Source organism: Macaca nemestrina, unplaced genomic scaffold (genome assembly GCF_043159975.1).
Source record: "Macaca nemestrina isolate mMacNem1 unplaced genomic scaffold, mMacNem.hap1 Scaffold_47, whole genome shotgun sequence".
In the NCBI taxonomy this organism is placed as follows: Eukaryota; Metazoa; Chordata; class Mammalia; order Primates; family Cercopithecidae; genus Macaca; species Macaca nemestrina.
Window position 1 is genome coordinate 371344 of NW_027257676.1, and position 72089 is coordinate 443432.

At 44.1% G+C, this 72089-nt stretch overlaps 1 long non-coding RNA gene and 1 pseudogene across 4 annotated transcripts; one reads left to right on the forward strand and one right to left on the reverse strand.

Annotated features, from left to right (window-relative positions):
• Positions 1–5382: 5382 nt before the first annotated feature.
• Positions 5383–27646, forward strand: LOC139361396 (uncharacterized). Of its 4 annotated transcripts, none has more exons than XR_011618964.1 (9): positions 5386–5404; positions 10763–10889; positions 13179–13332; positions 13777–13920; positions 17281–17395; positions 19048–19137; positions 19815–19886; positions 20659–20813; positions 27634–27646. It is a non-coding gene; the product is annotated as an uncharacterized lncRNA (long non-coding RNA). The 4 variants fall into 4 exon arrangements; XR_011618966.1 differs by lacking the exon at positions 27634–27646 and adding an exon at positions 21886–22008; XR_011618967.1 differs by lacking the exon at positions 10763–10889 and having other exon boundaries at positions 5383–5404.
• A 19037-nt stretch (positions 27647–46683) lies between these two features.
• LOC139361395 (sphingomyelin phosphodiesterase 4-like) lies at positions 46684–52076 on the reverse strand (annotated as a pseudogene).
• Positions 52077–72089: the final 20013 nt, after the last annotated feature.

Here is a 72089-nt window from a genome sequence, read left to right on the forward strand (position 1 = left end):
GCACAGGTACCCTAGAACTTAAAGTATAATACTAATTTAAAAAAATAAAAAAATAAAAAAAATTTAAAAAAGAATATTTGCTAATAAATTTTTATAGGCACAGCCCTAACATCAAGCCATTTAAAAGTTTTTGCTATGGTGCAGTATCTTTTATGTTAGTTTATTTCATCCTATGAGTTTTATTTCAAACTTTAAGTTAATAGATTATTAAATCGTACTTTGAAACTCATTTCAAACTCATACCAGTGATAAAAACCCACAGCAGAGCAAATTACTGAAGAATAAACGGCAGCAATGAATTAACAGTTGGGGTGTTAGACTAATCTTTGGATAGCTTTTACTCCATTTTTGTTGATGCTCAGTTTTATGTTGATGCTTTGGGGTGATGAAAGTAATAGTTTGTTAATGGTAAAGTGCTTGTAACAAGCATCTTTTCATTTTCAGATACTATATTGTGTGTACTTTTAATTGTCAAATATGCATTAGCATCAGCATTTTTTTCCAGACCTCCTTTCCTCTTTTGGAAAAGAAACAACAGTAACACAAAAACAGCATAATAATCACTTCCTAATATCCCATTTACTTTTAACATGTAAAAGAACCATTTCATTTTTAAAGACAGATGGTACATCATTTGTTCTATATTATAAAATTCTTCCTGGACACATATTGTCATGGACTCAAGTATCAAATATTCCAGCCCCCATTTGCTTCCCAAGTATTTCATGCTGATTAATTCTTACACCTTAATGTAAATACAGGACATTAAAATGTAGAAATGGGTTCATTAAAAATGTATTATATGTACATACCTGAAATGTATTATATGTACGTAACTGAAAGAGTGTTGCAGAATCAAAACAATACCAGTGTCGAAATTTTCTGAATTGGTATTGAATTGCCTTTAGCGTCTTGGCATATGCTTTTGAATATCCTTCAGGATTCTAGCTCTTTGCCCTCTGATGGTAGATTTAATGCTTCCAATTGTCCAAAGAACTATGGGAGCCAAGTTTAGTGCAAAAGGAGCATGAACTGGCTTTAATAGAAATAATGGCACTTATAAAATATTAAGTCCACTCTTTCTTTGTTAGTAAATTCATAGTCATTTACTTTTAAACAACTCAGTGTAGTGCTACTATTTCAAGTTAAAAGAAAACTTTTACAGAGGTATTTGTCAAGTTTGGCATGTAAATGTGACTTGGTGAAAAAGGGTAAATTTAAGATTAGTGGAGTAGATGCTTCTAACATGCTGGATAGCCAGCAGGATTATAATTTTCTGTAAAAATCCTATTCTAGAGCAAATGTTTATAAAAATCCTGAGGAAAAATCAAAATATAATGGGTAAATGGTGATTTACATTGAATCAGAAAGATTATCATTGACATCTCAGCCAAAACTATTTGCTATGTTATAAAATCTCCCTCATTTTAAAAATCATAATTTGATGTCATTTGAAAGAAAGACACATGTCAACCCTGTAGTGAGCTACCAATTTAATGTGTATATATACATATTTGTATATCATATACATTGTATACATTTATATATTACATTAATATTTGTTAATATACATATATTTTCAATAATGTATAAATATTGACTATATTATTGAAAATATATGTATATTAACAAATATTAATGTAATATATTGAATACATTACATTAATGTATTATTGAATACTTATTGAAATTACTGAATAAAAATAATATATTATTTTCAATAATAAATTTCAATGCATAATACACTTAACTATTTTAATTAAAATAAATCAGAATTCTACTTGTACTATTTGCGACAATCTATTCTAAAGTATTTTTAAACATTAAAACTGAAGTTTGCAAAAATAGTCTTTGGCCTTTCACGTTCTTATTTTGAATAAAATAACTTTTTAGTCTAAATCAATAGATATTATTGTATATACTTTAAGCAATTTTTCTCATTTTTTATTTCTCTTCTGAATCTTTTGCTATGAAGCAGGTTAAGTAGAAATTCATGAATTACATCATTAGAAATTTTGTTAGGAAGCAGATTAAGTACAAATTCATGAATTATGTAATTAGAAAATGTGTATTTGTTTTACATTAAGACAATAGTAATAAAAAACACTTATTTAATAAACAGATCTTTTTTCATGCAATTTCTCTAAAATTACTATAGCTGTTATCTAACCACTTTAAAAATATGCATAAACCCAAAATTAAAAATTAAAAATTAGAGCTCTGAATGGCTATACAATATCATTGAAATTATATTTGGAGTCTCTGACTCCAATAAAATTGATTTTAGTAGATGTTAGCAGAATGGTACACGAATTTCAGCAGTGGTAGTTGTCACCATACAATTTTCTGTCTCAAGAAATCATGTAAAGACTTGGATAAATTACCTTCAATGTATACCCCAAAATACTCTGATTATCATTCACTCCCCTCCTTGAAAAGGAAAAAAAAGAAAATAAAAGAGAAAACCTCTATAGATTTAAACCTCAGAAAGGGAAACGGCAGAGTGATAAACTGTAATACTTCCTAAATACTGTGGTCTCCCATTTGCTTTCAATATATTTTAATTTCTTTTTAAAAATTGTGATAGAAACATATAAAAGTTTTGATTATATTTCTAAGAAGGAGAAAGGTTTGTATAAATTACAAATGAGCTGAGAAAAGAGAAAGATCAATTTCAAAGCAGCAGATGTGTAAATATTCCTTGCTTAAAACCAAATAAGGAACCACAGTTAATGATCAAAAATTCTTAAACACAAAAGGGTAATGTCAATGCTTTTATCTCCACAGTGAAGATACTGTATGTGTAGAATTAACATGGCACAACTGAGAAAAAATACTAAGTCAGTTATTAGAGAGACTGCCCGTTGATGAATTTTATAGGAATGGTCCTTAAGGAAAATAAAAGCGAACCTGATTCACTTTTATCATGATGAAAGGAGGAGGTTGAGAAATTCTCACCATAGAAAATGACTACAAAGCTGTACAAAACTGTCAAAAACAGTCACTTAAATGTTTGGGAACTATAAAAGAGGCACATAACAAATCAAGGAGTGTTTATTCACAAAAATGACTAAACTTTGAATAGTAACAGTGAGAGCATGTGGCATTTTTATTGACGATGTTCCTATCCACACCTCATCTTTTTTGGCAAAGGGGTTCAACCAGGAAGAGCAGACCTTGCAAATTAGCAGTCTAATTGCTATTGCTAGTGGGGACTCACTTAAAGCACTGTCAGTTAAAGTGATGATCTCAGTGACACATGAACATGCAGGGCCAGCAGTTGTATTAGCCTGAGATTGAAATCCTGTTTGACGCAAACAGCAAGGTGACAGCCAGGGAATTTCCAGGGAGTTCCAGGATGTAAGCTACTATAGTGGGCTTGATAAACTCTCTACATATCCTAGGTTGTCCCAAGCCTCAGCTGACGCACAACAGAGCCTGAAGGAGGGCCAAGCTCCCCAAGCCAGAAAAGCCCAGAACACGAAGCACTGAGTGGAAGTGTTAAAGCTTCACCTTGTCACGCTGGCCACTGGGAGGCAGGGACCAGTTTCAGTGAAGGCACTCAAACCTACCCTCCAAATCCCAGCTTTTGCTTCTAGCAAAAGGTCCAGCTGGCCAGGAATTGCTGGGCCCATCTGCACTGCACTCCTTGGGGAGCCCAAGTAGGAGAAACTCAGACGGAGCCAGCCCTCCCCACCCAAGTGCTGGTTCCCATTCCTGACGCCTCCACACACAGTGCCCTTTTTCCCCCCTCTCCCTGTGGTGCCCACTATTCCCTGTGTGCTAGTCCCAGGTGGTCTCTGCAACACAGAACGTGAGTGTCCAGGCCAGGGAACCACAGTGGGTGTGGGGACCCTGCTGAACTCAAGAGTGCTCAAGCGTACTCGAACAGGAGGAGGAGATCACCCTCTAGAGCTTTAAGTCCGGGAAGAGCAGAACGATCCCTTCTTTGGAGTCCACCAGAAAGAAGGAGGCCACCAATGTCACTGCCTCCTCAGCCTGCCAACCCCGCTGGCAGTATAGCCCCCAAGAGCACCCCTACCCTGCCCCCTGCTGCCAGCCCTGTAGCCCCTGGATAGCACACTCAACACACCGTACAGCTGCAGGCAATGTAACCCCCAATACCCTCCCCGCCCCCAGGCCCCGAGCCCGCAGGCAGTGTTAGCACCCGATAGTGCCCACAACCTGACCCACCCACGGGTGTTACTGCGCTAGACAGCGCCCCAAACCTGCCCTCCCCCACCCCACCATGAGCAGCACAGCTCCTAATAGTGCACCCCCACTCACGGGCAGTGCAGCACCTAATGATGCCCCTGAACCACCCCTCACTGCCAGCACTGTAGCCCCAGATAGCTCCACCGAACCCGCCCCCTGCCACGAGCAGTGCACCAGAAGATGGTGCCCTTAACCCATCCACTGCCACCGTCAGTACACGTTAGTGTACATGACCTGCCTCCCGTGACCACCCCCACCACCGTAGCCCCCACTCCACCACCAGCAATGTAACCTCAGAGAGTGCCCCCAACCAGACCAATGCCACAGATAGTTAGCCTTGGGCAGTGAGCCCCAATAGGTCACCCAACCTTTGCCCAGGAGGACAGTGCAGCCCTGGATAACTCACCTATCCCGCCACATTTCTACCACTCTGGCCGAGTTGCAGTCTCCGATGTCACCACCCACTGCAGCGAGGCGACCCGCGGTGGCACAGGTTCCAGCCTCCAGCATGCAGTGGTGCTGCTTCTCGTCTTCCAGCTAGGCAAGAGAAACTCCCGCTGCTAGCTGCCCTCCTACCGCTCTGTCACCACCACCAACAGCAGCGAAGCAAGGCCTCAGGCTCTGGGCTCCCGGCTCTGGGCTCCAGGCTCCCGCGGGCAGCAAGTGACGGCCCCTTCCAGTTCTCCAGTTCTCTAAGCTGGGACGTAACAGCTCAGCACGCTGACAAACAGGAGTCTGAAATGACCTCAGACCACGTCAACATGCTTTATATACTGAGGTCGCGCACATGCGGATGCTGGAATACATGTTCTGATTGGATGAGAGAAAACCTCTACGCTTACTATGATTGGGCTTTATTTTCATGCTGTGATTGGTTGTCTTCAGACTTGCTCTCATCCAATCAGAACACGATAATAAAGTCCAATCCGAGTAAGCCTGGAGGTTTTTTCTCATCCAATCAGAACATGCAGTCAAAGAAGCTCCACCTCCATGACGTCAGTATATAAATGATGCTGAAAGCGCGGCAGGCTTTTTTAGTTTCCGTGTCTTCCTGTGAAGCTGGTCAGTTCCCGACTTAGAAGACGAGGAGAAGGGAGCAGCACGCCGCGTGCTGGAGGCTTGAGTCGCGACCCTATGGGGCTGCTCGCCTCGCTGCGTTGATGGTGGCGGTGACGGAGAGGCTGGAGCGGTAGGAAGAGGAAAATAGTTTTGGGATAGATACATGGAGTGAGGCAAAGAGGGCGGTTAGTGAGAAAGGGAAAAAGGGATAGTGAGGAGGAGAAGACATTGCAAAAAGAGAGAGGGGAAAAAAGTTTTTGGGTAGATGGAGGCGGAAAAACAGGATGGGGAGCGGGAGGGAGGGAAGGTTTTGCAGAAAGACTGGGTAAAAAGTTTATGGGTAGATGGGAGAGGAAAAAAAGAGATGGTGATGGGTGGAAAACGGGGGCGAGCAGTAGTGAGAGAAGATTCTGAGAAAAGATGGTGGGGAGAAAAGTTTTTGGGGCCGGGCGCGGTGGCTCAAGCCTGTAATCCCAGCACTTTGGGAGGCCGAGGCGGGCGGATCACAAGGTCAGGAGATCGAGACCACAGTGAAACCCCGTCTCTACTAAAAATACAAAAAATTAGCCGGGCGCGGTGGCGGGCACCTGTAGTCCTAGCTACTCAGGAGGCTGAGGCAGGAGAATGGCGGGAACCCGGGAGGCGGAGCTTGCAGTGAGCCGAGATCGCGCCACTGCACTCCAGCCTGGGCAACAGCGTGAGACTCCGTCTCAAAAAAAAAAAAAAAAAAGAAAAGTTTTTGGGTTGATAAAGAAGCAAAAGAAGGTAGCAAATGGGAGAAGGAAAAAGAGGGTAGCCGCCAACTGGAGGAAGAGAAGGTTTAGTGAAGAAACAGTGGCAGAAAAGAAAGATGGTGAAGAAAGAAAAGACAAGACGGTGGGTAAAAAGTGTTCGGGTAGATGGAGGGGGGAAAGAGGGTGACGAGGAGGAGGAGAAAAAAGGGTGGCGAGGAGGAGGAGAAAAAAGGGTGGCGAGAAGGAGCGAGAAAGAAGGTTGGGGAAAAGATGGGAAAATTATGGTTGGTAGAGGGCAAAAAGGGTGGCAAGCAGGATAGGGGAGAGAAGAGGACGAGTAAGAAGCGGGGAAGACTTCGTGAAAAGACATTGGGGGAAATTTTGGGGGTAGATGGAGGGGGAAAAGAGGGAGGTGAGAAGGAATGGGAAGAAGACTTTCAGAAAAGATTGGGGAAATGTTTTTGGGTGGTTGGAGAAGTGAAAGAGAATAGCAAGGAGGAGCCGAGGGAAGACGGTGAGGAAAAGTTTTTGGGTAGATGAAGGAGGAAAAGAGGGTAGTGAGCAGTAGGAGTGGGGAGAAGTTTTTGGGAAAAGACGGGGAAAAAGTGTTTGCTTAGATGAAGAAGCAAAAGGGGGTGATGAGAGCGGGAGGGGGAAAAAGAGGGTGGCCAGGGAGAAGGGGAAAATACGGCGGGAAAAAACGGTGAAAGTGTTGGGTAGATGGATGGGGAATAGCACGGTGAGCAGGAGACTAGAGAAAGCTTTGCGACGGTAGGGAAAAAATGATGGTGAAAAAGTTTGCGGGTGGTTGGGGGAAGAAAAAGGGTGGCGAGAGGGAGGGGGCCAAATGCGGTCGGGAAAAGAAGGTGGGGAAATAATGGTGGGGAACGAAAGTTTTGGGTAGATTTATAAAAATAAGATTATTTGTATTTTTGCTTTTGAGTAATTTGAGTTATGTGTGTTGTGTATTAACCCCTTGCCTGAGGAATAGTTTGCAAATACTTCCATTCTCTGGTTCCTTCATTCCACTGATTGCTTCCTCTGCTTTGCAGAAACTTTTAATTTAATGTAATTACATTTCTGCTTTTGTTGCTTGTGCTTTTGATGTTTACTTGAAAATTCGTCGTCCTAACCAATTTCATGAAGCATTTATCCTATGTTTTCTTCTTTGGTAGTTTCATAGTTTCGGGTCCTACATTTAAATCTTCATTTTGAGTAGATTTTTGTATATGGTAAGATAACAGCCTAGATGTATTTTTGTTCACGTGGGTGTTGGGCTTTCCTAGCACAGTTTATTGAAGCCATTATCCTTCCCCAATGTGTGTTCTTGGTGCCTTTGTTAAAAGTGAGTTGACCGTAAATGTGTGAGTTGATTTCCGATTTCTCTATTTCGTTTCACTTGTCTGTATCTGTCATTTGTCTCTTTCTCACCCCAACCCCTTTTATTGATAGTACCATGCTTACTATAGATTTGTAGTATATTTTGAATCAGGTAGTGTGATGCCTCCAGCTTTTCTTTTTATTTCAGATACTTTTGTCTATCTGAGGCATTTTGAATTTCCATGTGAATTTTAAGATTGTTTTTTCCTATTTCAATGAAGAAAGTGTTTTGTAATTGAACACAGATTGCATTGATTCTGTAGATCACATTGGGTGATACAGATATTTTAACATTATTCCAGTGCATGGACATGGATATCTTTCCATTTACTTGTGTTGTCTGCTTTAATCTCTTTCATCTATGTTTTATAGTTTTCATTTTGGGATTTCTTGCCTTTTTGGGTAACTTTATCCCTAGATATCTTTTTTTCTAATAAAATAGCTTTCTTGATTTTTTTCTTAGACATTTCACTACTGGTGCATGGGCGTGCTACTCATTTTTATATATTGATATTGTATCTTGGAACTTGACTAAATTTCTCATTTCTAGTAGGTTTTTTGTGGAATCTTTAGGGTTCTCTCTATATATGTTCATGTCACCTGGAAACAGACACAATTTGACTCCCCTTTTTTCCAATTTGGATGCCTTTTATTGCATTCTCCTAATTGCTCAAGCTAGGACTTCCAGTACTATGATGAATAAAAGTGGTGTAAAAGTAGCCACGCTTGTTCCAGAGCTTAGAGGAAGAGCTTTTAATTTTTCCCTATTGATTGTTAGTTGTGGGTTTCTCATATATGGCTTATATTGTGCTGAGATATGTTCCTTCTGTTACTCATGTTGTTTTTATCATGAAGGAATGTTGATTTTTATTTTTTCAGCATCTACTGAAATGATTATATGGTTTTCGTTCTTGATTTACTGAATGTGATGTCGCACATTTATTTGTGTTTAGTGAATCGTCCTCATATTCCTGGGATGAAACCCACTTGATCATGGCAGGTTATCTGTTTATTGTGTTGTCAAATGCAATTTCCAACTATTTTGTTGAGAATTTCTTGCACCTATGTTTATCAGGGATATTTGCCTGTGGTTTTCTTTTTGTGTTGTGTCCCGGTCTGGTTTTTGTACCAGGGTCACGCTGTCCTCATAGAACAAGTTTCGAAGCCATCCTTCCTCTTTATTTTAGGGGGAATATTTTGAGTCAAATTGGTATTATCTCTTTTTAAAATGTTTGGTAATTTAGCAGAGAAACCATGATTCTAGCGTTTTTCTTTGCCGGGAGGCTTTTTATGACCGCTTTAATTGCATTACTCATTATTGGTCTATTCAGATTTTTTTATTTTTATTTTTTTATCATTCTATCTTGGGAATTCGTTGTGTCTAGAAATTTATTCACTTCTAAATCTCACAGTCCTTCATACTTTTGCGTTATCAATTGCAATGTCTCCTTTTTTATCTACGATTTTGTTTTCTTCTTTATATCTTTAGTCTAGTCAAAGCTTGTCAATTTTGAATTTATTTTTTCTAAAACACTCCAGCTCTTTGTTCCATTGACTTTTTGTATTTTTTGTTTCTATTTTTAAAATTTTTTCTCTAATCTTTATGGTATTTTTTCCACTAATTCTAGCATTTGACTGTTCTTGTTTTTTTCATTACTGGAGGTGTACTGTCAGGATGGCTATTTGTGATCCTTCTATTTTTCTGATGTGGGTGTTTATAGCTATGCACTTTTCCTCTTAGAATTGCCTTTGCTGCATCCCACAGGATGTATTGTGTTTCTATTGTTATGTTTCAATAAATATTTAATTTCCTTTTTTTAAATTTATTGGCTCATGAGCATGTATTTCAATTTCCATGTATTTGTACAGTTTTTAAAGTTTCTTCCTGTTACTGATTTCTAATACAATTCCACTCAGGTCAGAAAAGATACTTGATATGAATTCAGTTTTTAAAAATGTGTTGGGACTTGTTTTTTGGCCTGACACATAATCTGTCCCGTGGAATACTCCACGTGCTACTCAGTAGAATGTGCTTTGTGCAGTTGTGGAGTGGAAAACTGTGAAAATGTCTGTTAGGTCCATTCTGTATAGAGTACAGTTTAGCTGATGACGTTTTGTTTTCTGGATGATCTGTCCATTGACGGTAGTGGGGTGCTGATGATAGTGGAGTGTTGAGGTACTCTATTGTATTGCAGTCCATCTGTCCTTTAAGGCCTGTTAATATTTGCATCTGTATTTAGGTGCTTGAGTGTTGGTTGCACATGCACTTATAATTGTTAGGCAGCTGTTTACTTCTTTCTCATTATATAATTTTTATTTTCTATTTTTTGACTTAAAGTTTATTTTATCTAAGTATAGCTACTCCTGCTTTTTTTGTTTCCATTTGTATGGGGTATCTTTTATCATCCCTTCACTTTCAGTCTGTGTATGTCTTTAAAGGTGAACTGAGTTTCTCGTAGGCAGTATAAAACTGGGTCTTTTAATCCATTCAGCCACTGTGTCTTAATTTAATTCATTCATATTCAGGATTATCACAGGTAAAAACAGACTACTGCCATTTTTTACTTGTTTTATGGTGGTTTTGCTACTCTTTTTTCTTTTATTTCTCCCTTCCCTGTTTCCCTTCTTTCTGATCTCTTTTTCTTCCTTTCTTTTCTTTCCTCCTTGCCTTCCTTCCTGTCTTTATTTGTAGTGAAGTAGTATTTTTCTGGTAGTGTGTGTTTTAATTCCTTACTTTTTATGTTTAGGGTGTTTATTGATTTTTGTTTTCTGGTTACCATGAGGCTAAACAACATAAGTATAACAAGTTACTTTAAACCGAGGAAAACTTAACTTTGGTCTCAGCTACTCAGGAGGCTCAGGTGGGAGGATTGTTTGAGCCTGGGAGGCTGAGGTTGCAGTGAGCTGAGAGCGCAGCTGCACTCTCTATCCTGGCTGACAGAGTAAGACAACGTATCCTTAATAAAGAGATAAATACATAAATAAAAATACAATAGCTTATAATGAATTCTGATTGTAAATTTTGAGATGATGATATATTAAGGGTGTAAAGAAGAAAGTCAAAATCATTCATAATCTCATTACCCAAATATTTCTAATGTTTTGGTACATATGCTTCCTAATTCATAACCCCCTCTCTCACACACACAGATGTACACATAAAATCTATACACTTTACACACAGATATAGTTTTATTGTAACATTTTTGGAAACATGGTTTTGTAATTTTTTGTTTAAAAATATTGCAATAACTTGAGATGAATATATAAAATACTAATTTTAAGATTTTGTTTTCTGCCCTTTGGGGTGGCAGGTTCACTTCTTGCTGAATTGAATGGTCTAAGTGTCTTTGATTTTTCTTCTCTCCTCCAAGCTGTTGCTTTTGGAAGGGGCGTCTGGATCTCCCTCCTGTTTACTTGGGGGAAAACACATAGTATTGGGTTATGAAGACATGTTGCCTGCACAAGATAGCAACACTGGCTATAGTTCTGAAAGTAAAGGTAATGTAAGAGTTTTCATCCTGTGATTAATACTAGGATGTAACTGAAGTGGTTTTAGATCATAGTTACAAAAGATTTAGATGTAACTGTGTTTTAGATCATTGTAGCCAATGATTTAGATATAACTCTGGTGTACCTTTCAATTAAGAGCTCGAGATTTCTATGCAGTATGTTGATTGCTTTATCTGTAGATGCATAAAACCTGATACTGGGTAAGGTGAGAAAATAGGTAGGTTTTACTATCACAAAGAAAAGGTATTATCCATACACTCTTGCCAAGGAGGCATGGATTACTTAAATTGGCTTCTGGATATTTGAGTTCGGGTATGATAGCCTTAAGTTGAATTTTTTTGGTTACTGTTGATAATATTTATTTTAGTAATTGATTGTGTTTAGTAACTGATTGTGTTACTGAGCTCTACTGTCCTAAAAGCAAAAATGAAGAGGTTCAAGGGAGCACAAATTGCTTAACATCTCCTTTAAAGAAATAGGCTAGTTTAAAATTTTTTTACAGAGCTTTACAGTATTACAAGTGAGTTTTATTACAGTGTTACATGTCAACAAAAATGGTAGAAGCTCTCTTAACTGACTTGCCAGATGGATTAGATCTCTCCATTCACTCAATAAAATGTCCAGGCCAGTGCCATGGCCCACTGAACCCACGGGGCTGGTCGGCTCTGCTTGATACATCTGTGTACTGCTGCTCTCACCAGGGGAGAGCTGCAGGCTCACCAGGAGTCAGCCTTGCTCCCAAACCGGTTTGTTAATTATAACTGGTACTTACCATTGTGATAATACCATTAAATCTTCCATAACTGATGAAATAGGAATTAAAAAAAAAAAAACAAGAAATAGTGCCATTAAGAAGTTGAATGTTTTAGAAACAGTCAATGAAGTGAGTGTCTTAAGAAACTGGTGTTCATCAGTGTGGGATTGAGAGTCTGCTCCTCCCACCCCTTCCTTTCCCAACTTCAATGGGGGAGCCTTCCTGAGCACTGTACTGCCTCCCATGGGTGACCTTGGGGGTTACATTGTTATGTATGTGTCAGTGCATAGAGCAATTCCTGGCATGGAGTAAATGCCATGTGTGTGTGACCTGTTACAGTTTTTGAGAAACAGCACAGCATAGCTTAATGATTAGGAACACGGACTCTGGAACTGCATTGTCTGAACTCAACCCCCAACACTGTTCCTCCATTGGTAACTTGTGTGGCCTTGGACAAGTTACTTAACATCTCTGTGGTCATCATAAGTGAAGAGGAAAATAGTCTACCTTGCAGGGTTATTGTTTAGATCAAATAAGATAATATTTCTAAAGCACTTAAGGCACTTCCTTTTTTGGAGGGGGGTTTTTATTTTTTAACTTTTGGGTTCAGGGGTACATGTGCAGGTTTGTTAATATAGGTAAACTGCATGTTATGAGGGTTTGGCATACAGACTATTTTGTCACCCAGATAATAAGGATAGTACCCAATTGGTGGTTTTTTAATCCTCTCCTTCCTCCCATCCTCCACCCTCAAGTAGGCCCCAGTGTCTGTTGCTGCCTTCTTTGTGACCATGTGTTCTCAGTGTTTAACTCTCACTAATAAGTGAGAATGTACAGTATTTGATTTTCTGTTCCTATGACTGTTCGCTTAGGATAATGGCCTCCAGATTTATCCATGTTGTTGTAAAGGACAGGATCTTGTTCTTTTTTTATGGCTGCATTGGTGTATGTGTACCACTTTTTGTTTATCCAGTCTACTGTCGATGGGCATTTCGGTTGATTCCATGTCTTTGCCAATGTGAATAGTGCTGTGATTAACACACATATATATGTATCTGAATCATGCATTAATCATGTAGAAAGATTTATTTTCCTTTGGGTATACAGCCAAAAATGGGATTTCTGGGTCAAATGGTACTTCTTTTGTAAGATCTTTGAGAAATTCCTACACTGTTTTCCACACTGACTGAACAAATTCACATCTTTAGCGCTGTGTAAGTATTCCATCTTCTCCACGACCTTTCCAGAATCAACTGTTATTTTTTCTGCTTAATTATAGCCATTCTGATAGGTGTGAGATGGTATCTATTAATAGCTTGTCCATTAATAGCTTTCTGCTCTTTCCCTCTTCATCAGTGGCAGAAGGTGGGAAATTGTGGGCTGAATTACTATTGCTGAAAGTGCTTAACTAGTTTAAGGAGATGTAGTTTAAGAGAATTTGTCAGATAAAGATGACATTAGTTGCTTCTCATGTGGTGGTTGGGCATTGCTTAGGCTGAGTGTTTTTCTTGAACTTTCTGTAGGTTAAAAGGCTTGGAAGAAGTTACTAAGGCTACTATGCTCGGTCACCTTCTTCCAGTTTTGCTGACCTCCGTGACGCATTGAAAGTTGCAGACTCAGATCATGGTCGATACCCTGATGCCTCAGTTAATGCAGCTGGGACTGTATACCAGCCAGGTACAATCCTTGGTGTGCCAAAGTGAACTGCTTTTTTGCCAACCCGCTTCACAGGGCAACTGTTTGCTTTCACTGAAGTAAACTGGATTTGCAGACTAACTGCAGTCGTTTAGCAGGGGTTCATTTTCAATCAGCTGTAAAAATGCTGATACGTAATGCTACTAAAAACCTACCATTTTAGTTTGTCTCCTCAATCCTTGCCAGCTAATAGTAACTAATATAAATGGTGTATTCCATTCCAGCATGAAGTAAAATAATGTTGCGTCTTAAGTAGCATTTTTTAGTGAAGGAGGGCAGACTAGGATTATAAAAAGATGATTTCAGAGAGAATTTTAAGTTTGGCTCTCATACCATTCAGATAATACCATTCAGATAATTGACAGTACCATTCAATTATCATACCATTCAGATAATTGAAGGCATGATGATGGTTTCATGTTTCAGCTTGTGGCTTGAAATCCAGTGTCCATTTTCTGCTGAGGTGGGCTATTCCCCATGTGGTGCACCAGACCGGAAGTGCAGGCTGTTCCCTGATGAGAGGCAATGGATGCTGCTTCCTTTCAGGAACCCTCTTCTTGTTTTCTTCTGGTGAGAGCCTAGTACTCCTTTTTTTTTTTTTTTTTTAATACTTGAAGTTCTAGGGTACGTGTGCACAACATGCAGGTTTGTTACATATGTATACATGAGCCATGTTGGTGTGCTGCACCCATTAACTCATCATTTATGTTGATATATCTCCTAATGCTATCCCTCCCCCTCCCCCATCCCCACAGTAGGACCCGGTGTGTGATGTTCCCCTTCCCAAGTCCAAGTGATCTCATTGTTCAGTTCTCACCTATGAGTGAGAACATGCGGTATTTGGTTTTCTTTCTTGCGACAGTTTGCTGAGAATGATGGTTTCCAGCTGCATCCATGTCCCTACAAAGGACACGAACTCATCCTTTTTTATGGCTGCATAGTATTCCATGGTGTATAGGTGCCACATTTTCTTAATCTAGTCTGTCACTGATGGACGTTCGGGTCGATCCAAGTCTTTGCTGTTGTGAATAGTGCCGCCATAAACATACGTGTGCATGTGTCTTTATAGCAGCATGACTTACAATCCTTTGGGTATATCCCCAGTAATAGGATGGCTGGGTCGAATGGTATTTCTAGTTCTAGATCCTTGAGGAATCGCCACACTGTTTTCCTAGTACTCCTTTTATGACAATGATTTTTGGCGAGAATTATGTAACTGTGAAAAGAGAAAGACTTGGGAGTCAAAATTTTAGATAGCTGTAGAATTGCTTTGTAGATTTATAGGAACTGGTTAGAGTAAATTTCCCCATGGGTCAAGAGCTCAGTTCAAAATGGGTCTGAAATTCTCATACGCTGATAGTTGGGATGTGAAATACTATGACATTGGCAGACAGTTTGGTTGTTTTTTAAAAAGTTAAACGTAGACCTACTATATGATCCAACTATTTCAGTTTTAGGTATTTGCACAAGAGAAAAGAAAGCATAGCTCTTAGAAAGGCTTTTATATTAATGTTCATAACAGTTTGGGTTAGAAGAGCCCCAAACTGGAAACAAACTAAATCTTCATCAATAAGAGAATGGATAAACAAATTGTGATATAGTCAAAGGAAAGACTCTAATCAGCAATGAAAAGGAATGAACTATTGTTACATAGAGCAGTGTGTATATAATCTCAAAATACTTAATGCCGCTTCTCCTTAGGTCACATACTATGTTATTTTGTTTATATAAAACTAATCTCTAGTGGCAGGCAGCAAATAAATGATCACCTGGGGAAGAAACTGAGAGATTACAAAGAAGAAGAAAAAGGAAACAATGAGTGTACACAAATGTCCAAATTTATCAAGTTGTATGCTTTAAATATGCGTAATTTATCATATCAATAATGTTGTACTAAAGCTGTCTTTTTAAAAAATCGGTCAAAAAGGGAAGATTTCCTGGGCTTCTCTAGAGCAGTGTGCTGTGGAATTGAACTTTTTGCAGTGAGGAGAAAACTGTGCTGCCTAGTGCCAGAGCCACAGGTTGTTTTTGAGCACCTGCCATGTATATAGCTAATGTGATTGAGAAGGCATTTTAAATTTTACTTCGTTTAAATTCAATCTGATTGAAATGGCCACATGTGACTAGTAGCTACTGTACTGGATAGTGGGGCTGTGAAAGCATAAAAGAATTCCACGGCAGCTAGATTTAAGTCTTAAAAGAGTTTGTGTTCCACAGTCTCAAGCTCCATGAGAGTTCAATTATAGCAGGTTAGAGAACCTTTAAAGGCACCTTTGTTTAGTAAAAATTACAGGAAAAGTAGATATGTCGAATCCTGGAGTTTTCACGTACCTATCAACAAAAGCAAATTTTTACAGGATACTTATCCTGTGGGATTTGGGAAGTGGCCAGTCTTAAAGTCCCTTCATGGTATCTTTTTTTTTTTTTTTTTTTTTTTTTTTTTTTTTTTTTGAGACAGAGTCTCTCCGCCTCCCGGGTTCAAGTGATTCTCCTGCCTCAGTCTCCGAAGTAGTTGGGGTTACAGGTATGTGCCATCATGCCCAGCTAATTTTTGTGTTTTTAGTAGAGATGAGGTTTCACCATGTTGGCCAGGCTGGTCTCAAACTCCTGACCTTGGGTGATCTGCCTGCCTTGACCTCTCAAAGTGCTGGGATTACAGGCACAAGCCACTGTTTTGCGTAACTTTAAATGAGAATTGGTCAGGTCTTTTCCTGAATATCAGTTGGGCTTCTCCCTTGAAAAAATAGGGAAAAATGAAAATATATCTCTGCTTCATGTCCAAGAAAAAGGCGAAAACGAAACAAAAGCAAATATATCTAACAACAAAGAAGAAAAAACCCTTAAATAGAGGAATTTTAAAATGTTTGTGATCACCACTGATATGAAGCATTTAAAAGCCCCAGTAGTGTTACCATACTGCAAGCAAGCTGTAGAAAATTAAAGGGCCGGCCGGGCGCGGTGGCTCAAGCCTGTAATCCCAGCACTTTGGGAGGCCGAGACGGGCGGATCACGAGGTCAGGAGATTGAGACCATCCTGGCTAACACGGTGAAACCCCGTCTCTACTAAAAAATACAAAAAACTAGCCGGGCGCGGTGGCCGGCGCCTGTAGTCCCAGCTACTCGGGAGGCTGGGGCAGGAGAATAGCGTGAACCCGGGAGGCGGAGCTTGCAGTGAGCTGAGATCCGGCCACTGCACTCCAGCCTGGGCGGCAGAGCGAGACTCCGTCTCAAAAAAAAAAAAAAAAAAAAGAAAGAAAGAAAATTAAAGGGCCTAGAACTAGAAGTACCATATGACCCAGCCATCCCATTACTGGGGATATACCCAAAGGATTATAAATCATGCTGCTATAAAGACACATGCACATGTATGTTTATTGCGGCACTATTCACAATAGCAAAGACTTAGAATCAACCCAAATGTCCATCAGAGACAGACTGGATTAAGAAAATGTGGCACCTATACACCATGGAATACTATGCAGCCATAAAAAAGGATGAGTTTGTGTCCTTTGTAGGGACATGGATACAGCTGGAAACCATTATTCTCAGCAAACTATCGCAAGAACAGAAAACCAAACACCGCATGTTCTCACTCATAGGTGGGAACTGAACAATGAGATCACTTGGACTTGGGAAGGGGAACATCACACACCAGGGCCTATCACGGGGAGGAGGGAGGGGGGAGGGATAGCATTGGGAGTTATACCTGATGTAAATGATGAGTTGATGGGTGCTGACGAGTTGATGGGTGCAGCACACCAACATGGCACAAGTATACATATGTAACAAACCTGCACGTTATGCGCATGTACCCTAGAACTGAAAGTATAATTTTAAAAAAAAGAAAAAAATTAAAGGGCAATTTAATGTATACGTTGTTTTTTCTTTCCTTGGCTGCTAAGCTAAATCGCTTTCTCTTTTTCTCTTTAGAATGTTAGAAGAGGCCAGGTGCAGTGGCTCACGCCTATAATGCCAGCACATTGGGGAGGCCAAGGTGGCAGGGATTACCTGAAGTCAGGAGTTCGAGGCTAGCCTTCCCATCATGGTAAAATCCTGTCTCCACTAAAAATACAAAGATTAACTGAGCGTGGTGGTGGGTTCCTGTAATCCCAGCTACTTGGGAGGCTAAGGCAGGAGAATCGCTTGAGCCTGAGAGGCAGAGGTTGCAGTGAGCCGAGATTGCACCATTGCAGCCAGATTTGGTGACAAAAATGAGACTTAGTCTTAAAAAAAAAAAAAAAAAAGGAATGTTAGAAGAGGAGGGAAGAGCCAGGCTTTCTCATGGGTTTAAAGATTCCTGCCTCATGGACTGCTGGAAAGTCTGGAAACAGTCCAGCTACGCAGAGACAACTGTAAATTTAAAGAAAATGGTTCATATCCCAGGAGCTCACTGCCTGTATATTAGATTTGATAGCAGATGCTCTGCACAAGTTGCTGGGACTACAGGCATATGCCACTATGAGTGGCTAATTTTTTGTATTTTTTATAAAGATGGAGTTTCAATATATTGCCCAGGTTGGTCCTGCATTCCTGGGCTTAAGCATGAGTCATCACATTCGACCTCATTTAATTTTTAATTTTTTAATATAAATTTTATCAAAGTAGTATATGTACACAACTGTAAAGGCAAGAAACTACAGTGGTTCCTACTCTGTCCGTTCTCCCCAGAGGCAGCACCTGCCTTTGCATCTCAGCTTTTTTCCAGCCTATGCCCTGATTCCAGGTAATAGGCACATGCTCTGAGATTCTTTCCAGCGTGTACCTGATTCTAGGTCATAGACATCTTCTCTGAGCCAAGGCGGGTGTATTACTGGAGGTCAGGAGTCCAAGACCAGCCCAGCCAACATGGTGAAACCACGTCTCTACTAAAAATACAAAATTATCTGGGTGTGGTGGTGTCTGCTTTTAATCCCAGCTACTTGGGAGAGGCTGAGGCAGGAGAATCGCTTGAACCCGGGAAGGAGAGGTTGCAGTGAGCAGAGATCATGCCATTGACTCTAGCCTGGGCAAAAAGAGCAAAGCTCCATCTCAAAAAAATAATTATTTCTAAGCCTCATTTACTGCCTGCCTTTGTACAGTATTTGATATAAAATTTTAGTATTACAAAACAATTTGGTTACTTCCTCGGAATTCGTTTTAGTGGTGTGCTTTCTGTGCAGAGTCAGATGCAGGTGTCTAGCAGTAATGACTTCTTTCATTGTGAAATTAGTGCTTTGTTAAGATTTTAGTTATGTCAAAACTGCTTGATAATGGCATGCCAATTGTAATTTCCTAGATACTTTTCCAAGAACTATAATAATCAGGTATTAGCTTCTCTTTTGGTCGTATCTCCTTGATGTGTAAATCAAGGATGAATAAACTTTGAGTCCTGAGTATGCTACCAGTGAGAATAAGCTATGCAATGCTAGTAAGTATGACTGTTAAGCCTAAGGTACAGGAAGAGGAGAGAAAATACGAGAAAGAACTAAAGTCAGTAATGGTAGTAAGAGAGAAGATCACAGTTTGGAGCGGATTGTTTTATGGTGGTTGACTTAAATGTCTGGTTACTCCTTCCTTGATTTTTGATAGCATCTTCCTATAGCTATATCTCATGGTGAAATTATGGTCTGAATATACTTTCTTTCTTCTTACTGGTATTTGTTTTCTCAGTTTCTTAGTAGCCACAGAATTGAAAATGGAAAACTTATTTTATTTCAGGGAATGCAGCTTCATCTTCAGGCTTTGTTGTCGCTGTATAGGTTCTTTGCTTCTGCTCTGATTTCTGTATCTTTGCCTGTTAGGAAAAAGGTAAGGGATTAAGGAGAGAGAAATCATATTGAGACTGAAATATGTTATTTTTGTTAAAGTTAACTTACAGATTTCAACTAAAATGCTTACAGCCTACTGTTTTACTATCTAGTATTGTGGTACTGCTCTGGGGAAGTTTTTTTTAGGGATTGGCACTTCGTGTTGATCCCGTTTGGTGCATTTAATAGATTGCTGATCAGAAAAATAAATGCATTTGTATGTAAAGGAATTCATAATATATATTCAATTAATGAGCAGTTTTAGACTTTACATCACTCCAATTTGTGGGTACCTACTCTCTTGTACTTTATATCCAAATTTACAGATCTATTTTAAGAATTCAGAGAATATATGGAAGATGGCTCTGCTTGCCATGAAGTGAAGAAAACAGGGACTTTCTCCAGAACCTCGGAAGTTGATGTTAGGTCCAGCTAGTGTTCGTCCTCTAAAAATAGTATCTAAAGCTCAAACAAGTTGCATGGCTTTCTTTTGTTAAATCCAAATAATAACCATTCAGATCTTAGAGGAGATTATAGATATTTAAATACATGTCAGTTACCCAGGATTCTGTGTAAACCATATTCCCATTTAATTGAAACACATTAACAGCTGCTTTTATATTTGTGTTTTGTAGTTTGTTTTGTCCATTGATAGATTGTTTTATTATTTTTCTTTAGAAATTGAATTCTCTCTCAGTTATACCAGTGCTCAATTCCAGTAGCTACACTAAAGAATATGGAAAAAAAGAGGTGAGTCTTTCTGATTGTCTGAATAGAAGTGGATCATTTCCACTAGAACAGCTTCAAAGCTTTCCCCAACTTTTACAGAATATCCATTGCTTAGAGGTGTGTGACTGGACCATGTGCTTCTTCGCATTTTCTGTTTGAACTGTATGGCCTTTGTTTTTGTTTTTTTGAGACGGTCTTACTCTGTCACCCAGGCAGTAACACAGTCATGATTCACTGCTGCCTTGAACTCCTGGGCTTACGTAATCCTTCCACCTCAGCCTTCCAAGTACCTGGGACTATAGATGTGAATCACCATGCCTGGCTAATTTTTCAAAAAAATTACATCAGGCCAGCCTCGGTGGCTTACACTGGTAATCCCTACACTTTGGGAAGCCAAGGCGGGCAGATCACTTGAGGTTTCAGGAGTTCAAGACCACGACCACCAGCCTGGCCAACATGGTGAAATCCTATCTCTACCAAAAAATGCAGAAATTAGCTGAGCATGGTGGTGCACACCTGTACTTCCAGCTACTCAGGAGGCTGAGGCATCAGAATTGCTTGAACCTGGGAGAAGAAGTTGGAGTGAGCCAAGATCCCGCCACTGTTCTCCATCCAGCCTGGTTGACAGAGTGAGACTGTCTCAAAAAAAAAAAAAAAATCTAAAAATACGTTGCCCGGGTTGGTCTCAAACTCCTGGGCTCAAGTGATCCTCCTGCTTCAGCATCCCACAGTGTTGCAATTATAGGCATGAGCCACCATGCCTAGCCTATTTTTTGTTACATATTTTCTTTAGTTTCAGAAGTTGATCGGTGGTTCTGTTACTGCAGCTGCGTTCTCAGATGGGCTCAGTGCTAAACAACTCTCTGCTGCTTCAGTATATTGACTGTGTCATAGATGAGTCGGTCTCGCTGAGGTCTTACTACGGGTTGAGTCAAATATTACAAGAAGGTAAGAATTGAGGGAGGAAGGGACAAGATAGTTTACAAATGAATTTCTTTTATAAGGGAGTGCCAAATTCAAGATAAGAGGAGCCTTCGTATGCTGTAATTATGTCTGTGGTAATCATATATTTAGAGCATGAATGTTTCTGTTGTAATTTTAAGGTAGTAAGAAGGGAGAGGGATTATGTTAAGGAAACACTACTGGATGGCCACCAAAACTCACTGGGTGGCTCTACATTGATGACTATCACAATCCAAGGATTTTTCATCTTTATATGTCCAGAAACTTGCTGTTAGGCCCCCAGAGTCATCCCGTTAATGGTAATGAAACTCAGAGGAGATGAATGTATAAGCCAGGATATCAGTTTTAATATAAAATGAATGATTTCTGGTAAGCGTAATGCTCATATCTGCCAACTAGAATATCCCCTCTGTGCTATCTGCATATATGGGAACAAGATTTGTCAGTAGAGGGTTTCTTAATTATAGAATTAGAGGAAATGGCAGTGAGAAGTCTTTCATCCAGGCCATAGTAAAGCCTGGGCATTTCATTCCTCCAGTGGTGGGGGGCAGTGGGAAGATAGCATTTCTTTTGACCAAATTAAGTGTTTCTTTACTGGATAAGCAACTTCCGATTCTTCTGGTGGTTAAAGTTGCTTTTGATTGGTTCCAGGCCAATTCTTCTTCTACTCTGAATCTTTTAAATGGAATATGATACAGTTTATTAGATTTCCACTTACTAAATTTCAATCTTTTTTATGTTATACCCAGCCTACCCTAATTGAAGTCTAGAGTGTTCTAAAACTTTCAATTCAGATGTTTATAACTTGCTTGGATGACTGTGATACAAAGTTTATCTTATTCATTATATGTGAATTCTCTCCACTTGTTTTTTCACTATAAGCTTTTCCCTAGATGACCAAGTTGTTGAGGAACATCTCACTGTCACCTCCATCTGTCTGTTCTCGTCTACATTATGAGTTAGTCAGGATGTATGAGACTAGTGGCTTTTTTACTTTGTCACTTATTTGTAACTTTGGTGATAATTTTGTTTTGTGCACTTTTTTATTGTGGTACAGCTAGATGCTTATATTTAGTGTTCCTGCTCTAGAATGTATTTGGTACAAGGTGAATAATTACAAACATGGAAAAGAATTTACCAACTTCCTGGATACTTTGTGAGGGCAGAGTCCTTCTTACAAGTAAGATTTCACTTGCTTCTTCCACACTCCACCACTCTTTACTAAAATTTATTTAGATATCCATTGACAGTCTTTTTCTTGGCCGAGTGTGGTAGTTCACACCTGTAATCTCCGCAGTTTCAGTTTGGAGGCTGAGGCGGGTTGGGCAACATGGCAAAACCCCATGTCTACAAAGAATACAAAACTTTGCCAGGCATGGTGGCATGCATCTGTTGTCCCAGCTACTCAGGAGGATGCCATAGAAGGATCATTTGAGCTCAGGAGGTCGAGGGTGCCGTGACCTGTAGATGTGCCACTGCACTGCAGCCTGGGTGACAAAGTGAGATCCTGTCTCAAAAACAACAACAAAAACGTTTTTTAAGTACCTGACATCATTTGTAAATAATATTTGTTCAATTTGTTCAATTTGAAACTCTTTATAAAGAGAGCTGAGTTGGAGTTTTATCTTTACACTGTTGGATTTGAAGAAAGAATATGTTACATTACGCAAATAAAAGGGAAAAACCTGTAGTTTAGGAGGACAAACTGAAGATATAATTAAATGTATTCAGGTAATTGAATTAGTAATGTAAATTTCATAAGGTCACTACTATTATATTCTTTTAATCAACAAACATTTTTTGAGCATCAAATAAATTCCAGCCAGTGGACACTCTGGTCTGGGTAACCCTGAGTTGTATTTTAAGCTGCAGCTTAGGTATCAGCGCCATCAAGGAGCCTTCAGTTATTGCCCAGTGTGGTTCAGTTCAGGTTATGACAGAATCTAGTGTGTATCTGTGGGACTGGGTAACTAAGGTGGAGTGAAGGTGAAGGTTATTTGATTCAAAGTCAAGAAACTGAAACTGAAATGTTGGGATCATTTGCATGGACACTGGTGTAACTGAGATGTTGATGGCAGGACATGATACAGAGTTCTAAGCTCCTCAGTGAATCTGGATGAGCTTCCAAGTGATAGACAGCAGAGATATCAGAAGATTAAAAAAAAATAGAGGGTAGGGTAGCTGGACAGTATGTTCGTATCCTGTATTTTGGTTATATGCATTAATTTATCTTAACTTTGGAGTTTAAAATAAGAACCCTAAATTTTTGTTATATGTGTGCTTTACCTTCAAAGTAAAAGACTAAATTTCAAGGAACTGCATAGTCAGATTGTTTTGACTCTTTCTACCTAAAGTTTTTTGCCTTCTCTTACACTCTTTTTTTTTTTTTTTTTGTCTTAAGACTGAGTCTCGCTGTGTTGCCCAGGCTGAAGTGCAGTGGTACAATGTTGGCTCACCGCAGCCTCCACCTCCCAGCTTCAAATGATTCTCCTGCCTCAGCTTCCCCAGTAGCTGGGATTACAGGCATGTGCCACCACACCCAGCTACGTTTTTGTTTTGTTTTGTAGATGGAGCTTTGCCATTTTTGCCAGGCTGGTGTCAACCTCCTGACCTCAGGTGATCTGTTCGCCTTGGCCTCCCAAAGTGCTGGAATTACCAGTGTGAGCCACTGTGCCTGGCTGCTTCTCGTAAATTCTATTATCAGCCACGTAATTTTTTGGCATTTGAAAAACCATATTATAGAAAATTACGAATACAATCAAAAGTAGAGAAAATACTGCAGTATTCCGCGTCTGTGCCCATTACCCATCTTCAACAGTTAGCAACTCTTGGTTAACCTTTTTTCATCTATAATACATTTCACCTTTCCTTTCCATTTTAAAGCAAAACTCAGCTCCCGTTTCAACTGTAAAATATGGTACTATTATGACACCTAAAAAATTAGAAGCTTTTTTTTTTTTTTAAAAAGACAGTCTCACCCTTGCCCAGGCTGGAGTGCAGTGGGTTGATGAAAGTTCACTGCAACTTCCATCTCCTGGATTCACATAATTCTCGTATTTCAGCCTTCGAGTAGCTGGGACTACAGGCATGTGCCACCACACCCAGCTAATTTTTGTGTTTTTAGTAGAGAGAGGGTTTCACAGAGTTGGCCAGGGCTGGTCTTGAACTTGTGACCTCAAATTATGCACCCACCTTGGCCTCCCAAAGTGCTGGGATTACAGGCGTGAGCCACCGTGCCAAGCCAATAGTTCTTAGTATCTTTAAATATCTAACCAATGTTCAAATTCCCCTTAGCTTCAGTTGTAAATAGCTAGTGGTTAGCTTGGTTAACAGATGAGCCCAGACTCATTTTTCTGTATGTTCTTATCCCTATAGTGGTTTCTTACTTTGGTAGAATAGAGAGTAGAAGCTACTTAGGCCTGGAAAATTGTTTTTAATTCTTCATATTCGTTATTAAATTGTTTCCAGATACACCTGATCACTTTTAGAAGGAAATGGAGCATTAGTGGGTAGTAAACATCTTGTAAAGCTATGCTTCTCAAAATACGGTCCTTGGATCATCAGCATAACCTGGAAACTTGTTAGAGATGCAAATCTTAGGTCTTGGCCTAGACCTACTGAATTAAACTCTGGAGTTAGGGCTCTGTAATTAAACACTACTATAATTCTGGTGCATGCTGAAGTTTGAGAACCACTATTTAAAAGAAACTCCACTTAAATGTTTAACCTCTTCTACCTAAATTACATCAAGAACTGTACCTTTGAAATTACCCCTCTCCGCTTTTGTGTGAGACAGGGTCTTTCTCTGTCTCCCAGGAGTGCAGTGACGCAGTCTCAGCTCACTGCAGCCTCAACCACCCAGGCTCAAGCGATCCACCTCAGCCCCCAAGTAGCTGTGACCAAGAGTGTGCACCAATATAACATGCCAGGCTGATTTTTGTTGTAGAGACAAGGTCTCACTGTGTTGTCTGGGTTGGTCTTGAACTCCTAGGCTCAAACTATCCTCCTGCATTGGCCTCCCAAAGTATTGGGATCACAGGCATGAGCCACCACATCCAGCCTGAAATTCTTCTCTTTTACTTGTGGTTATCCCTAACCTGCATTCCCCTCTTCGAGCTGCTGTGCCTGGACCCATGTTTATTCATTCTCTATTCCCCAGATGAGCAAAAGATTGAACAAAACAGTATGTTTGCATCTACAATATTTGGCCAAGTTGCAGTGTAAGTCTCCGGTACCCTTGAAATAGTTGCCTTACAGTTTCTGTATTATCTTTCCTTTTATTAGTATCATAAGGGAGACAATTTAAAAAGGAATTCTGCTTTCTAAAATTTAATGGACATGTGGATAATTTTGCTTGTCATAACAATATTTGGCATTATATAGTATAGCTCAAGTTTTCAATAATTGAGTAAATATAGGTGTAATGCCATATTTCTGTCATGTGACCATATGCCATATCATTGTCAAAAAGGGAGTAAATTGTAGTTATCTATCATAAGAAGAGAAGGGTAGAAAACTACTCAGCAGTGGTTCTTGAAGGGAGGGGGCATTTCTGGTGTCATGGTGACCGGGAAGAGGTTGCGACTGTCATTTAATATGTGGGAGGTGGGGATGCTCAGTGTGCTTCAGGGGCTGCGTGGGTAGTAAGAGCCAGTCCTGAACAGTGAATTGTTTGATCCAAAATGCCAATAGTGTGGTGTGGAAAAACACTTCAAAAGAGACTGTTTGAAGCAATCGTCATTGTTTCAAATTGACACAGTTGCCAAGTGCTACCCAAAATCATAGTTAAGATATGGTTACGCCTGTAATTCCAGCACATTGGGAGACTGAGACCAGCAGATCACTTGAGGGTCTAGAGTTTCATACGAGCCTGGCCAACATGGTGAAACCTTGTCTCTAATAAAAATATAACAATTAGTTGGATGTGGTGGCACACGCCTGTAATCCCAGCTACTCAGGAACCTGAGGCATGAAAACTGGTTGACCCCAGAGAAGGAGGTTGCAGTGATTTGAGATCGCACCTGTGTACTCCAGCCTGGGTGACAGAGCAAGACTCCATCTCGGAAAAAAAAAAAACAAAAAAACCCACAAAAAACTACTTAGTTTTGCAAGTAGCCAACTGGCTATGTGTGGATGCTTGCATATTTGAATGGTCTCCTGATCATTGATTGTCCTGACACTGAACTATCATGGTGGTGGGCAGTAGTAGAGTCGTCATCATCTCTGAAATTCTAAGATTATACATGTTCTTTTCCTTGTGCATAACCATTGTTGACTGCCTAGATAGGAGAGTAAAGCTGTGAATTCACATTTGTAAGTCTTTTCCTAATCCGTTTAACAGTGGCATGATCTTGGCTAACTGCCAACTCCACCTCCTGGGTTCAAGGGATTCTTTTGTCTCAGCCTCCCCAGTAACTGGGATTACAGGCTTGCACCACCATACCTGGCTAATTTTTTATTTTTAATAGAGGTGGGGTTTCACCATGTTGACCAGGCTGGTCTTAAACTCCCAACCTCAGGTGATCCGCCTGCCTTAGCATCCCAAAGTGCTGGGATTACAGGCATGAGTCACTGTGCCACGCCAAATTCAAGTGAAAATATGTTTAACAGCATTTTATAAAGCTCAGGAATTCAGGCAAAACAGAGTTTTGATTTGTGTAGGGTAGGTTTCTGTGCATCTGTGTTACAATGTTACTGACAGTATAGGAAACGATTCCTAAAGTCATTTTAATGTTTATTCCTTTAAACCACATTTGATTTGGTTCGAATAAATTAGTTATCATTGTTTTCTAGTTTACTGTATCATTTTGTCCATTTTCACATTTCATCCTGATTTTTTTTTGTTTTTTTGAAACAGGGTCTTGTTATATTGCCCAGGCTGGAGTGCAGTGTCATGATCTTGGCTCACTGCAAACTCCACGTCCTGGGTTCAAGGTATTCTCCTGCCTCAGCCTCCCAAGTAGCTGGGATTACAGGGACCCACCATCACGCCTTGCTAATTTTTTTATTTTTAGTAGAGACGGGGTTTCACCATGTTGGCTACAGTGGTCTCAGACTCGACCTCAAGTGATCTGCCTACCTCAGCCTCCCAGAGTGCTGGGATTACAGGCATAAGCCACTGCACATGGCCTGATTTTTTTTTTTTTTTTTTGAACAGTCTTGCTCTGTCACTTAGGCTAGAGTGCGGTGGTGCAGTCTCACTCACTGCAACCTTTGCCTCTGGGCGTCAAGCAATCCTCCCACCTCAGCCTCTTGAGTAGCTGGAACTAGAAGTGTGTGCTGCCACCCCAGCTAATTTTTGTATTTTTTGTAAAGAGCTTTTGCCACGTTGCCCAGGCTGGTCTCAAATTCCTGGATTCAAGAACTCTGCCTGCCTTGGCCACCCTAAGTACTGGAATTACAGATGTGAGCCACTGTGCTTGGCCATGAATTTTTCATGTCACTTTTATGTGAACCTTTTTCTCCCCTTAACTGTTAATGAAATACCTATATTTCTAGTGGTTTTTATATCTCTCACTTGAGAATTTTCATAACTGCTTGGAGCTTAATACTGTATTTATCTGTTATTTACTAGTAGAGTCTGGTTGTTTAGAATGTTCTATGTGATTTCGTCTTAATGATTCCCTGAAAGGCTGTGTGTAGTTTTATGATTAACCACTGATTCTTTAAAAAGTAAATTATACATTGGAGCACTGATAGTTTTTAAACCTTCACCACCTTTTTCCTTTATATTATTCACCTTTAGCTTGGAAATTGTGAACACTTTTGCTACTCTGTATCTGAATGTTATGGTTTCTTATTGCAGAGAGAGAACTGGGTGGATCCATGAGCTCTGTGTCTAAACTGCTCCACTATGTAGGGTGGCTGTCCACTATTGCAGTGCACGTGGAGAGCAACAGAACTTTCTTGCTGCACTTTATTTTGGATTTCTATGAGAAGGTAAAACATGTTTCAGTTTCCCCATTGGGATTTTTGTGAAGGCTATTCACTTTATTGGCATAGTATTTAAATTTTATGCACTAATATTAAGGTAGGCTGTGATCTCATTAGCATCATTAAAGTAACCTTACATTTTGAAGTTCATGATTATTTTCTCTCCAGAACAATTGACTTTCATAAACCACGTGGAAAAGCAAATGCTTTTTTTTTTTTCCTAAGGTCCAGGCACCACAGCATTACCCTGTGTTAACACTGGTCCTAGACAGAAGTCTGTTGTTAGCATTATTTTTTGTTCCTTCCATTCCTGACTCCTGGTGGAAACCAAAAATTTCTTGTTGTTTCTTCAGATCTCCATGTCTACTTTTCAACTGCCTTACGTCTCTTGGTACCTAGTACCCTTTTATTGTGTTACAGTATATAACCTGGGCAGAACTATAGGGTGATGCAAAAGTAATTGTGGTTTTTGCTATTGTTTTCAATGGCAAAAACTGCAATTACTTTTGCAGCAACTTAATATCCATGAAGTGTCCATGATAGTCTCACTTTTCCCAGCTTCCTCTGCTAATACCTATTTGTCTTGTGTTACACATTTGCTTAGAAACATGCTCCTTTGTTTTCTAGGTTGACAGCTAACTCATATGATAAATAAGTATTTTGGGACTTAAGGGGAAAGAACTCCTTCCTTCCTTTACCCTGTCCCCCTAACTGTAAGACCTTTCCCTAGAAGAAATGAAAGATTCAAGTAATGGTCTTTTAGAAATTATCCTCTGTAGTATGACTGATATTTGGTGAAGTCTGTGTTAAGCAAGCTTATAGTTATCTGTTTGTTTAGGAGTCAGGCATGTCCAAAGCTAATGTTACATTATTATCTTATACTGATGATTCTTTGGGTGAACTTGGTTGAGAAGTTCTGGGGAATAGTCTATATACTGATGTTATCGTTCTTTCTCAAAGGTGTGTGACACATATATACATTATAACCTTCCATTAGTGGTGGTGTCTTTTCCTGGGATCTTATATTCTGTACTCTTCAGCCTGGATGCCAACATCCTGAACCAGAGGTGTTTTATTATGAGCAGGTACAAAGCCTTTTTACCATTTTATGAAATGGTATATTATAATTTTCTCTTCATCTTTCAGCTGTAATACAAAAAATATTCCTACTTGTCTTTGGCCAGGGCCTCTGGAAATCGGGCTTGCTATTGGACATGAGATTCCAATATGGGGCCATGACAGCTGTGGTGTTTTTAAATCCTCCACTGGTGTGGCTACAGAATAAAAAAAAATCATAGTTAAGGACCTGTTGTGCAGTGGTACTATTGCACCATGAGAGTTCACTTGATTAGTGGGTGTTGTGCCTCTCAAAATTAGAAGAAACCCACAGAAGTTTCCTTTGAGCAGAACATAAATCTGTCCCACATATAGCTGGGAGGTATCATCCTGTCCCCCTGAGGTCAGGAGGGTGAGTCTGTGACCCAGGGAGGAAAGCAGCTCCCCTTCTTTAGGACACCACAGGAGGACGGAGGAGTTGGCTGTCCTGGGAATTCATGCCTTCATTCAGCAAAGGGAAAGCAGTTAGACCAGGGAAGGGGCCTGGCAGTGTGGCGGGGGTACAGTGGTGAAGAGGGTGGGGCCGGGGAGAGGCCTCATTGAGAGGAGAGAGGGTCCTCAGTGGGAACCAGGGTGTTTGTGGAAGGAAGAGTCAGGGCATGGAGCAGAAGTGGGAGCGGGGAGGCCAGCTCAGGCCTCCTCCACGTTTGTGTGAACGTCCTTCCTGCGGGCTGTAGAGCTGGCCCTCGGTACACTGCAGGGGACTCAGAGCTCCAGTGGAAGGGTGGCTCTGCCTCAGGAAGCTGCTGGTGCTCACCACTCCATCATCTGCTGTGGAGGGGGTGACAGTAACCTCAATGCGTGGCAGAGGTGTTTTGGGATGCTGTCCTACTGCACAGTTCAGCAGGCTGTTACCTGACTTATTTCTTTAATGCATCTCTCGCACTTCCTGTGTGTCCAGTGCCTTATAATATTAAGTGATAATTAACCTCAGAGCCCTGCGTGAGGTCAGCACTGTCCCCACCCTGTGTGCAAAGGGAGGACGGGGAGGCACTGCCAGTTGGGTGAGGGCAGACGGGGCAGCTTGCCTTGGGCCTCGCTGACCTTAGCAGGCTTTGCATTTAATGCCCTGTGTTCCTTCCCTAGGGTACTCAGTTTGCCAGGTTTTTGGTTTATCCTAGTCTCATTCAGATTGTAAAGACTGAGAGTGGGCTTCTGTTGATAAGAGTTTCCCAATTTGGGTACAGGAAGGAGGTGAGGAACCACAAGCCCCTGCTGGACAGTAGCCCTGTAGACCCAGCCAACGCCGGCTCTGTCCTCACTGCCTGGTCCTCTCTGTGAACCTTCATCCTGGCCACAGCCCCTCAGAGTCCTCCTTTATGAAGGGGCCATGCTTTGGGGGAGGGAGTGCCTCTCCCAGGACCCAGAGTTGGTGAGTGGCCACTTTGGAATTTAAGCCCAGGCCCTTCTTCCCTTCTCTGCTTCCTGCCAGGCCCAGCTGCCTGCCCCAGCACACACCTTCCCTGGGCACCCTGGTCTTCACTGCCAGGAGATGCCTGTTTTAGGCCTGGTTTGCTCCTATGGCTGCCATGCTGATTTTTCATTCTGCACATCATGTCTCATCAAAATGCATGGCGGTTCCACTCCTTGTGCTAAAGAGAGCCAGTAGTTTTGTCTGGCAGTGATGCTTGTCTGCTGCCCACAAAGGTGAACAGCCATTGTCTCTACTCACAGGGTGTTCAGAGTATAGTGGGACTGGTACACAAGAACCAGTGATCTCTCCAGGAGGTGCCACAGACATGGGTGAGGTGGCTACAGGGTTTCTATGCAGTCCTGATGGGATGGTCAGGCAGTGTGCGAGGCAGCAGGTCACCATCCCCAGGGTCCTGGGGACAGTGTGCAGGCAGGCATAGGAGCAGCCTTGGTGGGGTCCAGGACAGGCTGCCTGCCCTCCTGGTGAGAGGTGAGGATCAAGGACCTCGAGGCAGGCAGGGATATGGCACAGTTTGCTTCCCACGCTCACTGGCAGTCCTGTGACTTGGGGTGCTGGGAAGGGTATGGGGGTAGGAAGGGGAACTGGAGACAGGCCCAGTGGGAGGAATTGCCACAGATTCAGTGGGAGTTGTGGCAGAGATGTGAACTTGGGGAATTGGAGGTGGCAGTTAGAAAGTAAAGGGGGTTCGCAGATTTCTGGCATAGGCACTTGGTGCTGGGCGATGAAAATACCAACAGCTTTTCTTAGTGTGTCCCTGCAGGCTGCTCAGAAAGGGTCAGGCAATGCCTTTGAGACATACCATGTTCTGGGGACAGTTCTGGACAGTAAGGTCCCTGGAGAGGCTTCGCTTTAAACCAGATACGAGTTGAACCCTGATTGGGTGCACAGACATGCCCATGGCAGCCAGCTAGAGCATGGCCCTAGGCAGAGCACTGGATCCCAGGTCACGGCAAGTGGTTGTGTGCTCTGAGCAGGTGACAGTCCTTGTGTCCAGAGGTCTGGTTGGTCGCAAGCAGGGAGTGACCCCCCAGCCCCCTTCCTCAGCTAGTGTGAGCACTATCCAGGCATCCTGGGGTTCCTTGGTGGCTGCCTTATAGGCTCCTGTTTGCGAGCCTGTTGCTTATGTTGGATGGGACTATGGCAGGACAGCCATTGAGCTTGACACCAGTCTGCTCGCTGCCCGCCCCTGGCTGGGCAGACCCTCGTTTTCCAAGCTTGCTTGGGTGGAGGTAAAGCTCACCATGACAGGTTGGTTCTCTGTTCTTTGTCTGAAGCTATACTCCTTGCTCCGTGTTTGGAGCTGTCTTGTACAATCGTTTTCCTTCATTTCATGACAGTGAATCGAAGGGAATTTGTCTTCACAAGACCGAGGCTGAGGAGTGTCCAGTCGGGTCTGACTGTTCAGGAAGGCATTCTGGGGTTGGCAGCAGAGCCCAGCTCATTGAGATCAGAAGGGGGCTTTGGGAGCAGTTGGTGCTGTTCTGAAAGTTGGCCCCTGCAGCAGGCATGTTAGGTCTGAGGAAGGAAGGAGGTGGGGGAGTGGATCTCAGCAGGAATGTGAAATGAGTGCCCTGGTGGAGTCAGTGTCCAGGCAAGGGATGCCTCTGGAAAGCGCTGGGCTAGCTGAAGAGGAGAAGGCAGCATCCACGGGGAAGTGTGGGGGTTTCACTGCAGAGAGTATCTGGGTGCTTTTTTTTCACTGTGTCTGTTTTGTGGCACACGATCTTCAAAGTAGAAACAAGAGCAAAGACATTTTCAAAAATATTATTCACAGAATTGAAAATGGTGCAGGGTGTCTGTTTACCAGCCACCAAACCTGCAGGGCCTCCTTGGGTGAATGCTGCATAGAGGACATGCGAGTGACAAGGCACGGTGCTGCTGTTTAGAGCCGCAGCCTTGCAGGATGATCACCTATTGCTTCTCAGCCCCACTCCAACCCGCTGAAGCTCAGCCAGGAGTGGACGTTGACATAAGCTGGGTTTTCCTGGTGTTGGCCTGTCAAGACATGCCTGTTTCTGGCCTCCAGTTTGTTCCATGCTCCTCAGGCTTTCACTTGCTGACAGTTAGTGCCCAGTGTCCACGTCATCTATGACGTTACCCAGGACCGGACAGGGCTCATCCACCAGCACATCCCCTGGTGTCTGATGCCAGCTTGTCTTCAGCTCACCAAACACGTTTCTTCAACCTGGTCATTCCACCACCCCAAAGCTATTGCACTAAGCCGTGTTTCTGGATCTTGTCTCTGTGACTGTGCCAGGCGTCTCTGCTGCACCAAGACTGGGGACTGCTAGTGTGCGGACACACTCAAAAATAGCCAGTAGCAGCTTGAAAAGACTGCTTTTGTATCAGGCCTGGCTTTGCCTTCCGTGATTGTTGCTGTAGGTCATAGAGCCAATCTGTGTAACTGGATGTCACCCTCAGACTCCTGTGCACCCCTCTCCCTCTCTGACTCCTGGCCACATGTGCCCCACGGCCTCCCCACTCCTCACACAGCCAACCTTTATATTGTCCCGCTTTGCTGCTGTTTCTGCTGCTCTCTCCTGAGTCTTGCTATTGGTCCCAGTGGTTTGGGAGGCCAAGTTGGGAGGATCACTGAAGGCCAGGAGTTCAAGATCAGGCTGGAAAATAAAACAAGACCCTGTCTTTACCAAAATAATAATAATAAATAATAAAAAGTATAAACCAAAAAACTTAGCCAGGCGTGGTAGTGCATGCTTGTAGTCCCAACTATTTGGGAGGCTGAGGTGGAAGGATACTTGAGCCCAGGAGTTCACAACTGCAGTGAGCTGTTTGTGCCATTGTGCTGTACCTGTGACAGAGTGAGACCTTGTCTCAAAAAACAAAAGAGAAAAGGAAGGTGGGAAGAAAGACAGGTATGCTCTTGAGGTGGGAGGGGCACAGGTGAGGCATCCTTCAGAAAAGAGGCCTGTGCAGCCACTTCTATCAGAAATGCTCAGTGACTCCTGGGGCCTAGCAGCTCCCTTCTCAGCCTCTGGGTTTGGAGAGCCTGCCCCTTGCCAGCCCCAGACCATGTGCACAGGGTCCTCCCAGCCTACCCTGCCTGGCTTCACCAGGACTCTGACCCTGCACTGTGTGTGAGCTGGTTCTCATCCTCCTGAACTGATAACTCTCATCTCTTGTGGCCCTAGTGACCTTTCCCCTTATTTTTCTGTTTCACCCATGGATGCCTGGTGAGCAGGAACCTCTTGCTGCCTTGTCGCCTCAGTTGAGGCTTCAGAAAGTAGCCAGGGAGGTGGGAGCTGCAAGCATGCTTTTTGAATTGAGCAGGGGTAGGACAGTGTCGCTTTGTTTTTCTTTTCACATGAAGACAGATGTGTGCGCGTCTCAGCATTGAGTCTCCTTTCTGTGATGTCTTGAGGAATCACAGTTGTGTTGCTGCAGCCCCGTGTGCACAGTCCTTCTGTTTCCTGGGGTTGGTTGATTACTGTTTGGAGTGATCAGAATTATTTCTAGCACCAGCTGGACTGGGCCTATTCAGTTCACTCCGAGACAAGGCCCCCGAGCCCTGGCACACTCGCTTGTTTCTTTATCAGTAAGCCCAGTGTTGCTGACAGTTGGTGCCCACAGTGTGTATGTCATCTGTGATGTTACCCAGGAGAGGACAGCGCTTGTCCACCAGCAAATCCACTGGTGTCTGGTGCCGCCTTGCCTTCAGCTCACCAAGTACATTTCTTCAACCTGGTCATCCCACCACCTCAAAGCTGTTGCACGGAGACCAGGCAGGGAAGAGACCTCTCCTCCTGGGAAGAAGGCAGGCCATGAGCAGACCAGGGCAGCCAGTCCCTGGGAGCCACAGGCCAGGCCTTCCTAACAGATGCACTCCTGTTCCCGTCTTGCCCTGTGAATGTCAGGGGCAATGTGGGCTGCATTCAAGCTGGCTCCAGCTTAACTGACGCACGTGGCTCTTTGTCTCTGCGGAGCAGAAGTGTGATGAAAAACCTTTCATAGGATTCCATCTCTCAGTACAGAATTGTTGGTAAATGTTATTAAAGATAACGTTTCATGTTTCTGTCTTCTTTCTCCTCTTGTTCCCAGCTAGAAGGTGTTGAAGTTGGGGCTTCTCTCTGATCCCACATATAGGACCTGCGTTGTCCCACACAGGGTCAAACCCTTGCTTTGGGAGGGACTGAATGATGACTTCTCGTGGCCCCTTTATTTTACAGAGGAGAAATCTGGGTCCTACCATGCTGGCAGAGTTGGTGGGGATCCAGGCCACTCAAGAGAACAGGAACTAGGAACTAGAGACCAGCTGCCGCTGTAGTCTAATGCATACCTCCTCCATCATGTAGGGACTAGCCCCCCACCCCTTCGTGCCATGGTTCCCTCTTTGCTCCATGGTGACCACTTTTCCAGTCCCTTCTGTTTCATCATCCTGGTCACTCTCCCTGGCTCAGCGGCCTGTCATTGCTCTTTGTTGAGTGCCCCTTTGTTCATGCCTCTTTTGGACCTCAGCCAGACTGGTGTGCTGAGGACAGCACCTTGTTACCAGGAGCAGCTGCTCTGCAGGACCTGTTGGCCAGGGCCCCGCAGCATTGGACTCGCTGGTGTAACCAAACCTCTCTTCTCTGTTTGTGTTTCAGCGAGAATGCCATGAGGAAAGCTAGCGTGGCGCACAGTAAATCCAGCAACGATATGGAGAGCCATGTTCCTGAAGGCCAAGCCCCAAGTAAGACCTTAGCGGGTGGAGCCCCTCTGCCAGAGAGGCTTGGAAAGGAGAGTGTCACAGACTCTGGAATCCTTCTCTGGGGGGTCCTAGGGAGTGTGGGTGGGGTGGTTGCTCATTGATTGATCACAGGAAGTCGGGGTGGGGGCGTTGCACATTGGTTGATCACCAGGAGTCGGAGTGGGGTGGTTGCTCATTGATCACAGGCACAGCTGGCTTTGCCTGCAGCACTCTGGGTGCTCCTGTGTGTCCATGGTACAGGGAGGACACTTGGGATGCAGGCCCAGCCTCTGGCCCCAGACCTCACAGCCAGCACCTTCCATCTGTGGTGAGCCCCTGTGAATCCTACAGAGAGCTCACTTAGACCCCCAGTTGCTCCTGTGGAAGGGATCAGTGTCCTGAGCAAGAATCTCGTTTGTTCTCAGCCCCTCCGAGGGGTCCTTACCGAAGCCCCACAGTGCCCTGAGGCATGAGCCAGAAGCATCCTTGTCCCTTTTTGCTAAGTTATCTAGAAGAATTCATCCCAGGTGGAGTAGAGGATAAGGGTTTCTACCACACAGGCTCTCTCCCTGGGCCAGCACCACACTGAGGGCCTGATGTGACCACTTCCCTTCATCTGTGTGTGCTCCCTGGAACAGAACCGTTTTACCAGAAATGAATGAAACATACAAGCAGTTGTGTGCCCGTGTGTGTGCAAGATAGAGCTGCAAGAGCACAGGGGCTGAGGTGGGTGGAGTGGGCTCTGTCTATGCATGCATGTGATAAGCTTTTTCTTTAAGAGCATTATGTAATTCACACTTCAAGGTTTACGTGTCTGTGGTCTTTAGGATATTCACAGAGTTCTGCATCTGTCATCAAAATCTAATTTTGGAATATTCATTAATAAATAAATAAATAGAAGTGCAGCTTCACTGTGTTGCCCAGGCTGTTCTCAAACTGCTGGCCTCATGGCAGACCTTTTGCCTAGGCATCCCAAAGTGCTGGGGTCACAGGTGTGAGCCACACAGCCTAAGTTTACAATTTTTTTTTTTTTTTTTTTTGGTGACAGTGTCCCTGTAACCCAGGCTGGAGTGCAGTGGCATGATCCCAGGCCTGAGTCTACCAGCATGTACCCCCACACCGGGCTAATTTTTTTTTTTTTTTTTTTTTTGTAGATACAGAGTCCCACTATGTTGCCAGGTTTTATCTATCCTCCTGCCTCCCAAAGTACTGAGATTACAAGTGTGAGCCACCATGACCAGTCAGCATTTTTTTTTTTTTTTTTTTTTTTTTTGAGACTAAGTCTTGCTCTGTCACCCAGGCTGGAGTGCAGTGGCGCCATCTTGGCTCACTGCAGCCTCTGCCTCCAAAGTTCAAGCATTTCTTCTGCCTCAGCCTCCTGGTTAGCTGAGATTACAGGCACATGCCACCATGCCCGGCTAATTTTTGTATTTTTAGTAGAGATGGGGTTTCACCATGTTGGGCAGACTGGTTTCAAACTCCTGACCTCAGGTGATCTGACTGCCTCGGCCTCCCAAAGTGCTGGGATTACAGATGAGAGCCACTGCGTCTGGCCCAGTCTGCATTTTTTAAAGGAACTTTGTAACTGTTAGCAGTCACACACTCCCCTTTCCTTCAACTCTCAGCCACCACTTACACTTTTCACTGGCATGGATTTTCCTATTCTGAATTTTCCATGTAAATACAATTGTACAGTCCATGTTTTTATTTTACAGCTGGCTTATTTCACTTAACATAATATTTTCAAGGTTCAAGGTCCGTGAAGCATGTTTGGTATGTACTTTATTCCTTTTTATTGTCAAAGATTCCATGTATGGATGTGTATATCACATTTATTATAGCCATTCATTAGTTGGTGGATATATGGATTGTCTCTACTTTTTGCTTATTATGAATAAGCAGAATAACAGTTGATGTGTAAGTGTTTGTGGGGGCTGTGTTTTCACTTCTCTTGGGTATATACCTGGGGTAGTGTTGCCGGGTCATATGGTACCTCTGTGTTTAACCTTTTGAGGAATTGCTACGTGTTTCCCAAAGCAACTGCACTATTCTGAATTCTCACCAGCAGCTTAAATGAGGTTCCAGTTTCCCCTCATCCTCTGCAGTATTTGTTACCATTTATCTGTAGCCATTGAATTGGTGTCTCATTGCTTTGATTTGTATTTGACTAGTGACTAATGATGTTGAGCATCTTTTCATGTGCTTTTTGGTCATTTGTATATTTTCTTGGAAGTGTGTCTATTCAGATCCTTTGTCCATTTTTAAATTGGGTTGTTACTCTTTTCATTGTTGGGTTGTAATAGTTCTTTATGCATTTGGATGTAAGTCTCTTATTAGATATATAATTTGCAATTATTTGAGGGAATTTTTCTTTAAATATAGGCAGAATTGCTCTGTTTCTCAGGCTGGAGTTTACTGGTGTGATCTCAGTTTACTGCAACCTCTGTCTCCCAGGTTCAAGCAATTCTCCTGCCTCAGCCTCCCGAATGGGTGGGATTACAGGACTGCAGCACCACACCTGGCTAATTTTTGTATTTTTAGTAGAGATGAGGTTTTTCCATGTTGGCCAGGCTGGTGTTGACCTGGCCTCAAAGAACCCACCCTCTTCAACCTCCCCAAGTGCTGGGATTACAGGTGTGAGCCACTGTGCCTGGCCTATTTTGAGGGATTTTTTAATTTAAAAATTTAACAATTTTTGGCCAGGCGCAGTGGTTGACTCCTGTAATCCCAGAACTTTAGGAGACCAAGACTGGTGGATTGCTTGAGCCTATGAGTTCAAGACCAACCTGGGCAACACAGTGAGACTTTCACTCTTGACTTTTCTTTTTTTGAGACGGAGTCTTGCTCTGTTGCCCAGGCTGGAGGGCAGTGGTGAGACCTCAGCTCACTGCACCCTCCGCCTCCTGGGTTCAAGTGATTGTCCTGCCTCAGCCTCCCAAGTATCTGAGATTACAGGTGCCCGCCACCATGCCAGTCTAATTTTTGTATTTTTAGTAGAGAACTCCTGACCTCAATTGATCCACCTGCCTTGACCTCCCAAAGTGCTGGGATTACAGGCTTGAACCACTATGCCTGGCAAACACTGACTCTGGTCTTTTTGTCTCTGTTTTTTTAAAAAATAACATTTTAAATTGTTTTTGTTAGTTGGTATTTTCTTACAATTAAATGAACTTTTATAAGGACTTATTAAACTATCTCAGATTTTTGAAAGGCACACTTACTCATTCAGCATTGTTAGTTACTTCATAACAAACTACCCCACAACTTAGGGGCTTAAAGCAGTGAGTTACTATTTTTCCTGCATCTGTGGGTCAGGAGTTGGGGCAGCTGGGATTACATGGCTGGGCCGTTCCCCCGGTCTCACTTGTGACTTCCCATGTGGCTGTTTTCCCTCCAGCCAGGCGGGAGGGCCATATAGCCTTCACACAAGTGGCTGCACATCAACTTTCCTGACACGGCCTCCACGTGGTATCTTTAGCAGCATAGCTGGACTTTCCTACAACATGGCAGCTGGCTTCCAGGAGGAGGAAGAAATGGCAGCTGCCAGTCCTCACAGCTCCTAGAACAACACTTGGAAACAGTAAGTTCAAAGGCCAGTGCAGATTCAGGGGAGGGTAACTCACCTCCACATTTTGATAAGAGCAGCAGCCTGTAGGTACAGGCAGACCGTTGATCATCTTGGGAGCATCATGGAGACTAGCTACCACAGAGACCTTCCCACCACCTGAGGATTAAGCTTTCTCTCCCAAAGGAGGCGTCCAGCAGAACTCCTGCCCCTCTCCATGACAGCTTGCTCTGCCTTGGCCCCCAAATTACTGCAGCCCACACACTGTGCCTTAATGATTTTAGTCCATTTTTATCAAGCTGGTTCTAAATTCCTAACTCCAGGAAGAAGCTCTGTCTAATTGGAAGACAAATATTTATAAGAGCTGTGTTGGAAATGTTCTACATCATTTTTGCAGAGGCAGACATCTTACTGGGATATTGTTGTCTGGTGGCCATCTTTATACTTACTGCTCAAGCTCCACGTGGAGGGAATGCCAGCTAGTGCTGTGAGGGTCAGCTCAGCAGGTGGACTGTGGTAGGACACGCTCTGGGTCAGATGCAGCCTGGGAACACTTGTTACGTGCCCCTGCTCCCTGAGACCCTGTTGTAACAACTGTGAATGAATGTAAAACGTGAAACCGTGAGCAGGGAAGAGGATAGGAAGGAGTAATTTCTCTGTGTTTCCAGATCCCAAGAAACTCTGGGAGGTTGTGGGTCATGGAGGAGGAGGATGACCCTCCATTGCAATCCTGGCAGGCTTCCGAGTCCAGAGGTGCCCATCACAAAAGAAACCAGGCCGCTAATGGGCACCTCAGGCTGTCTAGTGTATACCCCAAAGCAAGGAAAGCTTTGCGTGTACCTGTCTTAAAGGAATTAACCAAATTGTCTGGAGTGAGCTCATGCCTTCAGTGTGGGTGTTAGCACCCCAAGTTAAAGCCCTCCTTATCCTCTCATTGCCTGGCTCCAGTTCTCACAGCTGGATCCCATTTGTGCACTCTACAGTGATGTCTGCCTGCAAGGCCCTGTTCTGCATGCCTCATGCGTGTGAACTCATTTGATCCCTACTCAGCTGCAATACCATTCATTCCAGTTTACAGGCAAGAAAACTCAGGCATGAAGATACTAATTGTTTTGCTCAGGATGTCACTTTGCTGATGTCAGAGCCCACGCTCTTAGTCACATCTCTTACTGACTCCTGAATCTTTGAAAGCAAAAGATACCCAACACTCACCTTAATTTCTAAACACCTTAATTTCTATGGGTGGGACTACTCTCTGTCTAAGGGAGACTCAGGGATACAAAAATAGCTATGCCTGGGGGTGATAGGCGATACTGATAACGGCATCTCCAAACTTTCCAGCCAACTTCCTGAAGGGAAGGTTCAAGAAGATTTGGTACCTATTGAATGACACCTCTGTGTCAGCACCTAGAGGGACAGTGTGGAGATATATTTACTGGAACTGGATGTATTTCTGGACATTTGCTTACTTGGCCATTTAAAATTAAATACCTATCTATTTTGCACTTAACATAGCATTATGGAAAAGTAGTATGTGTTTCTGGTTTACAGTTTGGAAACTATTTGTACAGAATTGAACCCTGATTAGAGAACAAAGGTGAAACTCAGGGACTAGGGAGGCTGAGACGGCATCATAACGGGGCAGCCACTTTGGAATTTATCAGAGAGGAAGGCCTGGGCTGAGCCACCAACCAGCTAGAATCAAGGGACAAAAAGGCCCAACTGTTCCCCAGGAGAGCAAGAGAGGACAGAGATGCTCACATGCCTCTGATGAATGGAGATATTTTTCTACCTTCAGCTTTTTATTTATCTATTTATTTTTTTTGTCAGGGTGTTGCTCTGTTGCCCAGGCTGGAGTACAGTGGTGTGATCATAGCTCACTACAGCCTCAAATTACTGGATTCAAGTGATCTTTCCACCCCAGCCTCCTGAGTAGCTGGGACTATAGGTGTGCACCACAATGCCTGGCTAATTATTTTCAACTTTTTTTCATAAAATTAACTCAAAATGGGTCAAAAATGTAAATTTACAAGCTAAAACTATATGTTAGAGGATAGCAAAGGCATACATCTTCATGACCTTGGATTAGGCAACAGCAGTTTCTTAGATGTGATGCCAAAAAAGCACATGCAACAAAAAACGTAGATAAATTTGACTTCATCAAAGTTAAAAATTTGTACGTCATAAGACATTGTCAAAATAAGGAAAACAAGAATATATTGGCAACTCATATATTAGGTAAGGGTTTAATATCCAGAATACATAAAGAACTTCTCCAACTCAACGCCAAAAAAAAAAAAATGCAGCTGAAAAATGGGCAACATATTTGAATAAGTATCTCCAAAAAGATGAGATAAAAATGGCCAAGAAGTACATGAAAAGACCCTCAGCATCATTAGGGGATTGCAAATAACCACAATGAGATGCCGCTTCGTACCCATTATAATGGCTGTGATTTAAAAAAAGATAGACAATAATAAGTATTGACAAAGATGTAGAGAAATTGGAATTCTCTTTTTTCTCATGATGGAGCCCCTCTCTGTCACCCAGGCTGGAGTGCAGTGGCATAATCTTGGCTTACTGCAGCTTCCACCTCCCAGCTTCAAGTGAGTCTCCTGCCTCAGCCTCCCGAGTAGCTAGGACTAGAGGCACACACCACCTAGCTAATTTTGTATTTTTCCTAGAGACGGGGGGGGGGCCTCTTCGTGTTTGCCAGGCTGATCTCGAACTCTTGACCTCGGGTGATCCACCCATCTCGGCCTCCCAAAGTGTTGGGAGTACAGGTGTGAACCACCACACCTAGCAGAGAAACTGGAGTTCTCATACATTGCTGGAGAGAATGTGAAATGGTACAGCTGCTGTGGAAGACAGTATGACAATTCTTCAAGAAATTAAATGTAGAGTTACCGTATGACCCAGACGTTTTCTACTCTTAGGTATATACTCAAGAGAAAAGAAACCAAGTCCACACAAAAACATAACACAGACTGTTGTAGCATCATAACATCATTCCTAATAGCACAAAGTGGAAACAATCCAAATGTCTACTAGCTGTTGAATGGATGAACAGTGTGTGGAATTTCCACACAATGGAAAATCATATGGCCACACAAAGGAATGTATGACTGATAGATGCTACAACATGGATGAAGCTTTAAAGCATTACGTAAATGAAGCAGTCACAAAAGACCACGTTGCGTTTTTATAAAATTTCCAAAGAGGCCAGGCACAGTGGCTCACACCTGTAATCCCAGCACTTTGGGAGGCCAAGGCAGGCAGATGATGAGGTCAGGAGTTCGAGACCAGACTGGCCAATATGGTAAAACCCCATCTGTACTGAAAATACAAAAATTAGCCGGGCATGGTGGTGCACAGTTGTCATCCCAGCTACTCAGGAGGTTCAGGCAAAAGAACCACTGGAACTCAGAAGGTGGAGGTTGCAGTGAGCCAAGATTGCACCACTGTACTCCAGCCTGGGCTTAGAGCAAGACTCCATTAAAAAAAAAAAAATGCCAAAGATGGATACTCTCTATAATAGCATGTTTGTTTCCCATGGCTGCCATAACAAGATACCATAAAGTTGGAGGCTTCTATCTCTGGGTCCATGGCTTTGGCCTCTGAGCCCCATGACTGCTCTCATGGTCATCTTTCCTTTTCTTAAAGAGTAGCACGTGTTTGAGACTGAGTAGTTTTATCAGCCTATTTTCTGCCTCTGAATTTTGGGAGTTCTTTGATTTTGTCTAGTCTCTAAACTTTCTATGATTTTGTCTAGTCTCTAAACTTTCTAGTCCAAGATGGCAGTGTTTCTTCTCATAGAACATTCTAAAATCCTTGTGGAATTTCTGCGTATATGATGGAATTCATGGCGTTAGGTTTCTCCACAGATCTTTCCTAGATAATTTAGTTTCTTTGCCTCACTTCTGTGAGATGATTGAGGGGATTCATGAGTCACATGTTAAATATCTTTGGCACTAGGAAAATTTGCAAGGCATGTCACACCGTTGGCATTCTCTACAGAACACGCTTTCCTAACTGGATCTCCTAGTTTTAGTATTCTGGTTTTTTCCAATGTGAATAGCCTGAGAATTTCCCAAATCATCAAGTCTAGGTTCTTTTTGGCATGACAGTTCTTCCCTCAGTTTATCTATTTTGTTGTACTTTTATTCTTTACAGTACCTCAATTTATCTCTTGCCTCTTACATTTACTATAAGTGGGAAAAAGAAACAAAGCTTGAGTCTTGAGTGCTTTGATTGCAAGTCTGCTCAGCTAAATGTGCAAGCTCATTGCTTGTGATTCTGCCTTCCACACAGCTGTAGGACACAATCCAACTAAATTTTTGCTATTCTATAGCAAAGAACATCTTTGCTCTAGTTTCCTGTAACATGTTCCTTGTTTCCTCTGTGCCCTTAGAATCACCTTTAATGTTCATGTGTTTACCAACATTCTGTTTGTGACAGTATATGTATTCTTGAAAATAACACAGGCTTTCTATTAAGTTCCTCAATTCGTTTAAGGCAGAGTGTGGGTGACAGAGTCTTTAACATCCACGTATCTACCAACAGCCTCTTCAAGGCCACCTAGGCCTTTTCTATCATGGTTTCTCACAATTCTACCATCACCACTTTATTATCCAATTTCAAAGCCACTGCCACATTTTAGGCACCCCACTCCTGGTAGGAAAAAAATGCATATGTTTCCTGTGACTGCTCTAACAAGTTCCTACAAACTTGATGGCTTAAAAGAACAGAAATTTAATCTCTCACAATTCTGAAGACCAGAAGTTCTCAAAGTCAGTACCATGGGCAAAAATCACAGTGGCAGCAGGAAGGCTATAGTAGAGGAACCTGTTTCTCACATCTCTCAGCTTCTGGTCACTGCTGGTACTCCTTGCCTTGTGGCTGTATCACTCCAGTCTTTCAAGGCCAGCATCACTGAGTAGATTCTTTCTATATTCCATCTTTACATCGTCTTCTCCTGTGTGTGTGTGAATTTCTGCCTCCCTCTTATGTGGCAATTGCACTTAGGGTCCACCTCTATAACACTCTGTCTCAAGATCTTTAACTTCACCACACCTGCAAAGACCCTTTTCCCAAATGAGGTAACATTTACAGGTTTCAAGGAATAGGAACTGATCTCTCTAAGTACCGTTATTTAGCCTACTTCAGGTAGAAAGTTGATGAGTGATTGTCAAGGGCCAGAGATGCTGTGGGGGAAATGGAGTTTTCATTTGGCGTGATGAAAATATTCTAAAATGGGACTGTACATAGTGGCTCACGTCTGTAATCCTGGCACTTTGGGAGGCCTGGGCGGGTGGATCCCTTGAGGTCAGGAGGTGGATCCCTTGAGGTCAGCAGCCTGGCCAATATAGTGAAACCCTGCCTCTACTAAAAATTCAAAAATTAGGAGCTGTGGTGCACATCTGTAGTCCCAGCTACTCAGGAGGCTGAGGTAGGAGAATCGCTTGAACCTGGGAGGTGGAAGTTGCAGTGAGCTGACATCATGCCACTGCACTCCAGCCTGGCTACACAGTGAGACTCCATCTCAAAAAAAAAAAAAAAAAGGAAAAAGAAAAAAAAAAGAAAATGTTCTAAAATTGATTTTGATAGTGCTGCACAATTCTGAATGTAATACCAAAAAACCAATGTATGGCATGCATTAAGTTGGTGAATTGTGTATTAGCAGACTTATTAATATATATGTTAATGGAACCAGTAAAGGTGATGGATGACAGGTCTGTCTGCTTGATGACCAGGTCAGGACAGCATGATTTTCTTGGGTAGAGGGCACTGCTGGGGCTGCCCAGTTCCTGCTTAACGAAATCCCACACTTGGACAGAACTGGAACAGAGGCAGTGGAGCAGGCTGTCTGGGAGGCATTGGCCATGTTCTTAGAGAAGGCTCTCCATGTAACTTCCTTCAGGGAGCCAGATCCTTGGGCCACTCGGCCTGTCCACGGTCCAGGTTCATCTCAGCTCTGTGAGGGTGCACTTGTTGGTGTTAGAGCATCTTGTGTGTGGTCAACACGCCACTACTCAAATGTAGGAGAACACAGGGCATAGGAAACCCTTGAAACATGCATGTGATTTTCTCATCACAGTTCTGAGTCCAGGCAGAGCTGCTTTGGGTAAGTGGGGCACCCCCGCCCCGGGAAGCCCAAGTCCATAACACAAAGGCTGCCCCTCAGAGGAAGGACTGGCTTGTGGGCACTGCTGGCTTCCCACCACCAGCTGGGCCTCAGCCCTCGTGGCATTCCTGTTGAGCACTGCAGGGCACCCAGGGGGCCGTGGCATCAGGGATCCTGCTGCAGGCATACCTGTGCTGCTCACATGGGGCCCATGTCCCCGCTGTGAAGGATGAAGAGCAAGGTCCTCAGGACATGTGTCCTCAAAATACCTTGCACTGCACCACCCATCAAGAGTGGGCCTGGTGGCTGGCAGGGCCAGGCAGTGAATGCCTCTCTGTGCTGCCTGCCACTCTGGGCATGGGAGGTACTTGAGGTACTGCAGCCTTCTGGTGATAAGAGGTCCCCCCTTTCTGTGCACTACCCCATCATCTGTGATTATTATAATTGTTTCTGTCGGTAGTTGTCACTGTGTACACTTCTCCATGAACCTGGGCCTGCTGTCGTCTGAATGCTGTCAGCCTTGGAGCTGGCACTGTCCAGTCTGGCCCTGGTCAGCCCAGACCTCAGTTATCCTTGTCTCACATACTGTCCTGGTTCATCCTTCAGCTTCCTGGCAAAGTTCCTGCTCCCTGAAGCAGGAAGAGGCTGAGATTAATGCCAAGGAAGTGGGGCCACGGGCCTGGGAGGACTGTGCTGTCGGGTGAGGGTAGCACTGACCTGGCTACTCCGAGCCACAGCTGTGTTGTGGTGGGAGGGTTGGTGTGGGTGTGGCCACGGCACTCTAAAGATTGCTCTCTGAGGAGAAAGGTGAGCCTGGCCGGACCCCTGTCAAGGCTGCTATGTCAGGGCAAGAGGACAGTGTCTTGCCCCCAGGAGCATGCAGTCTGGGCAGGAGACCCAGAGTGATCTTGTGTTTCAAAGGCAACTCCAGCCCAGCCAGGGGACCAGGAGGCTCTCCCGCCGCCAGGGAGGTGTGTGCGGTTCTGCCAATGCCTCTCTTCCAGGGCAGTTGCCAGGTCCCAGGATGAGCAAGAGTCCTTGGCTGCCCAGGAAGGTCCCTGAAGCAGCAGGGGCTGGGCTAGGGGCCAGGGACTGGGAAGAAATGCCTGATAGCCAGTGAGGAACAAGGTGCACACATGTGACTTGGAAAGAAACAAGCTTTATTTTCAGTTTTCAACAGGTAGAGTGATACTTCATCATATGCTTTTGTGTGAATAGCAAATAGCAAAATATTAGAATGTAAACAGTTTTGTCAGTTTAGAGATCAAGTCCTTTTTTCTTCTTGAGTGTTACCTGCCTTGGAATTTAGCTGGGTTTAAAAGTAGTGGAATTATCAGGAAATTCTAGAGAGAGCCAGTCTCCAGTTGCAGGTAGGTGTGCCTGGCACTCACCAGCTGCGGGCACAGATGCAGGCGTCTCAAAGCACCAAGCGTTACAAATGCCAGTTCTGCAGAACCTGCAGCCTCTTCTGCCACTTGGCAAAGTTGTTCTTCAGGGTCTGCTTCAGCGTGGGCAGAATGGCACATGCTGCCACAGGCTTGGGGCTCAGAAGCAGGCTGGGGGTGGATAGAGAGACTGTCACCTTCAGTGTCCCCAGGAGTGGAGCGTGCTGGGAGTAGGGTCTGTATGGCCCTCACTGGGACCCAGTGAGGCCACGGCCGCCTCTGCTTCTGCGCTGCCACCCCTCCACCACTCCCTGTCTGCGGCCCAGGTGGCAGGGTTGCCCCGCTGTTCCCACATCCATGGGACTTATCGTTTCTTGGAGAGGCTCTTGGTGGAGACCTTGGGGAACTGAATGGCTTTTTGGTCCCTGGATGAAGGAAGAGTCAGCAATGAGCCCTAAACAGGCCCCAGGGATGAGGCACGGGTGACTGGACACTCACCTGGGAGAACTAGATCCAGCCTCCTTTGGGGCCGCCTGGGGCCTCTGGCTCTTTTCCCTTGGGCTGCAGCTTTGGGTCCCCTGGTACTAATATTACTCGGACTTGAGGTACTGCAGCTGAAAGACGGGGACATCAGCACAGCCACCCCCACCACCCAGGGCCTCACCTCTTGGGCCTGCTGGATGTTGACATTCCACAGCTGGCAGATGAGAACTTCACACTGCTGAAGTGTGGTGGGCTTTCATAGGTGCGGCTGCAGTGTCACTGGAGGGTGTGCTCCCATCACCTCCCAAGCCCAAGGGTTGGGCTGTGTGGCAAGTACCCCCAGCCTGCTCTGAACACAGCGGCCAGTACCATCAGGGCTGCTGCAGCTTCCCCATTCAGTCAGCAGCCTCATGGCTGAGGCATAAAGGACATAGCCCAGGGCAAGGAGCAGTGCCAGGGAGGGCCGAACTCAGAACAGGGAGGCCTCAAAGGCGGCCAGCAGCAGCCAGAGCATCATCTGGTAGCTACCCAGGAGGTGCAGGCTGAACCTGGGGTCATGGGAGTGGCTGGTGGCCACTCCCATGGGGCTTACCAGGTGCCTGCTGGCCAGCGCAAGCTCGTGAGATGGTAGAGAGAGAAACTGCTGAGGAAGTCGTCCCAGGAATGCAGAGTCACCCACCATCTGGCCTGCAAACTGATGCATCAAGGCAGGGAGGCCTGGGATGGTGGCATCACAGGACAACAGTGCCCCACCCCCACAGGCCACCCTGGGACTGCACCCTGGACAGGAGCATCCAGAATCCTCTGAAGAAGCCAGGTTCGTTCTGCCCAGTCATTGCAGTCGATGGCAGACGACCACCAGAAGAGTGCACAGACCAAGCTGGCAATCTCGTAGTCTAAGATGGACTGCAGCTCTGGGTTCCCCTGGTACTAAAATTTCAAACCTTGACAGCACGTTGATGATTTAGAAACCCAGGCTGCAGGGACAAGTCAGAAAACACAGCTCACACACAACTCAGAGGAGCGGAGCTGCCTCTGCTCACAGGGGAGGAGGGAGCTGGGGACAGGTCAGGGCCCAACCCATGCACCTCTGGGACAGGGACCTCTCAGCTGGTACTGACCCAGGTCTGGGAGAATGAGTCCATCCTCACCCGTGATGCCCTCGAGGAGCTGCTTATTTTCATTCTCATTCTGGGTGGTGCCCCAGGCGAGTGTGAAGTGTGTGGGCTGAACTTACTGAGTTGCCAGAGAGAAGCGCCTCTGCCCTCAGCATCAAAGTGAAGGGAGGGGAGTGGTCTTCACCCCACAGGCCTCTAACAGTGCCAACAAGGCGATGGGGGTGTGGCCCTGCCTCCCACAATACTGGCTCCATCTGAGTGGGGCCTGGGTCTGGCACTTGGCTGATCACAGGCTGAGGGGGAACGAATCCTTTGAGGAAGGGGACCCTGATGGCTCTTTGTACCGGAAAACAGCCATAGTTTGTACCTGAAATATCTGGCGCAGGTACTCCAGGGCCACTTCCAGGTGGTACTCTGTTTGCTGGACACCATCCTGCCCCATATTGTCCAGGTCATTGGCTGGGTAAGAGCCGTTGGGGTTCATGGGGCCAAAGCCCAGTCAGGACAGGAAGGAGCAGCTGTAGGGCGCTCTCCACACTGGTCCAAGATGGACTTGACCGTGTGCTTGGTCTGCATAATGAGCTGAGCAAGGCGCAGGGCCTATGTGGGAGGTGCAGGCAGGTCACTGACAGACTGGCCTGTGCTGCCACCCAGGTAGGCTGGCCGGGGGCCGCAAGACCAATCCGCAGCCAGACCGCTGAGTGCCAGGAGGAGCAGCTTCTGCCAGGGAACTTTTAAAGACTAAAGGATGATCTTCTAAATGTTAAATATTCCGAACAACACTGCCTTTGTTATCAGGAAAAACCAGACTTTACTGAAAAGGGGGAAGGAGATACAGCCTTAACCCTAAGCCCAGCCTTGACCCTTCCCACCAGAACACAGCACTCTGTGGGGACTGTTAAGTCCCATGGCTCCAGGGTCCCTGAGGATGGGCACTGGTGATAACTCACCAGGATGTGGGCCTCTGGCACAAATATCAGAGTGTACTAACAGTCCTGGACCTCCAGGCTGTAAACGTGGCTCTTCACCTCGAAGGACGCATCAGTGATTGCTGGCAGCCACAGTGACAGGGCTGTGAAAAGTCAGTGCTGGTAGTGGAGGGATGACAAGCTCTGGCTCCAGGAACAGCTGCTCACCTGGAAGGCAGGAGACGAACCTGGTGCCCACCCAGGGGCACCAAGTACCCAGCTGCTGCCTGCAAAACTTTGGGTGGTCCCTGAGGTGTCTGGGGAGCCATGACTCAGGGGTGTCATCCTGAGGCCCTGGGTTGTAGCGTCTCCCATGCAGTAGGTGGCTGACATAGGGAGGGCGGGTGGGGTAGCTGGTGGCTCACCGAGCCCCCAGCAGTGTTTACAGGTGGCAAACACCAGGAGGAGTGACAGAAGCCAATGTCCAACCCAGTCAGGATGAACACACAGCAGAGACCTGGCTCACCATCTGAGGCAGCTGCCACAAGTCACCAGCAAGAAAGTGGGGCCACAGCTTGGACTGTGCAGCTCCCCACTATGGGCACACCTGCAGTCCCTCGCTCAGTGCCTGGTGGTTGCAGGGCAGACGGGGGTGCAGCCAGTCTCACACTTCAGGGTGCAGATGTGTCCCAGGAGTCTCCACAGCACCCTTTGCTGGGGCCCACTCTGAGCACGTGGTTCCCTTCTGCAGACCTGCCACCCACCAGCTAAGGTCCTGGCCTGGTCTGGCTGGGTCAGGGTCTGCCAGACGGGTCCAGACTGAGGACTTACCTGGATTATCTCGGTCACTGTTGGGCTGGGCAAAGACTTTGACCACTGGGAACATCATGAGTGCATGTTTGGGGCTGACCAAGTCTGTGCAGAGCTCGCGGTTCAGGAAGACCACGAACGGCTTTGTGTACATCAGCAGATTCTCCTGGACAGAGAGTGCCCTGGGGACTGAGGTGGCAATTTGGGATCAGCCCTCTCGATGGGGGCAGGGGCTGCACCACTCCGTGCCCATAAGACCGCTGCTCGTCCCTGGACTTCCAGACTCTCTGGTCAAGGTGACAAGATGTCATAGATGGTAGCTTAGAGGGCTGTGGGTGGGCACAGAGAGCAGGCCAGATCTGGGCAGGTGACACCCAGGCCCTCTGAGGACACTGTATTTTTGGCAAGGCTGAGGCCCGTTTCCAAGAGGAATGAGGCCACCATGGCAGAGGCTGGCTCAGCCTGTGGGGGCCAATGGACAATCCCCCAGAGGATCCAAAGGGGAAGGGCTTGGGCAAGAAGAGAAGAGGTTAGTGGGCACCCCAGGTGCCATGTTAGCCTGGAGGTCTGCCATGAGGATCAAGCAGGGGATGAGGGCAAGACGGCCGCTGCTGTACTCTCCTCTGTGCGGGTGAGGGTCAAGGGATAGTTTGGGTGTTGCTGAATGTTTATCTGGACCAGAAGTGGGAGGGGACAGGGCAGGATGGGTCACTGGTGCACTGCTTCCATGAGAAAGCAGTTTCAGGACCCGGCAAAGTTGAGTCTAGGAAGGGCTGGTCTGTGCTTCACTAGGGAAGGCCTGGGAGAAGACCACAGGAGACCACTGGGGCCAGGGCCAGGCTGACCCCAAGATAGGCAGCTGGCTTGGTTTACTGGCCCACAGGAGCAACATCCATCCCCAGGAGCCAGTGGCATGACTGTGAGGAGAGAGGCTGAGGCTTATTTTTCCAACGCACCGGGAGTCAATGGAACTGTCACTGCCGGGAGCCTGCTTGTTGGAGTATGCTGCCATGGCTGCAGGTAGGTCAGCCACATCTCCAGGACCTGTGGGAGGGGGCGTGAGCTGAGGGCCCAGTGGCTGGGGGCCAAATCCTCTGGTGGCTTAGAGTCCCTGTCCCAGCTAGCAGCTGGGTGGGGCTGGCTCTTCCTCCATCTCCCAGAGGGTGCAGGAGAGATGTGCACAGCCCTGTGATGTTTGGCTCTGTTGGTGGCCGTTTAGAAGCCAGGGCCATGGGTGGGCTTTTCCCAGCCCAAGGGGCTCAGTGCTCCCTGGACAGGTAAGGGTAGGAACCTGCCTGGCACCAGAAAGCTGGGACAGGGCAGGGCTTTCCGGTACCTGAGGGTTTGCTTTGGAAACTAAAAGAACCATGTGGCCCTCCAACAGCCCCCTCTTCTCCACCTCCTCTATACTTGTTCTCATTTGCCACACGGGACCATTCTCATTAGGATACATAGAGAACACAGACATGTATGTAACACGGCAATACTCAAGAGTTTTGAACGATGTGTCCAGGGGCCAGTGGTCAAAGCAATGCTGCATGAAAAGGTCAAGTTTTTGCTGGACAAACGTTGGGATGGGGCCTTGCAGGAAATAGGGTCACCTGCTGCTTGCCCGGTAAGGAGGCCCTGCTCACAGATGATCCCAGGGCTCCCATCAAGGAGGGTCAGCTCTGCCAGGGGAGAGCACTGGGGATCTCCAGGAGGTCAGAGTTGGCTTCAGCCCCTGTTTCTCAGAGGAAGAAATCAAAGTTCAGAGAGGCCAGTGAACATCCCAAGGAGACACAGCACATAGGCGCCTGAGCCAGCGCAGCTCCCACATGCTCCTCATCTCAGTCCTACACAGACAGCCCACTTTGGTGGGCCTGGAGTCAGGGCCACACCAGCTCTTCTGATAGGAGTAGGGAGGAGCTAGAGATGGCAGCATGATGAGGCCTCTGGCCAGTCTGGCCAGAGAGAGGCTCTGGGAGCCCGCTGGTCAGGGTGATGAGGCACATGCCTAGCCCTCCAGAGGCCTCAAGTGCTCTGTGAGCAGGAGAGGACTTACCCTGTTCGCTATGCCCTGGGGTGAGATCCTTGTGGGCAATAGCTGAGGAGGGGAAAGCAGGGGAGACAAAAGTGGCGGGAAGCCACAAGGGTCACCCACCCTTTGAACTCCTCCAGGGACCTGGTGGCATGGGAGTGGGTGAGGTCTGCTCTGGCTTCAGGCTGTTTCTGAAAGCACGCAGGTGCTTCAGCAGCAGGCACACCAGCAGTGCTCCTCAGTGGGCCTGAACCACTGCTAGGTGGAGGAGGAAGGGTCAGGGTTGGGAAGGGCTGCTGATCCACAGCATTCATTCTCCAGGTCTGACCACATCCCGCCCCGGGCTGGTGGCTTTGCCTCCCCACGGGAGGCACGAGCCAGGCCAAGAGTGGGAGCACCCTCTGGGGTACCACTGTGCCTGGCACTCAGTGGACGTGCCTTGCACTGCTTGGTCTGAACTATGACCAACTTGTGATACGGAAGTACTTGGCCCAACACCCACAGAGCCCACCCTGCAGGGGGCTCACTAAGACACACATCTGCAGGGGATCTCCTAGCCCTGCTTCTACACCGCTGTGCACCCGCAGTGGGTGACACAGGCCACAACTCTCCAGGCTGTGCCCTTGGGCACTGCTTGATCCCCAGGGTAGGAGAAGGCCAGCATCATCCTCAATCTCTGGATCCAGGGTCTCCCACCGGCCTCCTGAATGTGTACAGAAAGCACAAGGAACCCAGGCACGGTGCCTCAGACATGTAATTCCAGCACTTTGGGAGGCAAAGGCAGGAAGATCACCAAGGCCCGCAGTTTGAAATTAGCCTGGGTAATACAGGGATACCTTGTCTCTACAACAAATTGTTAAAAGTGAGCTGGGTGTGGTGGTGCACACCTGTAGTCCTAGTGACTCAGGGGGCTAGGGTGAGAGGATCACTTGAACCCAGGAGTTCACAACTGCAGTGAGCCAGGATCGTGCCACTGCACTCCAGCCTGGGCGACATAGGAAGACCTTGTTCAAAAATAACCCAGTGGCTTCGCTTATCTCCCAAATTCTTTCCACCTCCTACTCTTCCTGGACACAGCCAGACAAAGGCTCAGTCCAGCCCTGGGCATCACTCCGTTGCCGATGGATTTGTGGTCAGGAAAACCCTCAGAGGAGCACAGTCAAGCATGTAGGCCAAACTTTTGATTTGCAACCTATAAGCAGGGTCCTGGAGAGCGAGGCTGAGAGGAAAGCCTTTTTGCTGGCCATGGACTTCTGGTTGCTCAGTATTGTAAGGGCAGGTGGGAGCATCCAGTGGATGAGAGCAGGGGAATGGGGTACTAAGGGCAGGATTGTGAGTCTGAGTGGACATGCTCACCTCTCCACGTTTGTCCCCCAGCCCTTTGGGCCTCAACACATCTGTGCTGCTGAGGCTGGTGCAGGGCGCGGCTTCTGGGTGTATCCTGGGATGATGCAGACCCCGCAAGGGACACTGCCCACATCACCATCCACTCAAGTCTCCCTGTCAGGAAAACGTCCCCACGGGTCCAGGAGGCGCCCCACAGATCAGTGGCTGAGTCTGAGGATGGAGCTATGGGGTGGGAGGCATTTTCCTTTTTGAGACAAGGTCTGTCACCCAGGCTGGAGTGCGGTGGTGTGATCTTGGCTCATCATAGCCTCTGCCTCCTGGTCTCAAGGGATCCTTGCACTTCAGCCTCTGGAGTAGCTGGGAACACAGGCACACACCACCACACCCGGATAATTTTTGTATTTTTTTTTTTGTAGAGACAGGTCTTGCCGTTGTTGCCCAGACTGGCCTCAAACTCCTGAGCTCAAGCAATCTGCCTACGTCAGCCTCCCAAAGCACTGGAATTACAGGCATGAGCCACGTGCCAGACTGTTTACTTCTAGTTATCTGTATCTTCAAGTCTTTGGGCAACAAATTTACGTTGTTTTGGAAGGAAGAGCTGGGCACGGTGGTTCACGCTGGTAACCCCCAGCACTTTGGGAGGCTGAAGCAGGCAGATCACTTGAGGTCAGGAGTTTGAGACCAGCCTGGCCAAAAAAGGTTGAAAACCTGTCTCTACTAAAAATACAAAAATTAGCCTGGTGTGGTGGCATGCGCATGTACTCTCAGATACTCAAGAGGTTGAAGCGGGAGAACTGCTTGAACCCAGGAGGTGGAGGTTGCAATAAGCCAAGATGTGTCACTGCACTCCAGCCTGGGCGACAGAGGGAGACCCCTCTAAAAGGAAAAAGAATAATAAAAAGGAGAAAAACATGGAATATAATAGCTGTACCTATACCGCCCGACTACAAGGGCACCAGCTGGGTAGGAAGTTAGACCGGGGTCCTTCTCCAGTTTCAGCCCTGGCCCTCCCTCTGATCCTGGACTGGGATCCTGAATCTCGACATTGTCCCTGAAGCTCAGGGGAGGGGACAGCCTCCACGTGGGAACTAGAAACTTGCCTTACCTTGCTGGCGCACTTGCCTTACCTCACCTGGTCCTTCCAAAGGGTCTGGCGGGCTCACTGTCTGCCCCTGAGCCTGCCTCTGCCCCTGGCAATCAGGTGGAACTCTCTCAGGCTATTTTCTTACAGGTTTGCAGAGCTAAACTCCCTCAGCTCTGCATCCGTCCTGGGCCATGTTCCCCATGGAGTCCCTGGCCACAGTCACACTTGGTTGGTTCTTAAGGATGTGTCCCCAAAGCCCCACCATTTCCCACTGGGCTGAGCCTCACAGCACCTCAGCAAACCTGCCTGGGCCTTGCTGGTCACCCTTCCCGCCATGGGGTTTGCCACCAGCTTCCTAGACACTCCTTTCTCTCCCTGGCCCAAACCCTCAGGTCCTTCCCTTTGCAGTGGTTCCTGCATAATGGGGGTGTCCCTGTGTGCTGTGGCCACCATCCCAGCCCGCCAGCACTTGGGGGCCGACACGTTTTCTCATCTTGTGCTCAAATTCTCATTCACTGGTGTGCTCCTTCCCAGGTGAACGGGACAGACGCGGGGCTGCAAGCACAACTCATCTCCAGCTCTCACAGACTGGTTAATTCTGCCATCCCTGAAGTCCCCTACAGGTCTGAACTCCGCTTCACTGACCTCAGATCCATCAATGCACTTGTCATTTCTGTCTCTGCAGTCCCAGTCCTATGAGGTTACCACGTGCTCTCATTTGCCCCTGGAGGTGTGTATGAATGGCCAGGGCTCCCCAGGTGAAGGCTGGCGTGCCCCAGCTGGGCTAAGTACTGACAGCCTCTGTGGGCTATAGGGTCAAGCCCCAGGTTCTTCCCACCCCACTGCCTCACATGCAGGCTGTGGGTCACAGCACCTCCAGGCTGGGTGACAGATACTTCTGAAAAAGGCAGAAACCACACCACCCAGAGGTCCCAGGCCTCTGTATCTTCCGAAGTGCCAAAGCCTGCAGAGCGGGGGTGAACGTGACCACTGCAGAGGTCTGATGACTCCAGCCCTTCAAACCAAGGCCAAGCACAGGGCCTCCAACGCCAGAGAGCTTGTGACACCTGCAGTGGCCAGCCAGGGCCCCGCACCGCCTTCTGCCTCACAGCCACATCCCCACCCAAACCAGGCTAGTCTGCAGAATCTACATTGAATGGATGGTGTCCCTGGCTGCCCATGTCTTTCTCATTATGGACTTTCACTTTTCATTTGCCACATGAAAGACCACTGAGATAGGCTACATCTCATTTTTCTCTTGAGGATCTCTCTTACTGAGAAATTTTTGTATTCTGGGCTATGCTGGGTTCACAATCTGACTATATCATGTGTGTATTTGTTCCTTTCCTAAAATGCTCAGCTGCAGTTCTAGAGGTAAATACTACTAGGCTTCCATTGTAGAGAGTTGAAGATCTGAGGTCTGGAGAGGTTAGTGTGTAGAAAGCTATGTTTAATAAGTGGTAAGACCATGTGGCCAGGTCAGATAAGCTGCCTTCAGATTTGACTCTTGAACTTTTACTGGATAATATCTTCTCATTATAGAAAATAAAAGAGTGAACTTAGATTTTTTTTTTCAAAATCATTGACTGTAGGAGTTCTTTCAAGATATGATGAAAAGCAGTAATTGTCTCATTTTACATTACCTCTAATTATTGCTCACTAGAAATTGATTATCTATGTGGCAACCTTTTGCATTCATCTCTGCTTTATTATGCATGAGTAGGCTTCCCTGTGAATAAGATGTGCAGGATTCAGAAATACCTTTAACTTGGTAATGCTTGTTCACAGGTATCCATCAGAAAAATATTTTGCTCATTAGCCATATGGACTCATAAGGTAAACTACAGGCAGAGACACAAAACGTGGAAAGAAGAAAGGGCTATCAGAAGTCCTGTGTCTCCTTACATTTAGCATTTCTATTCATTTGCATCTAGAATCATGAGGAATTTGAGCAAATGGGAAATGCAAAATCCTCATCAAAGCATACCCACATTTCAGTTATCTGCATTATTGCACATTTAAATTTGTAATGCTTACATAGGTTATACAATTCAATAGGTATAAAAATGGTAAGTAACCTTTTCTCTCTCACGCCCCATTCAGTAGCTCACTTTAAATGTTGTGCCTACTTTCATAAATTATTTTCTTTATCTTATTTTTTTTTTTTTTTTTTTTTTGGAGATGGAGTCTCAGCCTGTTGCCCAGGCTGGAGTGCAATGGCGAGATCTCAGCTCACTGCCACGTCCACCTCCTGGCCTTTTCTTTTTTTATGGAGATAGTGTCTCACTATGTCCCTCAGACTGTAGGCTGTCCTTGGACTCCTGGGCTCAAGCAATCCTCCTGCCTCCACCTTCCAAAGTGCTGGAAGTAGAGGTGTGAGCCCCCACTCCTGGCCAAAGTGTTTTCTTTTCTTTTTGTTTTTAGACTTGGGGTTTCACCGTGCTAGCCAGGCTGAATTTGAACTCCTGACCTCATGATCCTCCCGTCTTGGCCTCCCGAAGTGCTGAAATTACAGGCCTGACCCACTACTTCCAGCGGTGGATATCTGCCATCTTCTCCTTGCTTCTCTTTGTAATTTTATTATGTATTTTCTTTCTTTTCTTTTCTCTCGCTCTCTCTCTCTTTTTTTTTTTTTTTTTTTTTTTTTGAGATGGAGCCTCGCTGTTTCACCCAGGCTGGAGTGCAATGATGTGATCTTGGCTCACTGCAGCCTCAGTCTCCTGTGTAGCTGGGATTACAGGCACGGGCTACCTGCCACCACTCCTGGATAATTGTTGTATTTTTAGTAGAGACGGGGTTTTGCATGTTGGCCAGGCTGGTGTTGAACTCCTGACCTCAGTGTCCTTATTACATATTTTTAATATGCCTAAAGTCTGATTTTGCCTGGTGGTTCTTTTACATAATTGGAGTAATAGTCTGTATCCTGCTGCAGCTGCCTTCTTTTACTCAATATTAAGTTTTTAAGATTCACATTTAGCATTGTGTCTGCATTCTATTAGAACAGTATACCACCAGCCAGGCACGGTGGCTGACACCTATAATCCCAGCACTTTGGGAGGCCGAGGCAAGCAGATCACTTGATATCAGGAGTTCCAGGCCAGCCTAGCCAACATGGAGAAACCCCACCTCTACTAAAAATACAAAAATTAGCCAGGCGTGGCAGCATGCACCTGTAGTCCCAGCTACTCAGGAGGCTGAGGCAGGAGAATCCCTTGAACCCGCGAGGTGGAGGTTGCAATGAGCTGAGATTAGGCCACTGCACTCCAACATGGGTGACAAAGCAAGACTCTGTCTTAAAAAAAAAAAAAAATTAGGTGTGGTGATGTGTACCTGTAATCCCAGGTACTTGGGAGACTGAGGCAGGATTATCACTTGAACCTGGGAGGTGGAAGTTGTAGTGAACCCAGATTGTGCCCTCTACTCCAGCCTGGGCAACAGAGTGAGACTCAGTCTCAAAAAAAAAAAAAAAAAAAAAAAGCTAGGCGAAGTGGCTCACACCTGTAATCCCAGTACTTTGGGAGGCCAAGGCAGGTGGATCACCTGAGGTCAGGAGTTTCAGACCAGCCTCACCAACATGGTGAAACCACGTCTCCACTAAAAATACAAAACTTTGCCAGAAGTGGCAGCGTGCACCTGTAATCCCAGCTACTCAGGAGGCTAAGATAGGAGAAATACTTGAACTCGGGAGGCAGAGATTGCAGTCAGCTGAGATCACGCCACTGCACTCCAACCTGGGAGACTAAGCGAGACTCTGTCTCAAAAAATATATATTTAAAAATACAGTACACTAGTGTGTATCCCTTCATTGTTGATGGACATGTGGGTCGTATTCATTTTTGTCAGTTACAAGTGATGCTGTTGCGAACACTTTTGTATTTCTATTTGGCTACCATTAGTGTGTATTTATGTACACTATAAAGCAATAGATGAAACCATAGGTCACAGGATAAACATACCTTCAGTTTTACTTGGTATTATTGGTTTTATCCCAGTGTTAACACACCAAGCGACAGTCTTCCAAGGTCTGATAATTACCAAATCTTCGCATTCTTGTTGACACTTAATTTTGTCAAAATTTTAATTTGAGTCTTTTGGTGGGTATGTGCCAGTGATTGTGATATTAATTTACTGGGCATTTTCTTCTCTGTAACAGGCAAGATATATGTGTGGTGTGGCAGGGGTAGGAGCCCCTAGAGGTTGCATGGGCTCTGGAATCCTTCGTCATCCTATGTAAAAGGTTTGTGGGGCAGTAACTTTTTTTTTTTTTTTTTTTTTTTTTTTTTTTAGACAGAGTTTTGCTCTTGTTGCCCGGGCTGAAGTACAAAGGCATGACCTCATCTCACTGTAACATTTGCCTCATGGGTTCAAGTGATTCTCCTGCCGCAGCCTTACAAGTAGCTGGGATTGCAGGCATGCACCACCACACCTGGCTAATTTTTTGTATTTAGTAGAGATGGGGTTTCACCATGTTCATCAGACTGGTCTTGAACTCCTGACCTGGTGATCCACCCGCCTCAGCCTCCCGAAGTGCTGGGATTACAGGCATGCACCACTGCACCCTGATATTTCCTGTGTACAGTGGTGTAGCCAGGGTGCAAAGCCATTTCTTAATGATTTTGTCATCTAAATATTATGTTTTCTTGCTTCCCTTTGAGATATGCTCATTCTTCCATATAATTAAACAATCTCAATTACTCTTGAGGGAGCATAAAATCCTCACTGTCTAATCATGGGTCCTTTCAAATTATTTGTTGACTTGTGTTTAAAATATGAAAAAAAGAATGCAGATTTTGTTTTCTTCTTACTGTTTAACCTGAACAAAATGTCATAGATACCTCCTGGCCTGTTGCTAAACCAAGAAGAGTCACTTGGATAATGATCAAGACAGGAGGGAAACCACATTGATAATTTATCATTAAACTATCATTACACAGATGGAACTCATCAATGATGCTTACAAAAAATTGGGTCATTTGTGCAAAAGTGTAAAGAGAATATAGGAGATGTTTCAACTGAAGAGAAAATGCTACAGAAAATAATTACAAAAAATTAAGATGTGAACACAAATTCAGAGATTCAGGAGCACAAAGGGCTAAGTTAAGGGAAAAAGAGTTATCAATATTTTCTTATTCATTATGGAGAGCAGGATGAATTCTTAAAAGGTCAAGTAATTGTGAGTCTGATAAACTGATGATGATTTGTATTTCTAATGTAAATGGTTTTGAATTTATAGTCATTTCTATTTCCTTTAGACTAATGACCATGAGTTTGATTGACAAACTATGTGTGTTCATCATACTATGTGTTAAAATAAGTCAAACAATTTTTATCTTGTATTTGTTTTCATTTCATTTTAGTTTAGTTTCTTTGGGCCAGGGTCTCACTCTGTCATCTAGGCTGGAAGTGCAGTGGCATGATCACATGTCACTGCAGCCTCGACATCTCCAGGCTCAGGTGATCCTCCTGCCTCAGCCTCCCAAGTAGCGGGGACTACAGGTTAGAGCCACCATGCCTGGCTAATTTTTGTATTTTTTTTTTAGAGATGGGGTTTTGATGTGTTCTTCAGGCTGGTCTCAAACTCCTGGACTCAAGCGATCTGCCCATCTTGGTCTCACAAAGTGCTGAAATGACAGGCATGCACTACTGCCCCTGGCCTGTTTCCATTTTTTTATTTGGCTGATTCATTGAGACACATAATTATCAAGTCAAATCTCACTATTTCCTTAGCATTTCTCTTCAGTTTAGCTTAGAAAAATCTATTCCTAAGTTAATATTTTAAAATATATACAATTAGTCAGGTGTGGTGGCATGCACCTGTAATCCCAGCTACTTGGGAGGTTGAGGCAGGAGAGTCATTTGAACCCGGGAGACAGAGGTTGCAGTGAGTCGAGACTGTGCCACTGCACTCAAGCCTGGGCAACGAGTGAGATGCCATCTCAATAAACAAAAGCAAAAACCAAAACAAAAACCAAGGTTTTCTCCAGATCATTTTTAGATTTAATTATTCAGTCTGTTTTGACTATATGTCAAAACAGAATTCAGTAAATATAACTTCACTCCTACACACTATTAGTCAATGTACCTTACACAATTTATTGAATAAATCAGTTAATTCCCAACAGCATCAAAAGTAACATTTCCTATTGTAAATTAATGTAGGCATTATGGAAAATAATATGGAGATTCATCAGAGAAACAGAATAGAACTACTGTATGTTCCAGCAATCCTACCTGTGGGTATATAGCTAAAGGAATTGAAATCAGCATACAGAAGAGATAACTGCACTACCATATTCACTGCAGCATTCTTCATAATAGCTAAGGTATGGAAGCAACCTAGGAGGCCAGCATTGGGTGAATGGATAAAGAAAATGTGATACACACACACACACACACACACACACACACGAGAATACTATTCACTCTTTTATTTTTATTTTTATTTTGATACATAGTTTCGCTCTTGTTGCCCAGGCTGGAGTGCAAAGGCACAATCTCAGCTCACCACAACCTCCATCTCCCTGGTTTGAGATTCTCCTACCTCAGTCTCCTGAGTAGCTGGAATTACAGACATGCATCACCACACCCGGCTAATTTTGTATTTTTAGTAGAGATGGGGTTTCTCCATGTTGGTCAGGCTGGTCTCCACCTCCCGACCTCAGGTGATCCTCTCACCTCAGCCTCCCTAAGTGCTAGGATTACAGGCATGAGCCACTGTGCCTGATCTTACGATTTACTTTTTTTTCTTTTTTTTTTTTTTCCTTTGAGATAGAATTTCCCTCTTGTTGCCCAGGCTGCAATGGTGTTATCTCCATCACTGCAACCTCTGCCTCCTAGGTTCAAACGATTCTCCTGCCTCAGCCTCCCAAGTAGCTGGGATTACAGGTGCCCGCCACCACGCCCAGCTAATTTTTGTATTTTTAGTAGAGAGAGGCCTTCGCAATATTGCCCGTACTGGTCTCGAACTCCTCCTGAGCTTGAGTGATCCACTTGTCTCAGCCTCTGAAAGTGCTGGGATTACAGGCGTGAGCCACAGCATCCAGCCAAAAACACAGAGAGGTGTATTAATAGTCTGAAGCATTGCAAAATACTGCTGAGAATACAGTTCACTAATATCATCATCATAGAGTACAAAATACATTCTGGTATTATTAAAAATATCATAGCTCTAACACACAGAACACTCATTCTATTAGAAATTAAATTATAGCAATATTATTGACAACCACTTTTATAGCTGTCATTGTAAACTCAAAGACAAGAAATAAATTCATCATCAGAAAACATAAAACAAGTACTTAGCCTTATTGTTGAGAAGCCTATAGTTGTCTTTTACTGAATGACACCTCAGTTCTTGGGATAAGGTTTGAAACAGCAACTGGAAGGACAGCTTTAACTTGAAAATGGTTTTATTTTTAGAGTTGTCGTGTTATAAAAGCTATTCTCACATAGCCAAGCTGTTGGACAGAGACCAGGTTTCATGAAAGATTTTCATCAAGTGTTTCACATTTTCCTCACTGCAACCCCAAACAATGGCAAATGCTTCATAAGCCCCTGTAAATGCTGATTCAGCTGATAAATTAATAAAATTCTCTTTCTTTAGGCCGGGTGTGGTGGCTCACACCTGTAATCCCAGCACTTTGGGAGGCCGAGGCAAGCGGATCATGAGGTCAGGAGGTCGAGACCATCCTGGCTAACACGGTGAAATCCCGTCTCTACTAAAAAAGCAAAAAATTAGCCAGGCGTGGTGGCACGCACCTGTAATCCCAGATACTTTGGAGGCTGAGACAGGAGAATTGCTTGAACCAGGGAGGAGGAGGTTGCAGTGAGCCAAGATTGCACAACTGCACTGCAGCCTGGGTGACAGAGCAAGACTCCATCTCAAATAAATAAATAAAATAAAAATAAAAAATTAAATAAAATTCTCCTTTTTTAAAGTCCTAAGCCAGAAAATATTTAAAATTGTTAATAGGAACGAATGGACATGGCTGGACCACCCAAAGATTCTCCTATTCCAGGGTCACCTTCAAAGAGAAAATATCAATTTCATTGGGTTTCTTGCTTACCCAGGTCAAGAGTTACCAATACCAAGACAGCCAACTGCACAGAGATTGGACCTAGAGCAGCAGGAGGTGGTATATAAGTCACAGATACTAGAGAAAATTGAGAGAGGGAGCAGAAAAGTGATTCATCTGTATCAGGTGTGGTCTGCAAGTTGTAAGATGTAGAATGTAGCTGGTGGATAGAGTAACAATTAGAAAAATTTAATGTTCATTCAAGTTTATTTTATGAACTAACCAAACAGTCACACATGGATATTGACAGTAGGTGGAAAGATTAGAGCAGAAATAGCACCTTTGGCACATAGTTATTGGGATTGAGGGAGAATTCATTTTAGCTTTAATTTTAAAATAGATTTAATTACGTTTATTTTAATTAATTATTGTAAAGCTTTTAATTTTAAAAGTTTTAATTTTTATTGTGGCAAAATATACGTAACATAAAATTTGCCATTTTAACCATTTTTAAGTGCATAGTTCAATGTCACTAAATACAGTCACCTGATTGTACAATCATCACCACCATCCATCATCTCTAGAGCTTTTTCCTTTTTAATTTCTGAAACTGAAACTCTGTACCCATTAAACAATATCCCATCATTACTCTCTCCTCCAAGTACCTGGGAACCATCATTCTACTTTTGGTTTCTATGAATATGACACTCTAGATACCTCATATAAGTGGAGTCATGCAGTATTAGTTTTTTGTATCCAGTTTCTTTCACTTAGCATTATGTCAAGGTTCATCCATGTTGTAGCATGTGTCAGAATGTCCCTTTTTAAGGCTAAGTAATATCCCACTGTATGTCTGTACCACATTTTGTTCATCTATTTCCCTGTCAATGACTGCTTCCACCTTTTGGCTATCATGAATAATGTTGTTATGCACATAACTTTGCAAATATCTGTTGAAGTCCCTGCTTTCAAGTTTTGTGGGTTTAAACCCAGAAGTTGACTTGCTGACTCATACGGTAATTCTAGGTTCCATTTTTAATTTATTTTTGAGATGGAATCTCTCTCTGTTGCCCAGGCTAGAGTGAAGTGGCATGATCTCAGCTCACTGAGACCTGCGCCTCCCAGGTTCAAGTGATTCTGCTACCTCAGCCTCCTGAGTAGCTAGGATTACAGGCACACACCTCAACGCGTGGCTAATTTTTATATTTTGAGTAAAGACGGGATTTCACTTTGTTGGTAAGGCTGGTCTCGAACTCCTGACCTTGTGATCTCCCCACGTCAGCCTCCCAAAGTGCTGGGATTACAGGCATGAGCCACCGCACCCAGCCTAGGTTCCTTATTTTAAAAAAAAAATTTAGGAACCACTGTACTCTTTTCCATTATGACTATAGCAATGTAGAGTCCACTGGCAATGCACAAGAGTTCTGATTGGCTACATCCTCACCAACACTTACTATTTCCTGGATTTTTGATGATTGCCGTCTGAATGAGTATGAAGTGGTATCTTATTGTGGTGTTGATTTGCATTTCCTTAATCAGTGATGTTGAGCATCTTTCATGTGTTTCATGGCCATTTGTGTATCTTCTTTGGGAAAATGTCTATGTAAGTCCTTTGCCTATTTTTTAGTTGGGTTGTTTATTTATTGCTGAGCTGTAGGAATGTTTTATATATTCTGGATATTGATGCCTTATCAAAGATATCATTTGAAATTTTTTTTCCATTCTGCAAGTTGCCTTTGATTACACAAGTTTTAAATTTTGATGAAATCCAATTTACTTTCAAGTAAATTGTTGTTTGTTTGCTTTTTGTTGTAACCATACAGCCAACCTTCATGCTCTTCTCCCTTCCCATGCTTTATTATTGCCATCTCCAGAGGGCTTGACTCTGAGTAAAGAAAAACAGACACCAGTTGAATTTTTATGGAATAGAGGAACTGTGGGAAAGAAACAGGTGGAAGAGTCATGGGGTTAAAACCAGGGTCAGGAGAAGACAGGTCAGAGGGTGGGCTTTACTTTCAAGCCTCCTGAGTAGCTGGGACTGCACATATGTGCCTCCACACCAGCTTACATTTATCTTTAAACAAGGGTTTGACCCCTTTTTGAAATTTATTTGTGTTAAGGCATGTACTCTAAGTGATATGGCAGGCTCATTTTAGACCGTCGGACAATTTGATCTCTGGACCACCATTTGCCATTTTGTGATCTGCTCTCCTACGAAATTCAAGTGTTGCCCATGCTTTTGGTGTCAGAAAACTTTTAGTTTATAATTTTAAGTATATCATGTCTCCTGCCTCATATGTACCACTGGACAATGTCCCTTTTATGTGCTCAACTTCTGTCAGAGGTAAATGTATTTTGAAGCGGAGAACAAAGATAATTGCAAAATTGGCCTGGAGAACTAAGATAATTATGAAAGTTCCAGGTACAAAGAGAGAGGGTTCAATATGTCAGCAGTTCTTTACCAATCCATCCTAGAAGTCTTGTTTTAGGATTGCCTAAATAATGCAGGGAATGCGTGCAAGACACACAAGTGTTCCAGAAACATGTAAACAAGGTACAGAGAAGAGGATAAGATAAAATAATATGAATTAAGATTATTAGGAAAACCTTGTTCAGAAGATTGCCTACAGAGGCAAAAGGGACAGTTTCACTTTGCTGAGGGAAATAGGGTGGTAAGAACCCTCGTGGGGAAGACCCCCACTTACACTGACACAGAGAGAAGGTGTAAAATAACTTCATGGGAGAGCATTAGGCTGAGATAGCTCCCACGGCCTGGGTTCCTACATAGACAAAATGAACCAAGCTTCACCCGTCACAAGTGGCCAGCTGAGTATTAGCTTTGTGATGAGAGACCTTCCACCGGGATAGTTCAAATAATGCAATTGCACAAATTTTTCCCGATCAAATAATTTCTCTAGTTTGCTTCTACATTCACCCTATAAAACGTTCCCTACAAACACCTTTAGTATATCCTCCAATCACTTCCAGTTTGGAGCTGCCTGATCCAGGAAACTCTGTTTGTTCAAATGCCCTCTTTAAAATTTTAATATGCTTAAGTTTATCTATTTTTTTCTTTTTAAAAATTGAGATAGGATCTTCCTATGTTGCGCAGGCTGGTCTTGAACTCCTGAGCTCAAGGGATCCTGCCACTTCAGCCTCCTGAGTAGCTGGGACTATAGACATGTGCCTCCACACCAAGCTGACATTTATCTTTAAACAAGGGTTTGACCCTTTTTGAAATTTGTGTTAAGGCATGTACCCTAAGTAATATGGCAGGCTCATTTTAGACCGTCGGATACTCCAGTCTCTGGACCACCATTTGCCATTTGTGACCTGCTCTCCTAAGAAATTCAAGTGTAATTCAAGTTAGTTCACCCTCTGCTGATCAGGGGAGGTTGCTGTGGGTGCAAGTTCAAGACAGGGATTCACACTTTCCTACCAACTCCTCTGGAGACTCAACAGGACAAATCTGGCCCTCTGGGGACCTAGGACAGAGAAAGGCATCCACCTGGGGCTGAATCACTGAATTTCTTCCCAGGCCTATGCCCTCCGTATATGAAGACACTGATGCTGGGTAGACATTCATCCAAGACATGTGTCCCCTACCATCTGGTCCCTTCACTGCATATCTCCTGGTCATTTCTGCTGACCCTGTGCTGACCTTGGAGAAGCGAAGCCTGCTCCCAAGGCGCCTAGACTTTGTGCTGTTTCACAATCACACAGTTTCATCTGGGATAGGAGATGGGAGGAAAATCAGCAGTGATTACTGTTCCACTCTGAGGGTCTCTAGATAATTTGATCATTGCCTCCCAGGGCTTTATTACCTGGTCAGTCTCCTGGAGAGATGAGAAATATTTCCACTGAGGATAGGATGCACTGCCTGACATGAACTTATTGCAAGATAAATCTCCCACCTGGTGGAGAAGGGCCATCTGCCTTCTGCTCAGACCTGCTGCTTATGGCTTGAGTGCTCATGACAGGTACACAAGTCTTCCACTCCAAAGCCCAGGCCAGGGAAGAGGTGGCTTTACCAGTGGAGGGCGCCAGACTCTATGATGGGCCAGGAAGTGGAATGCAGCCTCCTGAGCAGATGTGGTAGTGACAGGGATACTGAGTGGCAGGGAGAGTGAGATTATTGTTATATAAAGCATTCATCATGGTATTTAACTGATGACACCTTGAAGCCATGAAATTCACTAAAATCAATCTGTTGTAGATCATCTGTGATTTGTAATTTTGTAATTTGCTTTTTGCTTTTTCTTTCTAGCAAAAATTCCTTGTAGCCAGCATGATGGGAACTGAGAGAGATGGTGCCAGCCTAGTAAATGATACAAGTTTCTAGTTGAGTGTTTCCATAAATTTCCATAAATTAGCCACACAAGCCTTTATAAAGGGTCAAAATCCCATCCTCTGACCTGTCTTCTCCTGACCCTCATTTTAACCCCATGACTCTTCCACCCATTTCTTTCCCACAGCTCCTCTATTCCATAAAAATTCAACAGGTGTCTGTTTTTCTTAAATCAGAGTCAAGCCTTGTGGAGAGGGCAATAATAAAGCATAAGAAGGGAGAAGAGCATGAAGGTTGGCTGTATGGTTACAACAAAAAGCAAACAAAACACAAAAACTAATAAATCACATTGCATGCAAGTGAGTCTACCAGGAATTTTTGAATTTATAATATTTTTAGGAAGAAAACAAGTAACTATGATTTTTATTTTACAGATAGAAAACCTAAGATGTATAAATTTTTTCCCAAAGTCACACTGTTAGAAACAAATTGAGCAGCATAATATTAGATATCTTTGGAAAGAATGGGGAGAATAAACAAACTGTTCATGGAACTTGAGTCTTCTGACTTCCAGATCAGATTCCCTTAAAAATGCTATTCCTTTTATAAAGTCCTCAGTCTTTATGTCAAAATGGAAATGCACCAGCCTGGGCAACTTAAGACTCCATCTCTACAAATATGTATTTTTTTAATTAGCCAGGCCTGTTGGTGGCCAGGCTGGTCTTAAACTCCTGAGCTCAAGGGATCCTCCTGCCTCAGCCTCCTGAGTGGCTGGGACTACGGACATGTGCCTCCACACCCAGCTTACATTTATCTTTAAGGTTTGACCCCTTTCTGAAATTTCCTTGAATTAAGACATGAGCCGTAAGTGATATTGCAGCCTCATTTTAGGCCGTCAGACATTTTGGTCTCTGGACCTGTAGTCCCAGCTACTTAGGAGGCTGAGGCCAGACGATCACTAGAGCCTGGGAGGTTGAGGTTTTGTGAGCCATGATCATGCCACTGCACTCCTGCCTGGGCAACAGAGTGAGACCCTGTCTCAAAAGAGAAGTAGATGCAGCTGGAGTCTGAATACACTAATTGCTAATCTGTGCTATAGGCACGTTAATGATTCATTCATCTTTGAAAATGTCATCTACTTCTTTAAGTCAGTTGGTGTCCCTGAAACATGATACTGGTTGCCTAATACCTACAGTTGCCATTCAATATCCTTCTTTCTTTTTTTTTTTCCAAAGAAATAGCAGAGGCCGGGCGCGGTGGCTTAAGCCTGTAATCCCAGCACTTTGGAAGGCTGAGACAGGCGGATCACGAGGTCAGGAGATCGAGACCATCCTGGCTAACACGGTGAAACCCCATCTCTACTAAAAAATACAAAAAACTAGCCGGGCGAGGTGGCGGGCGGCTGTAATCCCAGCTACTCGGGAGGCTGAGGCAGGAGAATGGCGTAAACCCGGGAGGCGGAGCTTGCAGTGAGCCAAGATCGCGCCACTGCACTCCAGCCCGGGCAACAGAGCGAGACTCTGTCTCAAAAAAAAAAAAAAAAAAAGAAAGAAAAAAGAAATAGCAGAGATAATGACCTTATCATTTTAGTGAGGGTTTTATTTGCCATCTGTAAACATTTATATAATACATCATTTGATCTAAAAAAGGTTTGCTAAATGAAAAAGCATGCCACGCTCATGGAATGGAAGGATTGATATCGTTAAAATGGCCATACTGCCCAAAGCAATCTATGATTCAATGCTATTCCTATCAAATTACTACCATCATTTTTCACAGCAGAAACTATTCTAAAATTTGCATGGAATCAAAAAAGAGCCCAAATAGCCAAAGCAATCCTAAGCAAAAAGAACCAAGCTGGAAGCATTACATTACTTGACTTCAAACTATACTATAAGCCTACAGTACCCAAAACAGCATGACACTGATATTAGCAGAGACCAATGGAACAGAATAAAGAGTTCAGAAATAAATCCACACACCTACAGCCATCTGATCTTTGACAAAGTCAACAAAAATAAGCATTGAAGAAAGGACTCCCTAATCAGTAAATGGTGCTGGGAAAACTGGCCAGCCATAGGTGGAATGAAACAGGAACCTTTCCTTTCACTATATTAGAAAATTAAAACGGATTAAAGATTTAAATGTCAACCTCAAACTATAAGAATTCAAGAAAGTCTGGGAAATACCATTCTGGACATCCACCTTGTGAAAGAATTTATGACTAAGTCCTCAAAAGCAATTGCAACAAAAACAAAAATTGATAATGGGGACCTAACTAAAACTTTCCGTGGCAGGGTAGTGTGCCATGCTGTCTCCCAGGCTGAAGTGCAGTGGCACAATCTCGGCTCACTGCAACCTCCTCCTTCCGGGCTCAAGTGATTTGCCCCCCAGAGGTGCACACCACCATGCCTGGCTTATTATTTTTCCTTTCTTTTTTTTTTTGTTTGTTTTTTAGAGATGAGTTTTCACCATGTTGCCTAGGCTGGTCTCAGACTCCTGGGACCAAGCGATCATCTTACCTCTGTCTTCCAAAATGCTGGGATTAGAGACATGAGCCACCATGCCAGGCCAGGACCTAACTAAAGAGCTTCTGCACAGCAAGATAAACTATCAACAGAGTAAACAGACAACCTACAGAATGGGAGAAAATATTCACAAACTATGCATCTGATGAAAGTCTACTATCCAAATCTATAAGGAAATAAATTCAGCAAGCATAAAACAACCCCATTAAAAAGTAGGTAAAAGACATGTAGAGACACTTCTCAAAAGAAGACATAGAAGAAGGCAACAAGGCCAGGCGCAGTGGCTCATGCCTGTAATCCCAGAACTTTGGGAGGCCGAGGCAGGCAGATCACAAGGTTAGGAGTTAGAGACCAGACTGGCCAACATGGTGAAACACCGCCTCTACTAAAAATACAAAAATTAGCCAGGCATGGTGGTGGGTGCCTGTAATCCCAGTTACTCAAGTGACTGAGGCAGGAGAATCATTTGAACCAGGCAGACGGAGGTTGTGGTGAGCTGAGATCATGCCATTGCACTCCAGCCTGGGCAACAGAGTGAGACTTCAGCTCAAAAAAAAGAAGCCAATGAACATAACTATCAGTAGCCATCAGAGATATGCAAATCACAGCTACAATGAGATACCATCTCACAATAGTCACAGTGGCTACAATTAAAAAGTCAAAAAATAACAGAGGCTGGTGAGGCTGAGGAGAAAGGGGAATGTTTATACACTGTTGGTGGGAATGGGAAATTAGTTTAGCCACTGTGGAAAGCTTTTTTCAGACTTCACAAAGAACTCAAAACTGAACTCCCATTTGACTCAGCAATCCCATTACTGCACATATTCCAAAGGAAACTAAACTATTCTACCAAAAAGACACATGCGCTGGTATGTTCATTGAAGCACTATTCACAATAGCAAAGACATGAAATCAACCTAAGTGCCCATCAACAATGGACTAGGAAAAGAAAATATGGTACACATACAGCATGGAATGCTATGCAGCTGTAAAAAGAACAGAATCATGTCCTTTGTAGCAACATGGGTGCAGCTAGAGGACACCATAAGCAAACTTACACAGGAACAGAAAACCAAATACTGCATGTTCTCAGTCATGAGGGGGCACACATGGACATACAATTAGCAATAATAGACACCAGGGACTACTAGAGGGGGGAGGGAGGGTAAGAGGGCCAGGCCTTAACTAGCTATTGGGTGCTCTGCTCACCACCTGGGCAATGGGATCATTCGTACCCCAAATCTCAGCATCACACAATACACCCATATAATAAACCTGCACAGGTATCCTCCTGAATCAAAACTAAAAGTTGAAATTAATTAAAAGGTTAATTTCATTTTGTAACAAAACAAAGGTAAATTTATTTCTTTCCAATTTTGATATACATGATACTAACATACATACTGTATTATATGGTCAATTACATTGATTGAATTTCACATTTTAAACTAACACTGAGTTACTGTGAAAAACTCTATTGGATCATATGTATTATGTGTTTAATATATTTTAATACAATTTGCAAAAATTCTGTTTTAAATTTGCATCTATGTTTCATAAATAAATATGTAAAAAATTAAAAATGTTGGTATTATTCAAGTAAAGATTTTAGCGATCTTTAAAAATACCTACTTAATATCAACTAGCTTTAAATTCAGAAGTAGCAACTCCATAGAAATTCAACTTATTTCTACTTTATTAATGATAGTGGTCGCCTTGAAGAAGCTTCATTGCTATCATTTAGTTTAGACTGGGATGTCACAAATCTCTAGACTGAGTAGTATAATATTCACTGTTCAAATAAAATCAAACTATTGTAATGTTTTGACACCTCCAAATACAAAGAGCAAGCCCATGGATGTTAGGTTAAGGTATAGAGACAAGTATTCCTACTTACTATCTTTTAGGGCAGACATATCCCAGCCAAGATGATTGAAAAATGAAATGGAAACCATATGGTAGAAGGGGACTTGGGACTCATAAAGCCTGGATTTTCATTCCAAGTCTTACACACACAAGCTGCATGTCTCTGGGTAGACTGTATATTCTCTTAGAGTTTCAGTTTCCTCATTTGTACAATGGAGGTTAACGCCTACGTGTTATGGCTGATGTGGGGACAAAAGAGAACCAACATGGATGAATGGGCAGGGCCTGATTCATAGAGAAGCTGGCATCAACAAATGCAAGCCCCTTTCCCATCTTGTCTTTGCTTGCACTACAAAATTGGGAATATGTGGGTATAAAAAGTACTGTTTTGTTTGTTCGTTTGTTTGAGATGGAGTCTCGCTCTCTTGCCCAGTCTCGCTCTCTTGTTTGAGATGGAGTCTCGCTCTCTTGGAGTGCAGTGGTGCGATCTTGGCTCACTGCAAACTCCTCCTCCCAGGTTCATGCCATTCTTCTGCCTCAGGCTCCATTTTTTATTAGAGACAGGGTTTCACTGTGTTAGCCAGGATGGTCTTGATCTTCTGACCTCATGATCCGCCCACCTGGGCCTCCCAAAGTGCTGGGATTACAGGCATGAGCCACCGTGCCTGGCCTAAAAAGTACTCTTACAAGAGACAGAAGTGGAAACTTTTTCCAAAAGAGGTTGGAAAAGTGTCACATCTTGTGGCATGAGGAATTGTGGGCATATATTTGAACTTTGTGCTGTGAGATATCCATAGACCTTCAATAGCTTTAAGAGAACAGTTTAGATGCCATCTTATTCATCTACCGTAAAACTTCCTCTTCTTTTCTGAGATTTCCGAATTGTACCTTTTACAGCTCTAATAATGCAGTTCTATCCCTATTGTTTGGACTATTCTAATAGATGCAAAGCAGTATTTCACCAGCAGATGCTACTGCAGTTTACATGATTTCAAACTGAGAATCTCTTTAAGGTTATGCAATAGGTTTTTATGGAAATAGGATGGAAAGTACTTTAAGTTTAAAATCCTATAAAATAGGTTTTCTGTAAATAATTACTTGTTGCAATGTCTATCATACTAGCTTATATTCACATATGTATTGGTTTCCTAATACATGAGAGTGAAAGTTACTTGAGAGGAGAGACTGTGCCATATGTTCCCTGCATTGCTGGTGCCTATCTCAGCACCTGATATACAGTAGATGATCAATAAATACTTTAACTTAAAATACTTTAACTTAAAATCGCTAAGAATAAATCTTAGTAGACATCAAAATATATGTGAGTACAATCTACGGACATGGTCAGGAGCTCAGAATTCAGTTTTCAATGTTTATTTATTTATTTATTTATTTTATTTAGAGACAAAGTCTTGCTCTGTCACCCAGGCTGAAGTGCAGTGGCACGATCTCGGCTCATTTCAACCTCCCTCTCCCAGGTTCAAGCAATTCTCCTGCCTCAGCCTCTAGAGTAGCTGGGACTACAGGTGCATGCCACTATGCCCAGTTAATC